Below are 72089 nucleotides of genomic sequence, written 5' to 3'. Positions count from 1 at the left end.
GCGTAATGGTCTTTTTGATAAGCTATGTTTTATTCTCTTTTCATGTGACATTCACGCCTACTACATCACCCATACCTCCCCCTACTGTTTCTTCTCATTCTTTCCACTCTTTGCCTGACCACGAATCAAATAGGAGATTAGAGTTCATTAATAACTCCTTCGTTCAGCTATTACACCAACACCAACTTGTAATGAACACAACAAACTGTTGGGTGTGTGGTCTCATGCCCCACACCACGGATAGAGGTATCCCCTATTTGGTCCTGCCATTTAGTCGCAATGGGTCAGTATGGGCATATAGGACAATGTTCATATATGCACGAGAAATCCAACCCCTACGCTCGGTAAAAGACAACCTCAAGACTAGCGCCCTAGTCAAGGGTATAGTTGACATGATCAAGGTAGTAACTTCTTACGAAGATACCCCGGATGATGAGATACTTGCATATGTAGGTTGGAATGTGACCGGATATGGCACTACAGTAAGTGAGAAACAGCAAGTCAAGAGATCGTCCCCTATCTGGATCGTACCCCATCAAGGTCACCTGTGTCTGCAAGGTATTGGTAAGAATCCCAGAGCTCAGCTAGGGAAGAGTGTCTGCACAGAAACGTATGTTTTTGGATCTCAGACTTCCCCTGCCTTTTTAGCAGCAAAGGGTACTTATTTTATCTGCCATGATAGAGCCTATACATGGTTGCCCCCTGACTTCTCGGGCTCATGTTTTGTTTCATTCCTGTTACCTCCCACCTACACAGCAGCGGCGGATTACCATCGGACAAGGGTAGTTAGAGGTGTTTTGAGTAAAGAAGACACTGCGGGTCAAGAATTTGGTGACTTTGCAATGGGTGTTCTGCCGTTCTGGGGAGCCATGGTTAACAGCAGAAACATAAGGCAATTGACAAGGGTAGTTGAATCCACCGTGATTGAAACTGCTGGTGCCCTTAGTAACCTGACTGCTGAGCTCCAGTCGGATCGACTGATGACCCTTCAGAACCGGGTCGCTTTGGATGTAATACTTGCGGACCGAGGTGGAGTATGCAAATTGATCCAGTCCAGTTGTTGCATTTTTATTCCAGATAATGCTCCAACAGTGTACGGGGCCATCTCCAAACTACATAAGATTTCCGAATCTATTCATGTGGATAAAGGAGATTGGTCGTTAATGGGATGGTTCTGGGAACTGATATCTGCCTGGGGATGGAAAATTCTGATGGTCATTGGGATGGTCTTAGCCATTCTTTTCCTGTTCTGTCTATGCATACAGTGTGCTCCTGCAATATGTGGCCTCTGTGCTACATCATGTGTAAGGAAGCCTGTGTCAAGACATGAGCTCAGCACTAGAATGATGTTGCAGCAACATCTCAATGACTTCAGGAATATAGATCTGGACTCAGATTAACATGAGGATAGATTAATTGCCTATGTAAGGGCAAAAGGAGGGTCTGTGGTTCTGAAAAATCTGGATCCTTAATAGTTCTGGACTCGAGAATAAAAACTTCGTCGAAATAGGACGAATTTGGTATCAAAAGACCGATAATGACGAGTACATCAAGTACATGTATTTTCGGCATATTCGAGTGACGATTTCACCTCGAAATCATCATTTACCTTCTGAACCCTTAACTGCATGTTGCCCTCTACATAGGCCTTAATCCAGTCGAATTTGATTCCACAAGGACACGTACTCCTTAATCGACTTCTCTCTGACCCCAGTACAAGTTAGAACCATTGCCCCAGGCCGAGCTCGTTAGGTCAGTTCCCTCCCAGTGGCCGAGCAAGATAGTATCTAAGCCCAACCGGCCATAAAGCCATTTCAGCACGCACACCTGCCATATCTCGCTCACATCTTTCTTCGCTCCTTTCCTTCACTTACTTTATGATGGGGAGGTGACCATTTTTATTAGGGGTCCATCGATATCTGATGAAATGTTGGGCCTTGCCGGATGATTTGTTATGGGCAGCACGACGTGAAATATGTACATGTCATCATGACTCTGCTTTTCTTTTGTAATCAGTAACCATAAATGAAATACCACGAATCCAAGGAATGTTTTGCCAAAGGGTGAATATTGGGTATAAGAAGAGAAGCCTAACTTTGTGAAAATGTGCAGTCTCCTGAATATACTTGTATCGTACTTCTAGGACCCTGTCACCTTGGTTGCAGCCAATAAACGAATCTTTGACTTCACCTGGAAGACTCTGAAGTTTCTGTAGGTCTGACTCAGGAGAACCCGAGGTCTCTGGTGTGTTGATCCCCTGGCACCGCTGGGTTACCGGTTCTGTGCCGGTTCTTAAAAACCCAGTACCTCAGTATCCCCGACCAATCCTGAAGGAAAACGACCACTGCCTCCGCTCCCGGATCCGGTGTTCAGCTGAAGAAACGGGGAACCTGAGCGTTCCATCTGGAAGCAAAAAGATCAACTAGGGGAAGGCCCCAAAGGGACTCAATCTGAGAGAACACTACGGGATCCAGTCTCCAATTGCTGGCATCCCTGAAATTCCTGGAATTCCAGTCTGCCACACAATTCTGATCTCCCGGGAGATACTCCGCTGTCACCGAAATCTGACGTTGGAGGCAGTAATGCCAAAAATCCTTGGCGAGATCCGCCAGAATCTTGGAATGAGTACCTCCAAGGCGATTGATGTACCTCACCGCCGTCGTGTTGTCCATCCTGAGAAGGACACAACAGGACACTCGGTTGGTCGTGAAAGATCGAATGGCAAAGGAGCCCGCTAGGAGTTCCAGGCAATTGATATGGAGAAGGAGTTCCTCCTACGTCCACCGACCTCCCACCGATAGAGAGCCGCATCTGGCACCCCAGCCCAGGCGACTGGCATCCGATTCTATTACTAGATCCGGATGGGATCCGAAGATCGCTCTCCCATTCCAGGCCTCCATATGGTCCATCCACCAAAGAAGTTCCGCCCTGGCCTCCGAGGAAAGGGAGATCAGCTCCGAGTAAGTGAGACCCCTGCGCAGGTGGGAGGCCTTCAACCTCTGCAGGGCCCTGTAATGTAGAGGACCCGGAAAGATGGCTTCAATCGAGGACGTAACAAACCAACAATCCTGGCCAGCTGTCGCAGGGATATCCTGTCTCTGCGGAGAACCTGTCGAATCTCCTTCTTGATCTTTGATATCTTCTGAGAAGGAAGATTCAAGGAGGCATCCCTCGTGTCGATGCAAAAGCCTAGAAAGATCATGCTCTGTTGGGGAACCAGGTCCGATTTCTGGACAGTGATGGTGAACCCCAGATTCTGTAATAGGGATATTGTAATCTGTAAGTGAAGGAGAAGATGATCCCTGGATTGATCCATGAGCAGGATATCGTCCAGGTAAATTATTAGTCAAATACCCTTGGTGTGGAGATGTTCCACCACAGGACGAAGAAGCTTGGTAAAACACCAAGGAGCTGATGAGAGACCAAAGGGAAGGGTTTTGAATTCGTAAGTTTGACCCTTCCACTGGAATTGCAGGAACCTGCAATGGGGAGGGGGGGGGGGGGGAATTGGAACTGACAGACACGCATCTTTGAGGTCTAACCGGACCAACCAATCGTTCTGGAGAAGAAGGTCCCTGAGCAGATGAATTCCCTCCATCTTGAAGTGCTGGTAAACTAACCACTCGTAGAAGGACCTGAGATTGATAACCGGTCAGAAGCCTTTTTGTTTCTTTTCTACCAGAATAATATTGCTTACGAATCCACACGGATGAAGATGGGAGAGAGCGATAGCACCTTTTGAAAGAAGATCTAGAACCTCGTGATCTATCAGATCGGTCTCTGAGTCTAAAAAAACCAAAGGGCGAGGATGAGATGTTTGGATGGGGGACCCGTAGAACTCTATGTGAAACCCTTGAACTGTCTCTAACACCCAAGGATCTGACGTTAAATCCGCCCAGTTTGCTAGAAACAGAGAAATCCTGCCCCCAGACGAACAGGAGAGAGGATTTTCAAGCTTACCATTGAATCCTCGTGCATTCTTGTTACCACCACGGCCTCTGCCTTGTCCCTTGCCTCCACGGGAAGGATAGAAGGTTCCTTGTCTGCCATCGTTCCATCCATTATTTCTTTTTGCCTGGGCTCTATTGGGACCTTGGTTTAATTGTCGGCCGGAAGAGCGACCCCTGCCTCGCCCGGCCCCCCCAAAAACCTTATCCAGGGCAGAAATCCGCCGTCTTCTTATCAGGTACCCAATCAGAACTCCGAGGGGTCAAACATATCCGCATGAACCTGAGCTCCATCACCAACATCAGAACAAGAAGAACGTGGACACCAAGACCTGCCCGAATCAAACATATCGTCAGAGGAATTGTCATCATCCTCAAACACCTCCTCATCTTCACCCTATCCGTCTTTGGGAAACCCTTCATCAGGGTCCAAGTCTGGGGTGGACTCACCACTAGTTTATCCGGGTAAGTCTTCCTCCCGGTAGGGTGCGCTTCTTAGCGTGCGCGCACTCTTATGGAAGACCTCCGCGAGCTTGCTGAAGCCTTCCAGGTGCCCCGCGTCACGCTTAATGGCCTTACGTGGCACCACAGGGTGAATGCCACTAGGCCCCACTGTCTCCCAGGAAACCAGTGTAGTGTAGTTCCTATTTTCCCAATAGGCTCTGCGTATTGGAATAATATAGACAGCAGTTTAGACGTAGGACTGAGGTTATCTAGGTCTCTACTGACTATATTAAACTTAATTAATGTTGCCAGCTAGCTCAGAGGTCACTAGAAACTTTCTCGAGTGAACAAGGAGGTGTTAACTTCCCTGAATAGACAAGAAGAGATTAGTTTCTGACAACCGTATAAACATGACAACTTTGCTCCCTCAGAATAAGAGTGTATCTCCAGAGTCGTGTGAAAACAATATACAACTATTTCACTCAGTCAATCGTGCATGCTTTAGTTTCTCCAGAGTGCAGAGAAATAGAGAGACGGGCGTTTTCAATAAAAGTTGTTATTTATTGAGCAGTCTTCTTTCTCATGCAAGAGAAATGAATTGCCAAAGTTGCAATACTTATCATGAAGTAAATTGCGTACAGTAAAAGGAGTATTATGAAATAATACTGTAAAAGCATTGATATGGTTTCTTAGCCATATGATACTTTAAAATGGTTAAAATATATACATACATAAAAACATTGACTAACGTACTCAACTGGTGCTTCTAATATACGCCTACCCCGGTGTACCTGACCTAAGTCTAATACGTGGGAAGGAGTAAGTGAGTAGCAGTTTAAGTTAAGTTGGTTGTTTTGCCAAGAATCTGAATCAAGAATTCTCTTAAGGTTTTAGTCAGCTCCGTACCTTGGTTTTTAGAATGAAGGAGGTCTTGTATCTCTCTCTCAGGACTCGATCTCCCAGTAACCCGCAAGGGTGACTGGAAACACCGGAGCTGGATTTCTCGGCAGGAGAAAAGACAGCGTCTCTCTCAGTGCGTCAATGGGAGGGTCGGCTTCCTTTGGCTCTCGCATCAGCTGGGCTTCGGGCAAGTAGATAGCCGCTCTGCTCCAAACCACCACCGTGTATTTTCTTAAGGCAACGTTGGTATATTTATACCTGGAAGGTGCCGTGTTTGACGTAAGGTTTGACATAAGACGTCACTAAGAACTAACAGTATGTTCTGGACTCCAGGAGTTCTTGCGCAAATCAAGACAAAAGCAGGGGGAATTCCCGGGCTGCTGGAGGCTTGGATTTGTTTAAAGAACACGTTGTACTTTGTAGGAATCCATGGGAGTAGCCTTGCCGTATTAGGACTGCATTGGCTATGACTAAATATGGACATGATTCTTATGCCTTTATAAGGATATGTTTTGTTATAACCACATAAGGGCATGAATCAGGAATATTTAATTAGGGTCCTAGATCGATCCACAACACCCACTCTACGTATTATGTCAATCATTACTAAAAATACTAAGCAATAGTAAACATATAACGATGCATGTGTTTTCCAACCCACCCCAAAATACATTGATTGCATTTGAAATGGTATATGGTATATACACGAAAAATGAGTATTATACTGTACGTTTCTTAAGCAGTTGTATCATTCAGATAATGCATATATAAATATCGGCTGAATGATTTGCGAAAATTACATTTATGAAATGGCTCTGAATACAGAAAAGAAGGTCGAGACCATTTCATCACATATTTATACAATACTGTGCATATGCTAGAGGCTGAGGTAAAATATTGTCTCTAGAGTTCCTAAAAATAGAAGCTCTGTTCTCTAAGAATAGTTCTACTTTAAGCCGAGTACCATGTGCCAAAAAAAAGGTAAATATTTTGGAAATGTATAAATAATAATTTCGTTTTCAGAGGAAAAATAGTTCCAATTGTTTTCAGTAGTGTTGTTTATCAAAACTGAAGGCCGAACTCAGAGTTCAGGGAACGCTGTGTGCTCGTTGTTTTAAAAGTTATTCTCGTTGCAAGGAGAGAACATCATATCAGACAGGCTTGTGAAAAATTGGTCTACAACAGTAGGTGAAAGTTTGACCAAGTCCGAAAAAGCTGAAATTGTGCATATGTGAGAGTGATTGCTATCATCGATGTCTGGATCAGCAATGCTCTCAGAAGGTTGTGCCTGTGTGGTGCTGCGTTCATCTCGTACTTCACCGCCACCTACTCGTAATGGTGAAGTCTCAATGAATGCCGTTGATGGAGAGCGGTAATTTCTTCTGGTAGTTTCTCAATGTAAAACCTCCATGCTACCTCTAATTTACCGCTCAAAAGGTGTTGGGCCCTTCACACCATGTATTACCTTCAGGAGACTTTCAATAAAGATGAACAGTCAAAATACAATTATTATTGTAAGCCAATAAAGAGAGTTGTTGATTATTTTAAAGGGTTTTATTTTCTAGTCAAAAAGTTAATTTTTCTCTGACCCTTTATTCATTAGTAAAATATCAATCAGGTTACAGAATTTGGAAAACAGGAAAAATATCAATAATACAGAACACATTACAGTCTGCATATAAGCATTACATGTAGTTATGAAAAATGTGGCGCAAAAGTCTTAAAGAGTTTCTAAGAAAAATACTCTTGCAAAGCTAATCAGTACTTAAATAGTTTGCAAAAATATGCTATTAAGAGAAATAAATGCATAAATCAAATAAATCTTTTCAGACCTAATTAATTAGTCAAAACATAAACTCAAAGTTTAGCATCTAATCCTATCCTGATCCACTGCACTCTCTGTCTGTCTGTGTCTAAAGAGGAAAGCAGCCCGCCCTTCACAGGCCTCAAAGGAATGTGGCATGAAGTGCCAAGATATGACGTGGAAGCCAGAAACCTCTCCCTGACACTCCTCGGACGCAAGCCCGCCCTTCAGCAATCTCCCGGGACGTTTCTCGTACCTAACCCATAGAAGCCAGTTGAGCTGAGAAAAAGAAGAAGTGCCAGCCCCCATCCAGAGAGGACAGTATTTATACCATAATTATTGGCAGAGTACACAAGGATGTAACATTTTTCAGTAAAACATTTACGTGATTGGTCAGTCATGATGCATGAGGTCACACTTCCCTGACTCATTCTAAAAACCTGACTTCACTAGTCTTAACAAAAGAAGCATACATGAATAACTACATTTATAAACATTTGCAACATTTACTAGGAAAAATGTTTCAATCTAATTCATCCTTCCTTCCTTCTCAGCGTAGTCAGATAGACACTTTTAACTAACACTGGTACCTTGGCAGAATCACAAGAATGTATAAAGTTCAAAGTGTCCTTGACTCCTTTAGGAAAGCTGGTACAGTCTGCGCATGCTCTCTTCTCTTTAATGCAAGCCATAGCCTTGCAGGATTCACAGGCAGCCATTTAATTGTAGGCCCCAAAAATAAAACAAACACAAAGATAATATTAATTTTATGTAAATCAGCCCATTATGTTTCCCTCCCTCATACTAATACCCCTTATAAATGTTTACCTAGCCAAGCTATTAGTGAAAAGCAGCTTTTCTATTATTTATGACAACATGCAAAATAAATGTGAAAATAGCATTTTCATGCTTTTAGTGTAACATTTAAAAGCACACACAGTTAATATAGCGCACACTGTTAATACAGCACACACAACAACATGCTTTAATGTTTTAGATAGCTTTTCATGCAAACAAGCATTTAGTCCCTTGTGTCGTGTTTGGTGCATTATTAATTCACACACATTATAAAAAGAGGTGTTATTAACTGAAAATGTTTATCAAAATATGCAACAAGTCAAAGTCTATTAAGACAGGAATAATTAATGTAGATTATATGGGATGGGCTGGGAAGAGAGAAACACATTCTATTAATCTTCAAAGCTAAAAAGGCCACGTTTCTCTAGACTGTAAAAAATACACATGTAAATTCAGCAAAAGCATTTTCAGGCCTCACTTTCATGTTTTTCATGTGCCATGTTTTTAACCTGCACCAAAATGTGCGTGGCAATTTAAATGCAGCCTGTCTGAAGCACAAAAATAAAACAATGCATGACTGCAGATGAAATCTGCTCCATCACCGTCATCAGAATAGGTAGCCGCTGGGGACAATACGTTGCATGAGTCGTTACCGGACCGAGCAAAGTATCGATATCCATTGGTACTGCTGATGGTAGTGTAAGACAGATGTCCAACACGCATTCTTCTCCGCATAGCAGACATCGAAGCACAGGTAAGATGCAATCTTGCCAGATTGGTCTGAATGAAAGAAAGCAGGTTGCACTTAGATCTCTTAGCTGGGCTAATCCGAGCACTTTAGTGATTTGGTCCCGGTAGCGTATTGCTAGGATCGTTTCTTCCATTGTAGCTAGGGTTTTGTCTGTGGCTTGGCTTGCCATATTGGAGCAGTAGGTGCAAAAATAAAATTCCTGCTACGAGTCCCAAAAGAAGAGGCAGGCCGCATAAATAATGAATGCACAAAATTCGGGAAGATGTTCAGGACTGCTTCAAATGGTGCTAATAGCCCTGAAAAATTGTCTTAAATACATGTGCGATGCCACTGGTATTAGACATGTTAAAAATCTGACCTAACACTTCTACGAAATGTACGTGGCAATTTGTTGATAATAGGGAGTGTATCTCTGCCGCTGTTCTTGCAACCTGCAGATCATACGTCTCTTTGGACGAGGTTAAAGGTGCAGTTGTCTGTAAAAGAATAGACTTCATTCTGCTTAAAGTATCAATTCGAATAGAAGAGATATTCAGAGAAGGCCAAAGTATTGCCTCCATGTCTGGATTGCTGATAGGATACAATACTTGCATACAGCAATCGACCCTGGATGTGACGGTTACGATATAGGCTTTTCCGAGCACCATGCCACAACAGCTGTGGTCACTTATTAGAACGTAACTGCAGTTGGAAAGCTGTCTGAAAAAAGGCTCTATCTGTGTTGCAGGGGTGCCGTGCAGATGACATGAAAGGTTATTCGATGAACCTTCGCAAGCTCCATGCAAGTTAATACTTTGACACATAAGTGTACCGCTTAGTGATTGTTTACAATTGTTACCACTAAGGAATACTTCTTTATCTCTCCCACTCCAACATCTATGAGTGTAAGGTAATTTCCAGGTTGATTTGATGTATCCTTTACCCAACCTTTCATACAGGCCTGCTGGTATATATTTTTGGCAATACTTAAACTGGAAAGTTGTTATCGGAATTGTAATAATTCCGTGTATTATCCATTCAATGACAGGTCTCTCTGACATTGTCAATGGTAATCTCACAAGTTTTTCAATGCTCAAATTCATATAGTCTGCTCCTTTTTGTGCCAAACTGAATTGTTTATCAGTAAGGTTAAAGATAGAGAATAATGATGTTGTGTTGATTAGACGCCATGGCACGTAGCCTGAACGCAGGTTTTGCAACATCCAGCCTAGCTGTACAATAGAACGTAATTGGGACTGACCATGTAGTAACATTAGCAAGTCCTGCTCTATTATATCAATAGCAGATGATACAATACTGTCCAATGAATAAATCCTGGAGGACAGAGTCGTTAACCCATTGTCCACTACAGAAAGGGATTTTTCCAAATTTATACGATCAATTTCTCGTATTTTTTCTGCAGTTTCAATTTGTATTACTTTCCAAGCTTCGTTGTAAGCAGCGTATATACCGGCATATATGAAACGTTTTTGACTCTGTTTGCGAGGTCCCATTATGAAATCTCGCAAGTCAGCACCGTCTTTAAGTAAAGTCAAGTGTTGCTTAATTTCTGGCAGCGTGGATTTCTGTAGCCATTCAAGGCAGAGTTTTCCTACACTATATGTTGTAACTATCCCTGGATGTTGTCTCTGGGAATATCTTGGGTCTGACCTGTTCTGTTTGAACCCCCTTGTTTTGTTCAGGAATCTATCTTGACAGTTATTAGTGTTTGTGGGCCAGATCAACCATTTTTTCCAATCAGGATTTGTTCTGTTTTGGTGTAAAATATGGGATACGTCTACCTCCATATCTGTAGTACTACTATCATCAGGTATGGGTGTTGGAATAGACGGTTTGTTTAAATCTTTAATCTTGGCTAAACCAAGACAGGTTGTCTGTTAAATGGTGTCATTCAGGAATATCATTTGTTCTGGGATCACGCAGGCTCTAAATAATGCTTCTAGACCTTGTACCTGCCAGTCTTTTGTCCCCAGATAGTTTTTGTTTCAATGTTATTTTTCCAAAATTCAAAACTAATTGTAGACATTTTATCATAACATTTTTCAGAATAAATCATTTTAGTATTTGTCAACATTGTTTTCATTCCTGTCTTATTTGTCATTTATAAAATAAAAAGTTTCTGGATCACTGTTGTTAAACCCTGAGAAGTATGTGAATTTCTCAAAAAATGTTTTCGAGCTGCCCTTCGGCGGTGTTGGACAATGTTCCCATTGATATAAGTTAAAACATTTCTAGGTTGAGCAGATTTATGCAAATAGTGATGACCATAGTGGTTAAAACAGTACATTTCTTCATAGTTCGATGAACCCTGTAAATAATCATGTTCTGTAAATTTTGCTGACATTACTAAATCTGACATCATATTATTAATATTTTCAAAGTCCCAATCATCAGAGAAAGTACTTTGTGTCACAAAGTCACTTAAGGAAACCTTAAATTGATGAGGATATTTCAAGAGCTCAATCGGGCCATAGATGTCATACTCCGTTTTGTCCCATGCTACCCCACCGGGTATTGGATTGGCTGTGATGTTTACTGGTGACAGTTCTCTTTTCTCGATGTGAGAGGATCTGTGAGGCTTGAGGACCAAGTTGATGTTCTGACTTGCTGTGTCCATTGTACTATATTTTCCATCAATAAATCTACCCAAACATAAAACCATGATGAGCCAAAGGAGGAGGAAAAGTACACCTAACACAATCCAAAATTCAATCCCTGGTGAAACCAGATATGTTTCTTTTAGTTGGTGAAAAAGTTCAGTAATTTTTTCTTTGAAAGTTTTTGTTGCTGGCATTTCTTCATGCTCGCTTGGATTATAAGAAAAGTCATCGAAGTTGACGAAGTAGCCAGATGCAGTTCTGTCAATTGTTGGAATTGTTTCCGGGTTTTCATTTGTCTTTGCATTTTTTTTTGTTTCATTAGCATAGTCTGAAGCTACATCATTGTAGACTGGTGTTTCTTGACGAACTGTTACAATTTGGGTTTCAAGAGGCACAAGTTCCATGGCGTTGTTGCATAGTCCATTTTTGTTCACTGTAGGTTTATCAAAGGTGATTAGTCTCTCAGTTTGAACCTCTTGGATTGTAGCAAGATTTGGTCTTCTACTATTTCTTGGGAGTCCACTGGGCCTACTACTTATTATTGGCCACATGATTGTGGTTTTACCAGGTCGATGGATACAACTCTGTTCTCCTTTTTACCAGCAAGGGGCGGTAGTACTACTGATCTTGTTCAGCTGACAGCTAAGACAGGTACTTCTTTTCTGTAAGAAGTCCCAAATACCTTCTTCACCGCGATCTTTTTTCTGACTAGATCCCCAATCTTTGGAATCCAGACAGGTCTTGCTGGGAGAGGTGGTTTCTCTTCAGTGGCTGTTGGCTTTAACTTTATGTTACTAAGACTTCTTCTTGTTTCATTTAAGTCCTGTAAAACAGCCAAACGATCTTTGATATCAAAGGCTTTTTCTTTCACCACTGAAGTCTGACAATCTAAGTCCTGGACTTTCATTCTAGTGCCGAACAATAGTTTGTAAGGAGTGATATCTTGTAGAGAATTTCTTGGCAAATTGTTAAGACTAAGTTGGACACTTATTAGATGTTTGACCCACCCATCACCCGAACCTAATACCCTCGCCGTTATAGATTGCTTTATGTCACGTTTTTTTATTTCCACTACCGCATTTCCCTCAGGATGGAAGGGACTAGAGCACCGCAATGCAATACCCATGCTGGCCATGGCCTCTTTGTAAGCTCGAGAGCTAAACGCAGGACCCTGGTCAGAATGTAGCATGCCGGTTGCATATATGCCGATAAAGACTCGCAATTCTTTTATAACAGTTCTGGCGTCAGCCGAGTGCTGGTGTCTACATCTTAAGGGAATCTAGTCTTAATAATTATAGCATCGCTGATATCTTTCTGGACGTTTGCGTATAGATAGCCTTATGCTTTCTAATAGTGGTATCTGGGCTGGTTTCTGGTCCGGTTCACAACTGCGATCTCTATTGCAGTTGTGACAAGCCATTGCAAAGTTAAAAACATGCAGGCTCATCCCCGGCCACCAGTATTCTGATTCTAATTCAATTAGGGATTTTAAGATCTCTTGGCGCCTCAGACCCTGTCCCATGTATGCTTCTTGAATCAAGTAAGCCCTCCGGTTCGTGTTTGGAATTACTCTATCCCCCACTCCAGGGATTTGAGCAAAAGGAACTGAGTTTGCATCAATTATGTATGTATTATTGAGTGGATAGCCTAGAGGTAATGCTGCATAGTCGCCTTTTAATGAGGCTTTTACTGCCAGCCTGGTTTCTCCATCTATGTCTTTTTCAGAACGTTTTTTGTGGCTACGGAAGCCGGCTGAACTGCTGCCGCTGAGGCTCTATCAGCCAATGAATTCCCTGCAACGTGAACGCCATCACGTTGATGACTCAGTGTATGTATCACGTGAGTCTTTTGTAGTTCTTTCTGTAAAAGAACTACTTGTTCCCAAAGCTTTTTATGTTTTATTGTGGCACCTGTGTCATCTTTGTAACCGTTCTTGATCCATGTCTGCATGTCATTATTGTAAGACCTGACGCAGAAATGCGAATCACACTATATTAGTGTCGGGAATTCGCGATCGGCATTTTCAAGCGCCATCTTTAAAGATTTTATTTCAGCTCGCTGAGCTGTACAGTTTCTGAGTGATTCAGTTTTGGTGATCATTGGTCTAAATTTACCTAAGCGCCAGCGACCTTTAACAATCGCGCACGCGTGATAGTAAAGTTGTTTGTCCACAACCTATTGTTGTGCAAATCTGTCTGTGTAGATTACACAGGAATACTGTTCTAGAGACAGAATTTCGATTGGCAGAGGATATTCCGGTTCATATTCTAGATGTTCTAGTTTTTTCATTTTCGGATCAAAATAGTGTTTCACGTCTTCTGCAGCAAGAGAATTTTCCCATTGTATCCATTTTGGATCTAATGCCACAGCATTTAGATTGTGAGGGCTTGTTAATGCCTCAAGGGCTGATTCTGCTGTTAAAAAAGATATGTTTCTCCCTTGGACTAGGGCTCTTTCATTTGCTACAGCAGTTTGAACCGCAGTTAGAATTTTTTCAGTAGAACTGAATTTCATTTCCGCTTGTGTGTACAAATGTGATTTGTAAGCTATTGGTACCATTTCTCCCTCATTAGAGGTCAGGTACGTGAATCCGCATCTTCCTGGGATGACTCGGATTACAAGGTTGCGTATGTTTTCGCGTGTTTGCAGTTTTGTTTTTGTTAACATGTCTGTTTGTAATGATCTTAAGATTTCTGTGTGTTTTTGAGTCCAATTATTTTGTTTGAAATCAGGTTTTATTAATTCGTAGAGAGGTTTAACCCTCTCTGCATAATTCAGAATGTATGTTCTTCCGAAATTCAGAAAACCTAGTATTGATTCTTCAGCGTTTTTGGAGCTTGGAGTACAGCACACTTCTCTAAGAAGTTGTCTGCTAGGCTTTTGCCTTCACTTGATAATTCATATCCTAAAAACAGGACAGTTAGATGGGCAATTCGAGACTACTTAAAGTTGAATTTGTACCCTTCAGCTGCGAACCCAAGTATAATGGTGTTCACTCTTTTCAAGTGAGTCTCCAGGTCGTCGTCTGTAAGATAGATGTCATCGACATATGACAATGCTTCATCATCATATATTTGTAGTAACTCTGTTACCCTGTCTGAGAATAATCCTGGGCTGTTCTTGAATCCCTGTGGGAGTCGACAGAATTGTTTTTGCGACCCCATTGTTGAGAAAGCGGTCAAATACCTGCTTTCAGGTGCAATGTTTTGACAAAAGAAGCCATTTGAGATATCTAATGTCGTCTTATATTTTTTGCGCACGATGTTATTCATTAGTGCTGCACTGTGTGAGTTTTGTTCTGCAAATGTTTTGCAACATGAGTTAAGGTGTCTGTAGTCCAAAACTAGACGATATGAATCGTCTGGCTTGGAGACAGGAAACAAAGGATTGTTCATTTGCGAGGTACATGTTTCAATCACCCCCTGATATTCAAGTTGATCTAAGATCTCCCTGACTTGTTTTTTAGCTTCTTGCTTAAGAGGATACTGCCTTTGTGCAGTTGGTTGATTTTTTAACTGGATTTTATGGTGAGGAGAATCCTCATCCCATTCTACATGATTTTTATATAATGCAGGAGCTTGTGCCACTGCCCATTTCCTTGCCAATGTGTATTTTTTATGAATTGGAATGTTATTTGAGAAGGCAGGCATAATTATTTCTTCGCCATGATGGCACTCCCTGACAAACTCTGGTGGCCAGTCTTTCTCAGCTAACAGGATGTCATAGCCTTTCGAAAGGTTATCCCAAAAGAGACCCCTTACTTTCCTAGTTTTGTCCCCCTCTATACGTAATGTTATTTCGTTTAACTTATGGGGTTTGCTAACTCTGGTGTCTGCAGTTTCCACTTGAATGTATTCATTCGTGTTCACTGTCTCCAGAAGATTCCTCAGGATCTTGCGAGCTATGGTCACTTCTGCTGCGCTTTCTAGCATTGTCTGGGTCCACTCTCCGTTTTTCAGTTGTGTCCTCAGAATCCTCGGCATGTTTTATTTTAACACTAGCTACCTTCTTCTTTGGAAATTGTAATTTTTTACTTTGATGAGCAGGTTTCTTGTCTTTGGACTTGACGTGCTCTTCTTTCTGTTCTGACCGTCCTCTTCTTTCCGATTTCTGTGAGGAAGTCTGAAAAGATCGAGAGGGACGTGTATCAGTGTCTTGATATCTGTCTGGTTTTTTCAAATTATCCCTATTCCTAAGGTTGTATCTTTTCTCAGAGGGCTCCCTCTGGGGAGACTTGCCTTCTCGTTCTATAGATCTATCTCTTCGTTGAGGAGACTTTCCTCTGGACTGGAATCGTTTTTCTCTGGGAGTGGATTGTTTATTACCCTCCCAACTCTTTTTTGGAATGTTGAGATTATTTTTAATAAATCTTTTTTCAGGATTGTCAGTTAGTTGGGGGTTTACTGGTTTCCCACCCAAACTATCTCTACCTAATTCTTCACAGGATTTTTCTATGATTCTGGCAAGTTCAAATGGTTGTTCTGCTATATCTGTTTCTTTAAATTTCTGGCGGATCGCCACAGATGCTGCTTCTCCTTTTATGTTGGCTAGTAGTATAGCCGAGACTTGCTTAAAGTCTTTCAGTAATTTCATACCTAAATTTAAAGCAGGCTCTGGACCGTATTCATTTTGAATTTGGCTTAGTACGTCTGGTATAACCGCCATAGACGGAACACCATGTGTTTTTGTGTAAATTGAAGCAAAGACTGTGCCCCAAGTGTGACAGTCCTCCACATGTGGTGCGATCCCCATTGGAAGGCAGATAGTCAGAATTCTGTGTTTCTCATAAGGTGTAGTATCAGGAAATACTGCCTCTATTTGAGTAATTTTCTGAGCTAACCAGAATGGAATCTGTTCCAGTTTTGCGGGAATTTTGCCAATCGCTGATTGTATATTTTGTGGAGTTATCTTATTTATGTTCCCCTGCTGAGGGGTGGTCTGTGGAATTTTTATTGCTGGTTGGACTGTTGAAGTCCGCATTACATATTGGACCAATTGTCTATGTATTTTAATTAGCAGTTTTAGCTGAGCTAAATGCTCTCGGTCTGACATCTTTTCAATGTCAGGATGTGGTGTGTAGCTGGCTAGAACCGGCCACGTGGCTCCTGGTCTACCTAGTGGACCCAGCCTGGTGATGTGATTTTGATGTTTTAGGGCGCCATTAAACAAGAGCAGGTGCTCTTGGTAAGTTAGTGGGATTTCAAGGTCCTCGAAAGGAGCGTATTCATCCGGAGGTTCCTCTATTTTGTAATAGTGGAAGACTTGTGTTACAGCGTGTGCTGCTAGAAAGTGTATCCATGAATAGAATAGCTCTGTCTGCCGATATTCATGGGCCTCTACCACGAATATGACTGTAACACCTCTTGATGATAGTCCATTTTCTATGAGTTTAATAGTTATGGTTCTTCTTACATTGACCGGAATGATTATAGTATTCGGGTCTTCATCTTGAAGACTTGTGTCCTCAGTTAATAGTTGAGTTGCTAAAGCAGCTTCTCTTTCTTCATCACTTTCTGGCATTTTTTGTGACAGAAAGTTTTTTTTTTTCTTTTATGCAGAACAAGTTTCAAGGGAAACCAAGATTAGGTGCACAATATTTTGGAACACTGTATCCTTCAACATTGACTAAACCAAAAACTAATACATAGGATTCTCATCCTACTATGTTTCGGCGGATCTTAACCTTTTACCCACTCCAGACGTCTATTGGAGTTTTTTACGGGAAAAAGGGGTCTGTGTGAAAAGCACGACTGAGTTACTCTAGCGTCTTGCGTCTTGCGTTAGATTATCGCCTTACCATACGTTGGGCGCCATGTAGTGTAGTTCCTATTTTCCCAATAGGCTCTGCGCATTGGAATAATATAGACAGCAGTTTAGAAGTAGGACTGAGGTTATCTAGGTCTCTACTGACTGTATTAAACTTAATTAATTTTGCCAGCTAGCTCAGAGGTCACTCGAAACTTTCTCGAGTGAACAAGGAGGTGTTAACTTCCCTGAATAGACAAGAAGGGATTAGTTTCTGACAACCGTATAAACATGACAACTTTGCTCCCTCAGAATAAGAGTGTATCTCCAGAGTCGTGTGAAACCAATAGACAACTATTTCACTCAGTCAATCGTGCATGCTTTAGTTTCACCAGAGTGCAGAGAAATAGAGAGACGGGCGTTTTCAATAAAAGTTGTTATTTATTGAGCAGTCTTCTTTCTCAGGCAAGAGAAATGAATTGCCACAGTTGCAATACTTATCATGAAGTAAATTGCGTACAGTAAAAGGAGTATTATGAAATAATACTGTAAAAGCATTGATATGGTTTCTTAGCCATATGATACTTTAAAATGGTTAAAATATATAAATACATAAAAATATTGACTAACGTACTCAACTGGTGCTTCTAATATACGCCTACCCCGGTGCACCTGACCTAAGCCTAATACGTGGGAAGGAGTAAGTGAGTAGCAGTTTAAGTTAAGTTTGTTGTTTTGCCAAGAATCTGAATCAAGAATTCTCTTAAGGTTTTAGTCAGCTCCGTACCTTGGGTTTTAGAATGAAGGAGGTCTTGTATCTCTCTCTCAGGACTCGATCTCCCAGTAACCCGCAAGGGTGACTGGAAACACCGGAGCTGGATTTCTCGGCAGGAGAAAAGACAGCGTCTCTCTCAGTGGGTCAATGGGAGGGTCGGCTTCCTTCGGCTCTCGCATCAGCTGGGCTTCGGGCAAGTAGATAGCCGCTCTGCTCCAAACCACCACCGTGTATTTGCTTACGGCAACGTTGGTATATTTATACCTGGAAGGTGGCGTGTTTGATGTAAGGTTTGACATAAGACGTCACTAAGAACTAACAGTATGTTCTGGACTGCAGGAGTTCCTGCGCAAATCAAGACAAAAGCAGGGGGAATTCCCGGTCTGCTGGAGGCTTGGATTTGTTTAAAGAACACATTGTACTTTCTAGGAATCCATGGGAGTAGCCTTGCCGTATTAATACTGCATTGGCTATGACTAAATATGGACATGATTCTTATGCCTTTATAAGGATATGTTTTGTTATAACCACATAAGGGCATGAATCGGGAATATTTAATTAGGGTCCTAGATCAATTCACAACACCAGAACCAGTCTTGAACATATGCGCAGACAATTTGTTAACGCTGTCCTGCAGAGGGGCAAGCGCCTGGGCATTGGCCGAAGAAAGGAGCTTGTCAACCTCTGCAGGAGTGCGTGCCTGGGGGGGCTGCACCTCAGCAGAGTGAGCTGATACATAGTCATGGTCAGAAGGTGACTGCATATTTAATGAGGGCCGGGCACCCATAAACAGATACACCCAACTAAATTATAAAAGGCTCCCCCCAACACGAGTGCCTCTAGAAACAGGTGAGTAACCAAAATGTTAGACTTCAATGTACTACAGAAGTGGCTGTGAAGACTTTCACATATATTCAAACTTTTTTTTTTAATACAACCAGGCCACGCTTATTATTAAAGGGCAAAGCCCGTAAAACAGACCGCCATGCGGTGTCAGTGCTGGGGGGGAGGGGGGGCAGAGCAACACAACAGATGAAGCACCAGAAGCCTCGGAGTGTTTCACCACACGTGCGCGAAGAACGCTGTGGTGAAGCTGAAGCACCGGCCGCGCATCTATGGAAAGACAGCACCGCACGGCGCACTGGCTAAACAGAGACGCTCAAGACAAGCCTACCGCGTCAGCTACACAGCGGGAGAAACCCGCAAGCAATAAAATATAAATAAAAGCTGTCACACAAGGAAACTGCCCCCGCAAGTCCCAAATACGCAGTTAAGAATATGCAAAGGTCAGGGAGGAGCTACGCGGGCATCCAAGATGGTCGCGTGAGCACAGAGCTCCCCGGACCTGTGCCACCTCCTACGATTATCCTGGCAACATCCTGATTTCATCGACGGGCTTTTGTTCGCATATCCTCGCTGATCATCAGACACTTTGAAACATCGAAATTGGACGTCGGGGTCCACTTTTACGCTGTTTCTACATTCTGAGGGCCACCCCGAGGCGGACCGGGGGTTCGGTTTTGGAGCGAGCGGGGGAGCAGTTGATCAACAACGGCTGCGAGGGTCCCGCCGGGTCGACCCCTCCTGACTTTCAGTTTCGATTCCCCGACTCCACTGGTAGGGGTGCAGCCTTTCACTGGCTTCAATCATCCCGTTGCCCTCTCTCCTGTGTGGGGCTCCCTGGCTACCTGCCCACGGCTCAATTTACTTTGGTCCGCAAATTCTTGGACTTGGTCTTATTGATTGTTGGACGCTTGCTCCCGGCCATTTTCACCAGGTCGCAGGGACCCCTCCGGGGTCCCTTTTCCAAGATGGCTACCGGTCAGCCTCTCGAGAAGCGGAAGACCAAGGCGCCTCTGCGTGGCGGCCAACATCAGACCAACACCATGGACCACTATGCACGTGCCAAGGGTTCGCCCGGCGCCGTGAGCCGTGTTTCGGACGCCTCTAAGACCCTCTTTCCGGAGACTTCAGACCCGTCCTTGAAGGACGTTATGGGAGCCATTGCCGCCATGCAGGCCTCTGTGGGGCAACAATATGAGGCCTTGGCGACCAAAATCGACACGGTGGCCATCGATATCACGCTGATTAGAGCGGATCTTTCGAAAACCAACGAGAGAGTGGAATCGTTGGGCTTGAAGACCTCCGGTTTGGTCACTGATGTCTCGGACGCCCAAGCGGAACTTGGTAATCTCCGATCCTCCCATGACCTACTGGCCCGCCGTCTTGAGGATTACGAAAATAGGGCCCGCCGCAACAACGTACGTCTTATTGGCGTTCCGGAGGATTCTGAGACCGAGGGGGCTGACCTCCTGGTTGAAGACTTGATTTCCAACCATTTGGCTCCTGCGGGACTTAGTAAATTTTTTGCGGTGGAACGGGCTCATCGTGTTCCCGACGGGAAGGCCAAGCTGGGTGCTCCTCCGAGACCCATCATCGCCAGGCTGTTCCATTTTCGAGATCGGGACGCTGTGCTGCAGGCTTCGCGTGACAAAGGACCGGTGAAATTTGAAAATGCCTCTATTTCCTTTTATCCTGACTATTCGCCGCTTGTTCAGAAGCAGAGACTTGGATTTCAGGGGGTCAAGAGGCGCCTGCGAAACTTGGGTTTGAAATACTCCTTATTGTTCCCCACCAGACTGAGGATTGAGTATCGGGAACGTACATTCTTTTTTGACCGCCCTGCTAATGTCAGTGACTGGCTTGATACGCTCCCTGCGGGACAGGATCGTTCCGGACACCCTGGCGGCACCGACGGGGGTGTGGCCGAGTGAGGACTTTGCCGGTGGATCCCGACGTCTGGACTTTTTGTCAGCTGAGTTTGTCCTTGGGACCTTTTAGACCCTGTTCAGCCCGGGGGTGGCGGGGGTAAACGGGGACTCTTCCTCCTCCTGGGTTCTTAGCGTAGTTAGTTTAGATATGGGGCGACAGGCACACTGCAAGTTGGGGTGGCTTTTTAGTCTTACGCAGGGGTGCAGGGTGGGGGGAGTACCGTGGGCAAGTTTGTGTGTTTTTGTTTCTTCACGAGGCATCGTATTGATTGTGGTGTTCTATGTGGGTTCTGCTCCTCTCCTGCATTGGGGATGGGGGGCGGTGAGTTGAGACTCTTATCCTGGAACGTCAATGGTTTGGGAGACAGGATTAAGCGGGGTATTGTCTTGAGATACCTTAAGCGGCATTCCCCCGATATTGTCCTTTTGCAAGAGACTCATTTAATAGGGAACGCTTGTCAGGCTCTTAATCGACGTGGTTACCGCCTAGTGGCCCACGCGGGGTTTACCTCTGGGTCTAGGGGAGCGGGCATCCTTCTTCGGTCCTCCCTTCCCTTTGCAGTTGATGACGTCACGCTTGATGACAGGGGGCGCTATGCTGTGCTCACTGGTAGATGGGAGGGGAAGACCTTGTCCATTCTCTCGGTTTATGTTCCCCCGGGCTTGCAGACCTTAACCTTCGCTGACTTGTGTGGTGTCCTTTTGGGTTTACCGGAAGGGCTTCTGATCCTGGGTGGGGACTTTAACTCTGTTGTATCTGGCACTTCTGACCGACATCCACCCAGGGACCTGCCTAGGGTGCACAGGTGGCTTACCGACTTGCTGGAGACTTTTGGGCTTGTCGATGCTTGGAGGTTGCTACACCCTACACAGTTGCAGTACACGTTCCACTCTGGGGCCCATGGCAGTTTGTCCAGACTGGACTATTTTTTATTGCCAGCAGTTCAGTCTACTTCTATCAGGGAAATTCCCCAGGGGTATCTCGGACCATTCCCCATTATGGCTCCGTTATGAGGTTGGTGTGGGAGTCGAGGGTAGAGTAGCTCCGATCAACCCGTGGTACTTTCATGATCCCCGGACCCGCTCCGGCCTTGTTAAAGCCATCGAGAACTATTTTGATGAAAATGTGGGGTCGGTCTCTTCGTCTGTTTCGTTGTGGGAAGCGTTTAAAACTGTAATACGTGGCCAGTCCTTGTCCATGATTACCGCAGCGAAAAAGGCCGTCACTGTTGAGGTTGTTCGGATGGAATCTGAGATTGCTGCTTTGGAGGAGGATCTTAGTCTTGATGTATCTAGCGTAAAGCTTCACACTCTTGCTTTGAAACAGGCGGACTATAAGGCTCTGGTTACGGATGCAGCGAAAGTGATGTACAGGGAGCAGCAGGGACGATTGTATGACGTGGGTGATAAAGCGGGCAAGTTGTTGGCGTGGTTGGATAAGAAGGAGCGGGTGAATCGTGTGGTCCCAGTGGTTGAGAAATGGCGCCTTATTTACGAGACATGTTTCTCGAGGCCCTGGAGTCGGGCTCCCTCCCCGTGGACCAACGACTTGCCACTATTGTCGTTATTCCTAAAGAGGGTAAGCCTCGAGACCGTTGTACCTCCTACAGGCCTATCTCTTTGCTCAACGCCGAACCCAAGATATTGGCGAAAACTCTGGCTAATCGGTTGGTCACTGTGATCGGGGACCTGATCCATCCAGATCAGTCCGGTTTTATCCCGCACCGTAACACTGCCTTGAACCTGCGTAGACTCCATGGAGTTCTCGCGAGAGCTGGGGACGCTTACGGAACCGGCCATTTTGGTCTCTCTCGACGCTACCATGGCCTTCGACACAATCGAATGGCCCTACCTATGGGCGGCCCTCCTGAAATTCGGGTTTGGGCCAGGCTTTATAGCCTGGGTGAAACTTCTTTATGAACATCCCCTGGCCCAGGTGGTTGTTAACGGACGAGTTTCTGGCGTCTTTGAGCTTGGACGGGGTACCCGGCAGGGCTGTCCGTTGTCTCCACTGCTCTTTGCTCTCGCTCTTGAACCACTGGCGGAATGGCTCCGTTGGGAACCGTCCATGCGGGGCATTCGATGGTCCCCTGATTTCAAGGATCGAGTCTCTCTATATGCAGACGATATCCTCCTATATCTTACCTCGCCGCGGAAATCCCTTAACGTACTTTTCGATGTGCTTGCTTCCTTTGGCAAGAACTCTGGTCTCGTTATCAATTGGGCTAAATCCTGCGTTCACGTTTTTGGCAGGAGATCTCCCTCCTTTGCCCCGTAGATTTCCAATTCAGGTGGCGAAGACCGGTTTTAAGTACTTAGGGATCTATATTTCCCTAGATCCCGTTCTGCGCTATGACCTCAATCTGTTGCCCCCCTTCAGTGGCTTAAACTTGATGTAGCTCGCTGGCATAAGTTGCCATTGTCGCCCCTCGGGAGAGCGGCACTCTTTAAAATGATGTCTTTGCCCCATTTCTTGTACGCGCTACAGAACTCCTTTGACCCGATTGCCTCCAGCTACTTTCGTGAAGTGGAAACTCTGCAGAGGCAACTTATCTGGGACGGACATGCCCGTATCGCTCTATCCAAGCTCACACTTCCATGGTACGATGGCGGTATAGCCCTCCCGGACATTAGACGTTATTACTGGGCCCAACTCAGCGCAATTAACCACGCAACTTACGCTCCGGGCCCATCTCCGGCTTTTTCAATGGATAGGCTTATCCTTCCGGGAGGGTCTTTTAGTAGAACGCTGTACTCTGGTGGTCGCTGTGGAGCACTGACCGGTCCCACTAAGATTGCTGTGAGAGTGTGGCGTGATGCGACTGCGGCCCTGGGCTGGAGTGGTAGATTTACTCGGGCCACCCCCCTGTATGACTCGGAATGTTTGGGTTCTTTTTGGCGGACGAAAGGCTTTGACAAATGGGACATGATTGGCATCTGTAGAGTGGGTGACTTGTGGTCGAAGGGAACGGTCAAGTCCTTTGATGCACTGCGTCTGGAGTATGACCTGGGCGGCACTGAATTTTTCCGATACGCACAGGTCCGTCACGCTTTGTTGTCTGTGTTCCCTGTGGGTACTGATATCCCTGAGTCGCCCCCTTTGGAGGACCGCATTCTGGATGGACATGTGCCTGATAGTACGATCTCCTTAATTTACATAAAGCTCATTAACAACAGAGCGGATTTGCTGATTCGCCTTAGAGAAGCATGGTGCTCTGACGGCCTGGAGTTAGACGACGAGGATTTGCAATCGGCTTTGTCCTCACCTAAGGAGGTCGCTATCCCTGCCCGTTTGCGGTTTGTCCAATTGAAGATACTACACAGGGTGTATGTCACTGGGCCTTGTTTGGTTCGGATGGGGTTCTCCATGGATGGGTCATGTAAGCGTGGCTGTGGTATGACTGGTACCTTTTTTCACATATTGTGGGAGTGCCCGGAGATGGTACGATTCTGGGCCCGAGTGCATGATGTTATGAGGATTGTTACGGGTGTGTCTTTGCTGCCCGAAGCCAGGCGTTGCCTGCTTAATGTTTGGGAGCCTAATGATTACAACTCCGCACAAATTATCTGGGCGACCCTGGGTAACATGGTTGCTAAAAGGGACATTGCCCAGCTTTGGGGTTCGCATAGGCCACCTACCCTGTCATCCTGGAAAGACAACATGGATTGGTGCATGTTCCGAGAGAAGACTGTGTACCTTTCCCGGGGACCTCCCAAGAAATGGAGTCATGTATGGTCCCAATGGAATGCATATCGGGGTACTATATGCACTCCCCCCACGATTTGTCTACTGATGTGTCCTTATCCCCCTAATTGGCGTTCATTTGTTATCACTATGCATTTGTTGCTTGTCTCCTCGCTTGCCCCTACCCCTATTTTAGCTGATTGTCATGTGTTGATTTTATCTTGAGCTCTGCCCACATGGATCCATGATATTGCTCCGTATATATTTTCTGCCTTGTGAAGTATTGTTTGTTGTTTGTTACTGTTCAATAAAAGTTTATAAAAAAAAAAGAAAAAAAGAAAAATATGCAAAGGGACTTAACTGAGGGCAGCAATGAAGAAAGAGGATGGACTTCATCGAGGGAGCTGCTTTATGTATTCGGCTGGACTATGATTGGTGGACTGGCTCCCATGGTTACTGTTGTGCCTCATGTGGTATGTAGTTGGCAGCCTGTGTTTTTTCTGTTTCTTCTAACTTGCTGTTAATAAAATGAAGAAAGGACATGCATAATCCTCGCCTCCGCTTCCTGACATAGAATTCAGGATTTCAACAAAATCCTTTAGTGATTAATAAGGATTTTCCATAACTTGCATCTACACTAGGAGTTTCTAGTGGACTGAATCAGACACAATGACAGCGCCTGAGACAGGAGAAGGATTGCATGCTTGGTGCAGTCCTAGAGGTCACCCAGAGTGGCCCTTTTGTAGAAGAAGTAAATGGGAATCCAGCATCACTTTTTTATTTTTTTTTATTTATTTTTTATTAAGTAATGAAACAAACAGGGTCAGTAAGTTACGTTCAGCTTGAGCCCGTTACAGCACCAGGAATACATCCGAAATGTATACATTACTCACATTTATAGCAACAAGAAAAACAGTTTAGTCCATGTCTTCCGAGCCGGTCTGTGGGACATGAGGAGGCTCACATATGTTTCCCCTAAAGTCATTCCAGCTTGACCATACCTCTCCCCATTTGCAGGGGCATCCTCTCGCTGTATATACAGTCTTTTTTTGCAGCATGCACCAATCCATGTCGCTTTGCCAGTCTGTCAGTTTTGGTGGATTGGGGGCTCCCCACAGTCTAGCAATGTTTCTCTTCGCCACCATCTGCCCACGTGTCACCCAGATTTTCCCCTTTGGAGGCAGGTCCGTGGGCTCCCAAATGTTCAGGAGACATCTCTTAGCCTCCAAACGGATCTCTACTTCCCATACCTCCCGCATACACTGCACCACTCGTCTCCAGTATCTTTGCACCTTCGGACAGTCCCACAGTATATGGAAGAAGGTTCCTGTTCCTCTACATCCCCTTCTGCAGAGCCCTTCTCCTCACCTCCCCATCGCTTGTAGCCTAGTACATGAGATATACACTCTGTGAAGAATTTTCAGTTGGATTAATCGCAATCGGGCCGAAATCGCCACCTCCCTAGGGGAGGCAAGAGCATACATCCATTCTTCCTCATCTATCTCCAGCCCGTCAGCAACCCATTTCTCTTTTAGGGGAAGGAGCGTGTCGGGGGGGTTGTTGATGAGCTTTTTGTATGTGAGAGAGATGGCGTGGTCTGTAATGTGTCCATCCAGTAATCTGTCTCCGAGTGGGGAGGTCTGAGGCAGTTTAGTCTCTGGTGGAATGTTCGCCTACAGAGAATGTCGCACTTGCATGTACCTGAAGTGTTCGGTCTGAGCTAGGTCGTATGTGTCCTGCAAGTGGGCAAAAGTGTGGATTCCTTTAGGGCCCCAGATGTCTCTGATTTGTGAGATTCCTATCAGGTCCCAGTTACGGAACCCCTTGGTGTGCCCTAAGTTGCCAAGTTTTTCGGAGGCCCATAGTGGAGTTGACATAGTAAGGACATCTGACCACCCTAGTTTCCGCTGAGCAATGTGCCATATCTGTACTGAGTGTTTAGTTGGTCCTGTGAGTTGGTGTTTACCCGGCTTGGAGTAGAGTGCGACCTCATAATTCCCCCCAGGAAGTAGCCATCTGTCCATCCCGTACCCGGGGTCGTTCCCGTCACTGTATGTACCTTGGTTGATCGCTGAGAGGTGGGCGGCCCAGTAATATTTGCGGATGTCAGGGAGGGCGATTCCACCGTCGTACCACCCCAGTGTGAGTTTGCGCAATGCGATTCTAGTCGCCCCTGCCCATAGGCGGTCACGCTGCGCCGCTTCAACTGCTACAAAATACGAGTTGGGTACTAGGTCTGGATAGTTCTTTAAAGCGTAGAGAAATCTTGGCAGTGCCATCATTTTAAAAAGGGCCGCTCGGCCCAGCAATGACAATGGAAGTTGCCGCCAGGATTTAACGTCGCGTTGGAGCCGTCTTAGAGGTGGCAGTAGATTTCTTTCGTACAGTAGAGTCTTGTCTGTGGAGACAAAGACTCCTAGATATTTGAAGCCGTCCTCCACCATTGTTATGGGACAAGTGGCAGGGAGCCTTGGGGGGTCCCCGTGGAGTACGTAAAGGTGGGATTTGCTCAAGTTTATCCGAAATCCGGAGTTTCGTCCGAAGCTCGTGAAGATATCAAGCGCCGCCATGACAGATCTACGCGGTCTGGAGAGGTACAGAAGGATATCGTCGGCGTATAGGGATATCTTGTCCTCCCATCCCTCCGTCCATGCTATCTCTTTGAGGTAGACGTCCTGCCTTATCCAGGCCACGAGTGGTTCAAGGGAAAGCGCGAATAGGAGGGGAGAGAGAGGGCAGCCCTGTCTAGTCCCTCTCTCAAGGGTGAAGACTTCGGATGCCTTACCATTTACCACCACCTGGGCTAGCGGTTCAGTGTAAAGGAGACGGATCCAGGATATAAAATTCGTCCCAAAGCCCAATTTACGAAGTACCGCGATCATGTAGGCCACTCTAGGGTGTCAAATGCCATAGTGGCGTCAAGAGAGACCACCACTGCATCTTCTTGTAACCTATGTCGTTGCCCGAGTACCCCATTAAGACATCGAATGTTGAGTGCGGTGTTGCGGTGGGGCATGAACCCTGATTGATCCGGATGGACCAGGGTAGGCAGGACCGATTGAAGTCGATTTGCCAGTGTTTTGGCCAACATTTTGGGCTCCGCGTTGAGCAGCGAGATTGGTCAATATGAGGCACAGGACTCTCTAGGTTTCCCCTCTTTAGGTATTGCCACTATAGTTGCTAGGCGTTGGTCTTGTGGCAACAGTCCCGCCTCTCTACTTTTTTCGAACATGTGTTTTAGGTGGTTACTGAGGGCATCCGGCTTTAGCTTGTAGAGCTCTATTGGGAGGCCGTTGGGTCCCAGGGCTTTTCCCGGGCGGAGGTCGGCTATAGCGCGTTGAAGCTCAGTGACCTTGAGTGGGCTCTCAAGGGTTTCTCGGTCTTCCTCCGACAGACAAGGCAGTCGGATATCTGTAAGGAGGGCTACCGAGTCCTCCTCTGGGCGGTCGGACTCCCGGCTGTAAACCTGTTTATAGTGTCGTGCAAATTCGGCCACTATCTCCCGGGGTTCAGTTACAACAGTCCCTGAGGCCGTTTGTATTTCCGGCACTACTTTATTGGCCTGTTGTTTTTTATTGAGCCATGCTATAAGTTTCCCAGCTTTGTCGCCCTGGTCTTATAACCTTCCCATCTTATGTATGGCTGCTGTTTTAGCTTCCTGTGTAACTAGTTCCCTATATTCTGTTGTTTTTAGCTGCAGTCGATGTTGTACGTCAGTCGCCCCAGTTTCACACGCTTCCCTCTCTAACACCGCCAGATCTGCTTCCACTGCGGCAACCTGCTTTTCTTTATCTTTTCGCTTACCTGCGATGGCCGACAACGCCTCCCCCCTGATCACGGTTTTAATGGCCTCCCACAGGGTGACTGGGGAGTCCACCGACCCTACGTTATCGTCAAAGTATTGGGTAATTGACTTAGATAGCTTCCTACTAGTCTCCTCATTCTTTAAGTGCCAAGCGCTTATTGGTGCGACGCAGCACTCACGCCGAGTCCCGAACGTTATATGGGTAATAACCGGCGAGTGGTCAGATATGCCACGGGTGAGGTGCGTGGCTTCTCGTACCGTTGTGTCGTGTTGTAGTAGAGTGAGGATGTAGTCAAGGCGGGAGAATGAGCGATGTGGCACGGAAAAGAAGGTGAAGTGAGTATTCGCTGGGTGCAGTAGCCGCCAGACGTCTGTGAGCCCGAAGGCTTCCAAGAAGTCCGCCAGCCACTTCTGCCCCTGTGGTAAATAAATAAATAATACCTCTATTTTTGACTGGATATATAATAACAGATAGCTCAATAAATAAGAGTCAAGATTCGAGGTAGCTGGAGTTTTGCAGGTTTTAATACAGCATAACGGGCAGGAACAGGACAACCTGCACGGGAATAGGGTGGCAGCTGCCGGGGGCAGGATCGGGACAAAGGCTAAAAGCTGGCCTTTTAATAACAGTGCACAAGCATATATACATTAGAACAATTGCATAGCATTTCATTGCAACAGGCGTAACAGTGGGTGGGGCCTATAACAGTCGCGAAAGATAAGGCATAAAAGAGGCGTGAACAGGGCGTATACATAGACATGTGATGCAAACGTAACAGAATATGTCATGAATGGGGCGGAAACATGGAGGGGGCTACCTAAGGAGCCGGGACCTCTAACCTAGTGGTGCGCGCAAGCTGGCAATGACGTGTTACTAGGAGAAGCTGGGGGCTATGACTTCTGCGCTAGAGGAGGAGACGAAAGTCTGGAGAGTCAGAGCGACATGTACCTAAACACTATCTGGTATCTGATGTTTATAGAACATGTTGATATAAACTAAAAGTCAGGAGGGGAAAGGCTAACAGACTCTAAGACTGGTGCATGCATTATTCTACATGTAGTGCGTGTTGAGGAATATTAAATGACCATTAATACAGTATTTCTCTTACATGGAGACGTAAAGGCTAGACGATGACTGAAACTATTGATGCGATTCAGTAGCTTAGGAATGCAGAGAAGGAGAGCTGGACTGATAACTAGAATCATAACATACTCTTGGCAGACTCAGAGGCAGAGCCAGGCCGAGCCGGGCACTGTGAGGCAGGAAGTAAGTGAAGGGTCAGGGATACAGGTGGGGGCTGCATCGCTCCTCAGCGAGGGTTCAGGAGACAGGAGCTGAATCTGGTGTCCGGGCCCTTTTGAGGCCTAGAAACGGGGACTTTTACTGAATTAACGTGCACACTGTGAAACGTGGCAACATAGCTTTACATAGGCCTGATATTCGTTGTATTCACGAAGACTGGAAACTGGCATACTAGAGATGGACACAACTGTAATTGCGTCTTTAATCCATCATGGGGAATACATATGCATATTAATCATGCACATATAACTTAGGATGGGGAACACGTAGGGACACAGAACATGGCAAAATTTACTTTTCCACATTCCCTCCTTGTCACTACGTTTCCATCAGGAAACATCAATATTCATAATACCATCTATCATTTCAGACAGCATCATTTGCTCGTCTCGAATTGTCTTGGAACGGGATCTAGAGCGGGGCTTAGGACTAGGAATACATGATGTAGCACAAATGCCGCAAATCGCAGGGCCACATTGTAAACAGAGGCAGCAACTGAATATGATCATTACTGCTATACCTAGGAATGACAATACTTTCCATCCCCAGGCAGAAATTATACTCCAGAGCCAGCCGGACCATGTCCAGGTGCCTGGATTCTGGTGTAACTGATGGGCAATTTTATGAAGTCTGGTTATAGCTGAATAAACAGACGGCGCGTTATTTGGAATGAAAATGCAGCAACTAGATCCGATGACTCTACATGCCCCGCCCCTATCGGCCAGTATGACGTCAAGGACGAGACGATTCTGCAAAACGACAAATCTCATAGCAGATTGCTCTTCGGTTAAGTTACCTAGAGCAGAAGTAGTCTCATTCACTACCGCTTCAAGGGTTCTGGTTAACCTACGGATTAGCTTACTATTCTGGACAGGGCCTAAAAAGAAGAAGAAACCTTTATTAAAATCTTGATATTGTTCTAGAGCAGTTTCAGTTTGATCGACAATTGGGGACTCGATCTCCCTTCTATGTCTAATGTGTACTAGATGTGTGTTTCTATGATAATCAGATGGGGCTAGGAAAACTGGTGGCAGTAGGAAGGCAATGTAGCAGGTTCCATCCCAATCGAGGGGCAGACGAACATATGCGGTCTGACCACAAACAAAATACGAATGACGTGAGGCTTTGAAAATAGATTTCCCACTGTCACTATACTTGACAATAGTAGTACAATCACTATGTCCTACATGTGCGGAACCATTCTTTCGGACACATAATTCGCCTTTGACTGGTAGTACTGAAATTGCAGGTAAGTCTGGAGTAGTATCAGATTGAACATTCAGGACCATAAAATTCGAAGAATAATTTCCTAAATTATAAACTTCATTTTCTAGATCTAACCCTGTTCTTTGGGCAGGACCTTGCTTGTCTGGAAAACATGTTCGATTCAGAAGGGGCATATCTGTTGAGGATGACGTTAACGTGGACCAGGCTCCACACGAACCATTATGTGAAAACGGGTAAGGAAAGAGTGGCAGAACTCCCTTCGGTGTCTGGAAAGGGGGGAGTCGACCACACACCCAACAATTAGTGGCATTGCTGGTCTGGTGTGAATAGTGTAACATACGGATGAAGGAATTATTACGCATAGCAAGACGATAGGATAGCTCGTGAGGAGGCAGATCACTAAATATGTGCTCTACTGTAGCATTAGAAGACTTATTTACATGAGAAATCGGAAAACATAAATGCAATGCATAACTTGTGCAGGTAATTATCAAACTCAAATATAGCAGAAAACATAAAATAATAATGCAACTTTTAGAGTTCTCACTAACTCTCTCTCTGTGGGGGTCTATCTTGTACATGTCAGAAACCTGTCTAACCGTTTCACCTAGGGGAGGACTTAGACAATTAAACTGGCTGACTTATTTTACTAGACCGTAACTTCTGTTTATACTCCTGCTGCGGAGTTTTCTCTAACAGGGAGGGTTTCAGATCAGAGTCATTTGCGGGACAGTCCTTGAGAACAGTACTTTGGCAGTCTTTTGAAATTGAACAATCCTTGGAAATTTTAGTTCGGAGTCCATGAAATTTCTTGACATGAGACAGATGCACCCAGCCTTTGCGACCTTCCAGCTTCACGGCCGTACGGGTGGTCAAAAGGACTAACTTCGGCTCCTTCCATCTAGGTTCCAGCGGACTTGAACGATCAAAATTGCGGACAAGAACCAGGCATCCTGGAACGATTTCATGCGGTTTGACCTCGGTATTGTCTGGAAATGCAGCGGCAACCTGTGAACGACAAGAGTGTAGGGCAGACATCAAGGAAGCTAGGTAATCTGTCAGCATATTACTGGAAACATCGGTAATACTTCGGGGTCTAGGTGTACCCCACATATTTGGGGGGCGGCCGAATACGACCTCGTAAGGGGACAGACCTGATCTGGAATGTGCGACCATGCGCATATAAAATAAAGCGACTGGCAGAGCTACTAGCCAGTCCACACCTTTCTCTTTACATACTTTGGCAATACGGATTTTCAGGGTTTGATTATGTCTCTCTACGAGACCTGCTGCTTCAGGATGGCGCACACAATGGAACTTCCACTGGTACCCTAACAGAAGGGAAACGTGCTTCATGAGTTCAGATGAGAATGGCTGACTGTTGTCTGAATACACGACCCTAGGGAGTCCATAGCGGGGGAAAAATTCACGAACCAACTGCTTGGCAGTGGTCGCGGCTGTGTAATCTGGAACTGGATATGCCTCCGTCCACCTGGACAAAGCGCATACAACTACAAGGACATACTTGAAACCTCGACATCGCTCCATCTGAATATAATCCATCTGGAGGACCTCAAAAGGGTGGTCAGGAGGCTGGAATCCCCCTTGTTCCACCGGGACACTTTTACCTGGATTGAACTGACAACATATCATACAGGTACGGACTTTCTGCTTGGCTGCAGCTCGTAAATGCTTGTTGAACCAAATGTTCTGAATACTGTCTAACATGGCTTTTTCTCCTAAATGTGCAGGACTATGTGCGGTATTAATAATGACTTGAACCATGGAGTCGGGGAGAAACCAGGTGGCTTTTCCCTTCGTCACCCATCCCTGATCTGTCTGGACCCCTCCTTGTTCGGACCATTTCTTGATTTCATCGGGAGTGGCATGTGACTGGATGTCTATGACATCTTGAGTGGGTCCTTAACTGTCATGCAAGTAGTCTGTTCTGGAGTGCATGTCTGTGTCTTGCTAACTGGAATGTCTGGTGTCTCAGCTGTGAGCTTGGCTGTTCGGTCTGCTAGATCATTACCTTGGGAAATAATGTCAGTAACCTTAGTATGTGCTTTGCACTTCATGATAGCGATAGCTGTCGGTAAATGTATTGCTTCTAACAGAGCTTGAATGAGGAGACCATGCTGAATCTTGGTTCCATGAGAAGTCATGAAACCTCTTTCTTGCCAGAGTACTCCAAAGTCGTGTACAACTCCGAATGCATAACGTGAATCTGTATATATGTTAACTTTCAGGTTCTTGGCACGTATGCAGGCTTGGGTCAGAGCGACTAGCTCTGCTGCTTGAGCGGACAGGGTGTCAATACGGTGTGTTTCAATAACTTCGGTTTCAGTAGTCACTGCATACGCGGCTACTAGTTCTCCTGTACTTGTTCTCATACATGAACCATCCACATAAAGTGTCAGGTCGGGATCTGGTAATGGAATATCTGTCAGGTCTTGTCTTGGCTTTGTCATGGTGTTAACAACTTCCACACAGTCATGTGTAGCAGGATTGGAAGTAACTGACGGTAACAGTGTAGCAGGATTTAAAACGTTGCAGCGTCTGATTTCTATGTGTGGCTGGAACAGTGTCAATTCATAACCTGTTAAACGTGCAATTGTCAAGTGCTGAGTCTGTGTTCGGTTTAAAAGAACTTCCACGGAGTGTGGAACTTGTACTGTCAGGGAATGTCCTAACACTATGGAATCACTTTGTCTGATAGCTAATGCTGTGGCTGCAACTGACTTGAGGCACACAGGCAGAGCCTGGGCTACTGGATCTAATGTGCTCGAAAAATAAGCACACGGCTTGTACTGTCCGGCTTGATCTTGTGTAAGAACAGATAATGCAGTACCATCACGTTCTGTGGCAAAAAGTGTAAAAGGCTTACGGTAGTTCGGTGTAGCTAGAACAGGTGCTTGGCATAAGGCTTTCTTTAATTCATTAAAAGCAAGTGTATGTTCAGATGTCCAAGGGAGGACAGTCGATACGGCTGCCTCCTGTGTCGTTAACTGTATCAGTGGCTTGGCTAGAAATGCATACTGAGGAATCCATTGTCTGCAATAAGAAGTGAGGCCGATAAAAGCTCGTACCTCCTTCTGGGTCTTGGGCTGAGGAAGACTCGCTATTAACTGGATACGGTCAGGTGTCAACTGCCTACCCCTCTTGGACAGTAAGTGTCCTAAGTAGACCACTTGCTGGACACAGAATTGAAGCTTCGAAGGGGACACCTTGTGCCCCATCTCGGCTAGGAAATACAGGACTGTAAGTGACGCTCGCTCGCAGTCACGTTCAGAACGGGCTGTGATCAATAGATCATCGACATACTGGAGCAGGGCAGTGTCAGTTGGCATGTGAACATTGTCTAGTTGTCTCTTGAGTGCTTGACTGTAAATACTAGGACTTTCTGTGAAACCTTGAGGAGCTCGTGTGAATTTATAGCTCCTTCCATTTAAACAAAATCCGAAAAGGAACTGGCTCTCTGGATGAATGGGAACACTGAAAAATGCATTTTTGAGGTCTATGACTGTGAAAAATGTGGCTTCAGAATCAATGGCTGTCAATAGGGAAGAAATATCTGGAACAACTGGGTACTGGGGAATGATACATTTATTAAGTTCTCGTAGGTCAATCACTAATCGATATACTGGAGGTGCATTTGGATCAGTACGCTTCATGACTGGAATGATAGGGGAATTACATACATTGGAGTCAGTTTCTACAACCACTCCTTGAGCAATAAGCTCGTCAATAATTTTGGATAAGGCTGCTACAGCCTCAGGTGGCAATCTGTACTGTCTGATTCGTGGTAACACTACACCTGGTTTCAGAGTCACACGATGGGGTGTGATTTGCATAAAACCAACATCAGTTGGACCTTGCGCCCATAAATGCTGGGGTACATTTAACAGTCTTGGATCAAAATCACGTAATACATAGTGACCCTTGAAGTCACGTAAAAACAAACGAACTCCCTCTGGGGAGCAACAAATTACTGCACCTAATTCTTTCAATGTTTTAATGCCTAGTAAATTTTCTGGACATGACTTCGTAAGTAACAGATCAGTAGTACGGGACAATGGACCTACTTCTAGAGTAACTGGCTTTGATATTTCATTAACTATGGGCTTTCCTGAAAATCCAAGGGAAACAGTTCTTGAGCCTGAGAGCGGAGCCCCTGGAACCTCGTCGTGACTTATAGTAGTCCTACTTGCCCCTGTATCAATCAGAAACTTTCTGTCTTTCCCTAATACTTGACTATGAACATAGGGACCCTCTTGATCTACAGGTATCTCGATGAGAGGCAAGCCTACCTCCCTCTCTAGGCTGTTTCATGAATACTGCTGGTACTCTGGATACTCGGACTGTGCATACTGGTACATTTGCTGTGTAACATGCTGTGTCGCAGCAATAGGCTGCTGTGCTGGAACTGTCTGTTGTGCATTCTGTGGTGACTGAGAAGTCTGTGAAACTTGTTCTTGTCTGGGCGGACGTGGTCTTTCTTTAGTTTTACCAGTGGCTATGTTGTGTTTCAGAACTGCACACTCGTTTATATAATGACCTGGCTGTTTACAATAATTGCAGGTCCCTTTAACAGGAACTGCAGGATGACTGGCTTGATTTGGACCCCTCTTCTGACTGTCTTGAGGAACAGATTGTGCAACTAATACTTTCATTTTAGTGTCTTTCATACGTTTCCTTTCATGATCTTGCTCTTCTCTGATTCTATTCTGGTGATACTGAAGCATTTGTAACATTTGGGACGGAGTATTAGCTTGCCAGGTACTTTCGACTTTCAAAACTCGATTTTTAACTTGTGGACTGGAATTTTCGACTAGTGTAGTAACAAAAAGATGAGGGTATGACTCACTACTCGTCTTGAGACCACTGTTGATGCTGAAACATTTCTCAAATCTAGAATAAAAATCACTAGTATCTTCGTCTGGTTTCTGTTTACAGGCTGAGATTGCATCCCAGTCTTCCTTTTTCGTGGCTAATAATCTTGGCAAAACCTGAATTAATAGTTCGGGTAATTCTTTACATTTGTCTCCTAGACCGGTACCTGGTACTCGTATATTATCTTCAGCTTCTAGAGCTGCCCAATCTATCTTTTTCTCTCCCACCTCCCAATCTTTTTCCTTGAGTTTTTCATATACCCCTGCGGGCAACAGAACCTTTAACATTTTAATGATATCTGGATACGTGTATTCTCCCATACGGAGCATGTCTTTTAATTCTCTATGGAACCCTGCTGGATCTTTGTCGTGACAAGGAATTAATTTTTTTCATCTCTAAGAGTTCCATCTTTGTAATCGGGGTGTAAACAAATACTCGTTGCATTTCACCACCCTGGGTCCTAACTGGGTGTACTTCTCGTAACGGATGCTGTCTGTCTATATAAAACGGTTTACTTTCTGGAGGTTAGACATGAACAAAATGCGGGTTCAGTAACGTTCTGTATTTGTGGCGCTGTTCTAGAATGACACTAATTAAATCGGTACCTAGACCTTTCCATTTATACTGGAGTAACTCGTTCAGAACATCATGTAACGGACCTGGATCAGAATGCTGACCCTCATACAGAGTGATGAGGTGCTGGATCATATACATTCCCACCAGTCGCTGCTCGGCTGGGGGCAGTTTCAGAAACATTTGTGCCACTATTTCGTCTGGAAAAGTGGTAGAATCAGTAGCCCATCGGACTGCTGATCGGGCTTGTTCTTGTTCATGCATGGTACTAAGTTCACTATAACCGATTCGGGATTTCAAAATGTGATCGGTAGCTTGAAATACTTGCTCTAGAGAACCTTGTTCTGGTGCTGGAAGAGAGAAAACTTTCTTGTGTTCTAGACGTGAATGTCGCTCGGAAAGTCTAGTTCTACCTACATACGCTATTCTGGAAGGATTCTCATCATCTACCTCTTCAGTAGAAGAGTCGTTTTCTTTCTCGCTTACTTGTGCTGCTTTACGTTGTTCGTGTAACCTTATTATTTCCTTACGAATTTTCTTGTACATACTCTCTACACTACTGAGTGTTCTATGTTAACCTCGGTATATTATCACTCCACCTTGTCAGGACTTTCATTTCGGTCGGATCTTTGGTCGGATTATCTTGTTCCCTTATTAAACAGTTAATTAGAAACTTTAATATCATGAGCTGGGTCTCAGCTTTCCTTAGGGACATGATTTCACCTATACTTTCTGGATCATCCCCTGTACGGATGAAACGATATATTCTGTCTAGATCTTCTCTCATATTCGGTAGGGTGTCCAAATACTCGGTCACCCGTCTTACACGCAATGAATATATAACCATACTATCTTCACCTGGGACTGGATCATAACGGCATTCGGTAAGAGCTCGTCTGATATCTGCAACGGACTGATGTTTGGGCGTACGCTGTAACGCACGTTCATGTAACTCGGCTAGTATTACACGCTTGTGTGGCGGCGGGGTTCCCGGGGGACCTCCCCCCGCGGCCCCTAAACTGGAATCGTCGACTGATACTCTTCGTGCTGGCAGAGTGACTGATGTAACAGGAACTTGTATTGCGGGCTGGACCGGGGGTACCGTAACAGGTGCCCCAGTGACTGGAGGAGCAGGAATTACATTATTTACAGGAGCTGGCGGAACAGGATTTGCATATTCCGGGACAGTGTCGTCCAAATAGGACGAGAGGAAAATATCAGCTGCGGTCGGTTTGTGACGTAGCTTGGTCGGAACTAATGGTGGCGGAAAATTACTGGATGCCTCCGGGGTTGCTTTTGGCAAGCCCTCGGCAAGAAGAGGGTACATACCCTTAATGAGGGCATTCCTCTGTCTGTCTGACTGTTCGGCTTTAACTCGTTCACCTACTTTGATCAATTCCTTTTCTTGGGCTCTTTCTGTGGATTCTCTACTTAATTCTGACTTTCTGATTTCTTTTTCGGTTCTTTTATGAGATTCTTTGCGCCATAACTCGATGGCATCTTTCTGTGACTGTCTGGCTTTCTTTTTCCATAATACTTCTTCTACTCGCATGATGCACTCGGCATCCCATGTGCCCGATACGGGCCATCTATATTTCTCTTCTAATTCTTTGGTGTACTCGACCCATAAATCTAGATATAATATGGCACTTATGCCATGCTTTTGATACATAAAATGACCTGGACTGTCCCTAGGCGGGACAGGAACTGCTTCCTCGAGCAGACCCTTTCTAGTTTTTAACTGACGTAATTTCGAAAAGAAAGACATTGTAAACTTGAATCTGAACACAATACAATACACGAAAAACAATAACAATTGAGAAAACAGTTCAGTCATACCACGACATTGAAAACACATTGAATAACATTATAAAATAACAGTTCGGACAGAATACTACCTGGAATACTGAAAACAGAAACACATGAATTTCTCGAGAACGGAACAGACTAGAGTTACTGGATGCACTGCTGAAACAGTACGGAACATACCGGTCCCATAAAGGGACGCATCAAGACCCGTATCCACCTAGGTGAACACTTCGTGTTGGATCTGCGTACCCAAACCCATCGGACCAGAGACAATTTAGATTGACCCTGTCTAGATACTACCCCAGCAACGGTACTCACCGGGCAGCAAGAACGGAAGGCCTCAGACTGGACTGGACTGCTACGACGACGGACTACGAACTTCGGACTTTAGTTACGGGTGGGCCTCCGGATACCTCGGACCTTGGACTCTCGGCTTGGGCTCTGGTCGGGACTCGCCGCGTTCCTCCACCGCCTCGTCTGGATGCTGGACCGCAACCTCCGTCTCCTCCGTGGGCCTGAGGGATACTTGAAGCAGAAATATCTGCACGTGCACGGTATGGTTCCGTCACGGCTGCAGAGGGTCAGGGGGCTGGCGTGGCTTCACCGGCGCGTGGGGAAAGGGCAAGTCCCTATTCGGGCGCCATTATGTGGTAAATAAATAAATAATACCTCTATTTTTGACTGGATATATAATAACAGATAGCTCAATAAATAAGAGTCAAGATTCGAGGTAGCTGGAGTTTTGCAGGTTTTAATACAGCATAACGGGCAGGAACAGGACAACCTGCACGGGAATAGGGTGGCAGCTGCCGGGGGCAGGATCGGGACAAAGGCTAAAAGCTGGCCTTTTAATAACAGTGCACAAGTATATATACATTAGAACAATTGCATAGCATTTCATTGCAACAGGCGTAACAGTGGGTGGGGCCTATAACAGTCGCGAAAGATAAGGCATAAAAGAGGCGTGAACAGGGCGTATACATAGACATGTGATGCAAACGTAACAGAATATGTCATGAATGGGGCGGAAACATGGAGGGGGCTACCTAAGGAGCCGGGACCTCTAACCTAGTGGTGCGCGCAAGCTGGCAATGACGTGTTACTAGGAGAAGCTGGGGGCTATGACTTCTGCGCTAGAGGAGGAGACGAAAGTCTGGAGAGTCAGAGCGACATGTACCTAAACACTATCTGGTATCTGATGTTTATAGAACATGTTGATATAAACTAAAAGTCAGGAGGGGAAAGGCTAACAGACTCTAAGACTGGTGCATGCATTATTCTACATGTAGTGCGTGTTGAGGAATATTAAATGACCATTAATACAGTATTTCTCTTACATGGAGACGTAAAGGCTAGACGATGACTGAAACTATTGATGCGATTCAGTAGCTTAGGAATGCAGAGAAGGAGAGCTGGACTGATAACTAGAATCATAACATACTCTTGGCAGACTCAGAGGCAGAGCCAGGCCGAGCCGGGCACTGTGAGGCAGGAAGTAAGTGAAGGGTCAGGGATACAGGTGGGGGCTGCATCGCTCCTCAGCGAGGGTTCAGGAGACAGGAGCTGAATCTGGTGTCCGGGCCCTTTTGAGGCCTAGAAACGGGGACTTTTACTGAATTAACGTGCACACTGTGAAACGTGGCAACATAGCTTTACATAGGCCTGATATTCGTTGTATTCACGAAGACTGGAAACTGGCATACTAGAGATGGACACAACTGTAATTGCGTCTTTAATCCATCATGGGGAATACATATGCATATTAATCATGCACATATAACTTAGGATGGGGAACACGTAGGGACACAGAACATGGCAAAATTTACTTTTCCACAGTATGTCTCTGGGGGGGTGTCTGTCCAGGGTCCCCGACACTACAGCATTATAATCTCCTCCCATTACCAATTGACCATCAGGGAGGGAGAGAAGCAGTTTGCCCAGATCTGTGTATGCTTGAGTCTGGAGGCCAGGTGGGATGTATACAGAGAGCAGGTTCAGGTGGTAACCTTCCCATCTGCCGGACACCACTGCAAAGCGGCCCTGAGGGTCTGACTCAGTGTGATCTATGTGAAGGGGCAGTGAGCGATGCAACAGGATCCCTACACCCCTGGAGCCTGAGGTGAAGCCGGAGTGAACTGCAAGGGTGTACCCCCACCTATTGAGGGCCTGACATGTGTTCCCCATGAGGTGTGTTTCCTGCAGCAGGACTGCGTCCGGCTGGTACCTTGTAATGAATCTCAGGACTATGGTGCGCTTGAGTCTGTCTCCTAGCCCGTTGACGTTCCAGCTCAGAACGTTGAGGCTTTTTTCCCATCTCCTAGCCATAACCGTTGCTGTGTGACATGACTTGTTCCTGCATTCTGGTGCCCGGGTCGATTATGACATTGCGAACTACACATGACCGTAAACCCTTCCCAACTCCCCCACCCTCCCAGCTACCTCCCCAACATTCATTTTCAATACAAACATTGATCATTACAGCATTGGTGGAGCCCAGCGTTACCAAACTGTTCCCGACCCCCCCAGCCCTTCCCACCCACATCCCCAACACCCAGAGCACCATCCCCCCTCCCTGCCGCCCTGGTCTGCGGGTTTAGAACTACCCACATCCCCAATTAGCAGAGTGCCTTTCGCCCCAGAGACACTCCACAAAGAGGAACCTCCAACAATGAACAATCCACCCTCCCCTCAGATGGACATGTCACGTGAAGCGTGCATTGGCCCGGCCCACCCGCCGCCCCTGCCCCCCCAACCTCGAAGTGAGGTAGTTCATAAGTCCTGCAACTCGGAATTCCAGTGTCTATGTTTGGTTATGATGTCATATGGGCAACAAACCCCCTGGGTCAGAATATAAGAGTCAAAGGCAACAGATCAATACATTAAAGTGACACTTATCGGCTCTGTGAGTCTCGCGAAGGCCGTCTTCGGGCGTCCCTCTGCTGTGTCGTTCAGCTCGGACTTGCGGAGCGGGATCTCCAGGAGCGTTGACTTTGGCCATCTCGTTCAGATCCCCCGGCCGCTGAGCCCAGAGATGCGGTCTGAGTGTCTCTCCAGTTCTGGGCCTCCGCACCCTCGCCTGTCACGGCCACCTCCTTGTCGATCCATTCCTGCACCTCCGACGGCGACGTGAAGAAAAAGGACTTTCCTCCCATGAGAACCTTGAGTTTGGCGGGGAAGAACATCATGTATTTGATACCTTTTTCTCGGAGTGCCCCTTTCACACCCGCAAAAGACCTCCTCTCGCGCTGGACCTGGGGGGTGAACTCGGGAAAGAATCGAATTAAGGCGTTCTCGTAGAGTAGATCCCCAGATTGACTGGACGCCTGAAGGACAGCATCTCTGTATCTGTAGTTGAGGATTTTAGCAATAATTTTCCTCGGTGGCGCTCCCGGTTTAGGTTTGGGGATGGGCGCCCGGTGCGCGCGCTCGACGGTAAAGATTTTAGACAAACGTTTTGGCTTGAGGTGCTTAAGGATTAAATCCTCAACGAACAGCTCCACACTGGGCCCCTCGAGGTCCTCCGGAACTCCAACCAGGCGTACGTTACTTCTCCCGGCCCTCCTTTCCTGGTCGTCCAGCCGTATCGTCATCTGACGGTGTTGATGGACCAAATCATTGCCTCTCTTTTCCAGATGCTTCGTAGACGCCCGCAGGTCCGCAATGTCGGTCTCATTAGCCTTTGTCTTTTCTGAGGTTTTATTGAGGTCAGTCCGGAGAAGGTTCACCTCTATGGCCATCTTGTCGATTTTAGTTTCAAGGGTGGTGCCCAGTGCCTGAATAGCCGTCATAATACTGGCCAGCGATGGTTCCTTTGGACTCTGCTGGCCGCTCGGCGGTACCTCGGTCCGCGGCGTACCCCTCTGTACTGTGTATTTATCGAGATTGCTCGATTGTGCGGGTGGACCCTGCTTAGGCCTCATGTTGAAGCTGGCATCGAGAAGCAGACCCGTGGGCCGGGGCGGTGTTCTGTCGTCACAGTGGGTCGCCGGCACGCAATGCAATAGCTGGTAAAATGGAAGCACTCTGTGCTCGTCCCTCCAGTTTCCAGCCCCCAACTGGGTCGACGGTCAGGAGAGGATCACCAGGGTGGATAGGAAAGGTCAGTGGTATTAGGGAGCGCCTCAAAGTTCAGGCAGTGTGAGGCGATCGGCGTGGACACCAGGGGCCATACTACCCATCCATATGGCACCTCAGTGGACCACAGGCAGAGGCGGAACCACCAATGCCGCGGCAGAGGCAACACGATCATCGGGCCGGGGCTCCGCAGGGTCCCAGTCACTCCCCCAGGCCAGCTCGCCACTTACACAGTATCTCTGGCGCTGCACCAGGCCTCCGCCACCTCCTCAGGCCCATGCGCCGCAGTCTCAGGTCTGCCGACACTTCACCGGGGGCCCCTCGGCCCAAAATGTCCTGCCCTTACAGGGCGCCACGTGGAGGATGTCGGGCGCGCCCCGGTGGGCGAAGTCGGCCACTGGTAGACTGGCCGCAAGCTGGGGCCGCAGTTCCCTGCACGCCGCCCCCTCACGTGGCAGGAGTGTCCAGCCAGGGGTCTTACCGGCTGAGCAATTTACTGTACACCGGATGGTGTTGGTATTCAAACACAACGTGAAGACTCTAAATTATATTCGGCAACTCAAGAGTTAATTTGTTTCCAGGCTTTACATAAGAGTATTTAACTCCAGATTTAAATTGCACAGTAAATCATGAGGCTTGGAATTTTACAGGAAAGAAATGTGAATTGATTGAAAGTGCAGAGCCAGCTTAAATCACGGTGAAACCGAATGCAGTGTGTCCACACACTCCTCAGTACAACCATACACGTGAAGCAGAGGAGGGCATATACCTGTCATTGATAACATTTTTAAGCAAGGCATTCTAAAAGAAGAGATATGGAGCCCATGTAACTCTACTATCAGGGGAATTAAATCAACAGGTAGAAAAAGGAGGATAGTAAAGGACCTGAGAAGAATTAATACTAGTGTTGTCCCATGTTGCTGCATTGGTTGGTAGAACATGCAAGATCCAATGCCAATCTCCTGCTTTAAGGTGAAGAGTCATAATTAATTATTAATTTTGTAGGTGTGTTTTATTAAATTACATTTTGTTGTGCTATGTTTTCATGAACATTCATTAGTTGTTGTCATTTTTACCTCATCATGAACCATGTCAATAATGTGTTCTCTCTGTCTAAAAACTTATAAAATGTACTGTTTTGGGATATTTGTTGCAATTGTTTTATTTTACCCTTTTCCAAAATGCAGACTACATGTCACTCCTCTTACTGATTTTGTACGTAAGAACTTTTTTTTGATTTTGAACTAAGCAGATTCTATGTCAGTTTGCTATTTGATATTATAGAAAAAGGTCTTCTTATTTCTTAGCACACATTTGTTGTGGTGGTCTGTCTGCAAATATTAAGATGATTATTTCTCTGACTAAGTAACCATTACTTTAAATCTTTAATATGACCTTACTGCTTGTTGTAACTCCAAAGCTAAATGCAAGTGCCTTTACCAAGGGAACGGTCCTTTAATGGGCAGTTTTGCCTGCTACGGCTGACTATAAGGTCATTACACTGTTTGCCCTATGAGGGCAGAATGTGTTAATTAATAAAACAACGGTGTCCCAGAGACCGAGGAGGTTGAAACACCTCTGGTACTCCGAAACTTTTGTTTCACAGCTGTTGCTGTGAATGTTGAACAGTTAACACCCGCACGCAGGACCACAGGGGTGAAATGTTGAATAGTCACAGCAATAGCTGTGAAAGGAGGCTGAAGTCAGACCCTGGTTCTGCCTGGGCTCGGCTAAACTGTTTTCATCATTCAGTTGAGCCGGGGAGATGCAGGAGATGAGCAGAACCCCACTCTTCCTTCTTAGATACCAGTGACACTACGAGCTATGAGAGGAGGAAGGGAGAAGGCTCCTGTGTGCCACGCTGCAGGCTCTATCTTCTGTCTTCTCCTGCCCAAACCATATATTTCAGAGAGGCAGAGGCTGTGTATTAGGACATTGTAATGTTGAGAGCAGCGGGCCTATATCAGGTTGAATAGGCTTCTGCTGCTCCATTGTCTTCAATGGAGGTCTCAACATTTCAATGTTCCAAGTTTTGTCTCGTGAAGGATTTATTTATGCTGACCCCCCACATCATCCCTTCAGATAAGTTATCGATAAAAAGCACCAACACGTTGATGCTGTGTTGCTTCCATTGCTCAGCATTCAAACTCTGCATCAGCTTGAGCTTGAATTACAGTTGCCCAGAGAGCACAGTTTGTTTAAATCTAAGAGTCTGGTTCACTGATTTATGAAAATAACTCTCACTCACCATGAGAGTACTCACACTGGACAAAAACCTTATCAGTGCTCTGAATGCTGTAAAAGTTTCAGTAATAAATCCAGCCTTACTGTACATGAAAGGACCCACACTGGACAAAAACCTTACCAGTGCTCTGAGTGCCGGAAAGGATTCAGTCAGAGATCCAGTTTAATTGAACATGAGAAAACTCACACTGGACAAAAACCTTACCAGTGCTCTGAGTGCCGGAAAAGCTTCTGTCAGAAATCCAACCTTACTGTGCATGAAAGAACCCACACTGGGCAGAAACCGTATCAGTGTTCTGAATGCCAAAAAGGTTTCTATCACAAATCCGGTTTAACTCAACATGAGAGAATCCATACTGGGCTCAAACTCCTATCAGTGCTCTGAATGCCAGAAAAGCTTCAGTCGGAAAATAACTCTCACTTACCATGAGAGAACTCACACTGGGCAAAAACCTTATCAGTGCTCTGAATGCTGTAAAAGCTTCAGTCAGAAATCCAACCTTACTGTGCATGAACGAAACCACACTGGGCATAAACGGTATCAGTGTTCTGAATGCCACAAAAGCTTCAGATTGAAAACAACTCTCACTAGACATGAGAGAACTCACACTGGGGATAAACCTTATTAGCTCTTTGAATGCTGGAAAAGTTTCAGTCGGAAATCTGGTCTCACTCAACCTGCGAGAACTTACCTAGAAAAAACCTCATCATTGTTCTAAATGCCAGGGAAGAGTCTGCTGGAGATTCAGTTTCATTCAACATGAGAGAACCCACAATGATAAAAAAGGAAATGACTCGTGCTCTCAATGTGACAAAAACTTTAGTTGTAAATGTAACCTTTCTACATAAGAGAGACAATGTGGGAAAATAAAAGGTGCTCACTGTAAACCCGGAGGAGGAGCACCAGACCCTGTCGCTTTATGAGTGGTCCATTCTAGATATCTGGAATGCTCATTTTTAGCCGGATGGGTGGTTTATTAATGCCTAATGCAATGGTTATTCCGGCCTAATGAAATGTTGGCTTTGCCTGACGTGATGTTTGTTCTCTTGCCTAATGAGATGTTCACCCTGCTTAAGGAAATGTTTCACCTTCAATGACATGTTTTACTCCTGCTCAGGGAAGTGTTTTCTACTCCTGCCTAATGCCGCATTTCCGGAATGCCTACAGTTACCTGATGCAATAGATATTACAGAGTAATGAAATGTGTAATCCTTTAATGAAATGGTTATGGTGATATGGTACAGTGAATATTGAATTGCTCCCCTCACCCCCCTCTGATGAAATGCTTTGCCGAGACATTGATGCTTTGATTATTGATTACCCTGAACCTTGAACTTAGATAAAACTTATTGATTTTTACTCAAACCTCACTGGTGTGGTGTCAGTTCTTGTGTGCGTTTCCTGTCTCAGTGGATGTGTGTGCTGTATGGTCACTTTACAGCTAAGCTTTCGGGTGCCTACCTGCTCGTGCTAGGCTATCCCCCGTGGAACTGGTGACCCTAGTTCCTACATTTGGTGGCGAGGGGTGGGATCAGGACCTGTGGCTATACTGCACCCTCCAGTGAGACAGAGTCTTCCGCAATTAGACTAGACACCTATTGCGTATGCAGGCCTAATCAATTGACCCCCACTGTCTAACCTGAGTGTGTAGAGTCCTGTTTTGACCCAATACTGTTACCTACGTCCCAGTGATTTTCCCTTTGTGTATCTGGGTCCCACCTGTGAAAATGGAGTTCCAGCTAGCCGACCTAGAAGAGTATACAGTGGTGCAGCTAAGGGAATTTTGTCAGGGGATGGGGGTGCCTGTTGGGCGGAGAGCCGCAAAGGAGGAGTTCTGTACAGCCTTGAGGGCATGGGTAAGGACCCACCCAGAGGGGAGAGGGGATGGGGAACAGGAGGGGCAGGTCACACAAGGGGAGGCGGGTGCTCCAGGAGAACTAGACCTACTAAACATAGATGTGACTGAAAATGTGTTGCCAGGAAGATGTTCCAGGGCAGGCAGTAGTGGGTCTTGAAGGAGTACGTCGTCACAGGAATATGAGGAAAGGAGGGAGGAGAGACAATTGAAATGGGAGTTTGCTAAGCTAAAACACGAGAGGGAGAAAGAAAGGGAAGATAAAAAGTACGCAATGGAAGAAAAGAAGCTGGCGCACGAGCTTCAGCTTAAGGAGTTGGAGCTGCGAGCCTTGCAATTAAGCGCGCCAGGAAGTCCCAATGGTGGCAGCGTACCAGGGGCTCAACATGAGCCTAAGTTTTGGTTACCCAAAGAGGTGGTAGCGAGTTACACTCAGGGGGATGACATCGCCAAGTGGTTGGAGGCGTATGAGGTGGCCTTGACAGCCCATGGGGTACCTGAGAGCTACTGGGGAGGTGGCCTGTACAGATACATACCCCCCAATGTCAGGGACACCCTCCTGTACCTAGAGAAGGCAGACGAGTTCAGGTATCCCCCCATGAAGGAGGCGCTACTTAAAAAGTTTGGCCTCAACCCCGAAAGGTATCGCCAGAAGTTCCGTGGCAGCCATAAGCTGTCCACACAGAATTGGGTAGACCTTTTTTATGCCCGTAAGGCTATGGATGGTTGGGTGCGTGGCAGCGAGGTGCATAATTATGAGGGCTTGTACAACTTATTTCTGAGAGAGCACCTCTTGGATAAATGTTTTCTGGAGCTGCGCCAACATCTGGTGGACTGCAAGCTGACTGATCCCCGTGAGCTTGCGGAGGAGGCGGATACTTGGGTTAGCACCCGGGTGTCTCACAAGGGCCCCGGGGAGATGGCCCGAAAGGCGGACAGGGTTTCCCCCAGAAGAAAGAGGAGGGAGATAAAAAGAAGGAGTTCTCACGAGGCCTACAAAACAGACAGTTTGGGAGAAGAGTAGGTACCCCACCTCAGTCCAGTTCCCCAAAATCCACTTACCATGACAAGAGTCAGCAGCCAAGAATTGTCCGTTGCTACGAATGCGGGGAGGTTGGACACTACAAGGGGGATCCCCAGTGTCACAAGAGACCCCCAGTCCCCACAGGAGGCAAGAGTCCCTGGGTGGCTAGTGTAGCGCTTGGGATGGAGCTGCCCTAGGTAGGAAAGGGGAGTGGACAGGCCTGACCCTGGTTTCACTCGGGGACAGAGAGATGGTCCCAGTGACGCCCTTATCATCGAACACTGCTAAGTACCAGTAGAGGGTGAAGGTTAACGGGGAGGAGGTGGAGGCTCTGAGGGACACAGGTGCCAGCATGACCACCGTAGTGAGGTGGCTGGTGTCCCCTGAGCAAGTGATCCCTGCCGTATTCCATCCGGCCGTGTTGGCTGACGGCAGTCTGAGTTACTATCCGGTGGCTCAGTTTCCCTTTGAGTGGGGAGGAGTTAAAGACCCGTTGAGAGTTGCTATAAGCCCTGCCTTGCCTGTGAACTGTCTGCTAGGATACGACCTGGAACATACCCCCTGGAAGGAAGTGGAGTTTAAGGCCCACACTGAGATGCTGGGGTTACCAGGATGGACTTGCGTGGTCACGAGGTCCATGGCTGCCCGGCAAAGAACTCAACCCGGGTTGGAGCCTGAGACAATGGCCCAACCCAATGCTGGTCGTGAAGAAGAGAATGTTGTGGAGGACACACCCCGTGTGATGGATGGGGAGCCCACGGAGGTAACCCCGGAGTCCGCAGAGGTGGATGTTCCCGTGGGGGACTTGCCGACCCTTCGGATGTGGAAGGAGGGTCTACCCGGGAGGAATTCTGTCGGGCGCAGAGAGAGTGCCCCACGCTTGAAGGCATGCGGCGGCAGGCCGAAGCCCAAGTCACCAACCAGCAGACCGGCAGTTATCTTGTGTACTGGGAGGATGGCCTCCTCTACAGTGAGCCTAAGGTTCCGGTGCATGGGTCCTCGAGGGCCTTAGTGGTCCCCCAATTCTACCGGGCCTTCCTATTGGAATTGGTGCATGAAATACCCTTAGCTGGACACCTGGGCCAGGACAAGACCTTTGCGCGGTTGGTCCCGCATTTTTATTGGCCCAGGATGAGAGTTGCCTCTGACACCTATTTCAAGACCTGCAAGACTTGCCAGGCAAGTAGCAAGACTGGTACTAAGGTGAAGGTCCCTTTGGAACCGCTCCCGGTTGTCGGGACCCCTTTTGAGCGAGTTGGAATTGACATTGTTGGGCCGTTGGACCCCACGACCTCTTCGGGACACCGGTTCATTTTGGTGTTAGTGGACCATGCCACCCGGTACCCAGAGCCTATTCCTCTGAGGACCATCACTGCACCTGTGGTGGCGCCGGCCCTGATAGGGATTTCTACCCGAGTGGGATTCCCCAAGATCATGGTGTCAGATAGAGGCACGAACTTCATGTCGGCCTACATGATGGCCATGTGGAAGGAGTGCGGAGTGACCTACCGGTTCTCCACTCCTTACCACCCCCAGACTAACGGGCTCGTAGAGCGCTTTAACAAGACTCTGAAGAAGATGATCCGGAGCCTGCCAGAGGACTTGAGACGGAAGTGGGACGTCCTCCTCCCTTGCCTGCTGTTTTCATACCGTGAGGTACCATAGAAGGGAGTCGGGTTCAGCCCCTTTGAGCTGCTCTATGGCCATCCCGTTAGGGGGCACCTCTGCCTTGTCAAGGAGGGGAGGGAGAAGACTTCGAAGAAGCTTCCCCGTGATGTCGTCAGCTACATGCTGGCATTCCGCAGCCAGATGGCCAAGCTGTGAAAGGAAGCCTCAGACAATCTGGAGGCCAGTCAAGCCATCATGAAGGAGTGGTATGACCGCAACGCTCGGACGGTGGAGTTGGACGCTGGACGGAAGGTGTGGGTCATGGAGCCTGGGGAGCTTAGTGCCCTCCAGGACCGGTGGACTGGTCCGTATGAAATTGTGGAGCGTCGAGGCCAGACCACCTATGTCGTGGACTTGAAGACCCCCCGACAGCCCCATCGGGTGCTCCACGTCAACCGCCTGAAGCCGCACCATGAGCGATCTGAGCTTGCTCTCATGATGACGGATGGGAGCGAGGAGGAGGAAAGTGAGTATCTTCCTGACCTTCTGGCGGCCCAGGAGAAGGGTTGATCGGTGGAGGGAGTGGTCCTCTCCCCATCCTTGACCCCAGAGCAACAGAGGGACTGTCGCCAGGTGTTGGAGCAGCACGCCTCGTTGTTTTCCCTCACGCCTGGAATCACACATCTGTGTACCCATGATGTGGACACAGGGGACATCCCGCCTGTAAAAACCAAGTGTTACCGGCTGTCCGATAAAGTGAAGAACAGCATCCTGGGTGAGGTGGCCAAAATGGTGGAGCTGGGGGTGATTGAGCCTTCCAGCAGCCCTTGGGTTAGTCCGGTCGTGTTGGTGCCGAAAGCGGCCCCACCGGGCACCACACCAGAACTTCGGTTCTGTGTGGACTATCGGGGATTGAACTCTGTCACCAAAACAGACGCTCACCCGATCCCACGGGCAGATGAGTTGGTTGACCGGCTGGGAGCAGCCCGGTACCTCAGCACTATCGACTTGACATCAGGGTACTGTCAGATTGCCATGGCCGATGGAGCAAAGGAGAAGACAGCGTTCTCCACCCCCGAGGGCCACTTTCAATTTAGGGTGATGCCCTTCGGGCTCAAGAATGCTCCGGCCACCTTCCAGCGGTTGGTGAACCAGGTGCTATCTGGCCTGGAGTCATTCTCAGCGGCGTACCTGGACGACATAGCTGTCTTAAGTAGCACCTGGGAGGACCATCTGCAGCACCTCCAGGAGGTGCTACAGGCTCTGCAACGTGTTGGCCTCACCATCAAGGCTAGTTAGTGCCAGATTGGTCAGGGATCTGTCGTCTGCCTGGGGTAAGGTGCAACCCCTCCAGGCCAAAATTGAGACCATCATGGCCTGGGAGCCCCCAAAACCCAAACTGAGGTCCGAGCTTTCCTCGGCCTCACTGGATATTACCACAGGTTTGTCAAGGGGTATGGTACCATTGTAGCCTCCTTGACGGAGTTAACATCCAAGAAGCAGCCACGAAAAGTGATCTGGACGGCTGCTTGCCAAGAGGCATTCGAGACACTGAAGCGCGCGATGTGCACCGCTCCGGTGCTTGCAACACCTGACTTCACGAAAGAGTTCATCGTGCTGACGGACGCCTCTGAGCACGGTATAGGCGCTGTGCTTTCACAACTCAACAACGATGGCCAAGACCAACCTGTGGACTTTATCTCTAGAAGACTCCTCCCTCGGTAACAACGATGGAGTACCATCGAGCGAGAAGCCTTCGCCGTGGTCTGGGCCCTGAAGAAGTTGAGCCATACCTTTTTGGCTCTCACTTCCTGATTCAAATCGACCACCGGCCCCTTCGCTGGCTCATGCAGATGAGAGGCGAAAATCCCAAGTTACTAAGGTGGTCCATTTCCCTACAGGGGATGGACTTTCGGGTGGAACATCGGCCCGGAGTTGACCACGCCAACGCTGACGGTCTCTCCTGGTTTTTCCACCTTAGTGACGAGAACTCCCTAGAGGTTGGGTAGCTCTCCCCACTTTTGGCTGGGGGGGATGCATGTTAGACCTGTCAGCCCTAGGGTGGTCTTTCCCTATTTTTTTCGCCCTTGCCTCATTTTTCACACCATTTTTTTGTTGGCCTTAGGTCTCCGAGCGCCTTCCCATTGCCAATCAATGCTAAGGGGCAGGTGCTCTCTACTTCCAATATGGCTGCCACTGGCCCCTGCTACTGCAGCGTGGTCTTTTTAGTAGCACCCTAGTTGCCAGGAGCTGGCTGGAACCCTTAAACATTGTTGCCATACCAGCCTGCCTTGCCTGCCCATAGTTAGAGTAGGGAATCTCCTGGAACCTTCTAGAATAGGGGCGGGGTCTGCTTTTGCCGCCTTAGAGTGTGGTCACCTGACCTGGGCATATATAAAGAAAGGAGGGAAAGTTTTTAGTCAGTTGGGTCATCACTGACCTGGGGTAACCTACGTAGGAGACTTAGGCGGTAGGGCCTAGTCAGGAACCTATACCACTGGGGGTGACCGGGTTTAGGCGCTGCCCCCCAAGCTGTGTGAGGAACACTGAACTAGCCCACTGATCTGGCCCGGCGGGAGGGGAACCCAGGGACCATCTGCAATGACTTTCTGAGGAATCCTGTCAGCAGCCTTCAACTCAACCCCCCCCTCAAGAAACTACCTACAAAGGGCGCAAGAACCACCAAGCGCCAAGAAGAAACCCACCTGCACTGATCAGGACTACTGGGGATCAACCAGGTACTGGACTGTGCCATCTCTGCCCCCTCTGTTTGCACCTGGGGCCCCAGTGCTGCCCTGCCTCATCCTCTCTGAAAAAACTGCCGCGGCTTGGCTGCTTTCCCTACCTACCCAGCGCTCTCCTACTGTGCCCCCTTGAGAAGCGCTGTGATTCAGGAGATTATTGCTGCCCTTGAGAAGCGCTGTGTCCACGAAGCGCTATTGTGGAGACTGCCCCCGAGCTCTAACTCTGCCAGGCCTGCTGCTAGCCCCGAGGCGCTACAAGCGACCGCACCAGTCCGCCCCGGTGCTGGACCCAGAAGCGCTGCTGACCCGAGAGCCCCCACCGAGGCGCTACTGCAGAACTCACCGTCGCGGCCCGGCGCCGCGTCAGCAAAGTGCCGTCATCATTCCCAGGGCATCTGAGGGGCCCGGGGCTCCGCCACCGCCGTCGCGACCTAGGCGCTGCTTCCCAAGTGGCCCGACTGCTGCACGTCTTCACGGCGGCCCCCGGCATCACGAGATGACCGCCGGACTCCGGATTGGGCCGCGCTAGGCCCTGAAGCCTGTCACCTCATCACGTGACGCACTGCCATTGGCGGCTGCGGGCGCTCCATTGCCTCGGCCCCCACTGATTGGCCCACGGCCCCAGATGCTATCAGGAGGCCCGGGGACCGTCCCTCGCCGGAGCGGGGCCTCCACTGCTGCATCGGAGGCCCTGTGGTAGCCCCTGCCATCACCGGCCCTGCTCAGGAGGCTGCATCATCGAGCGGGGTGGGCTCAGAGGAGAGCCGAGCCCCGCCCCGCCTACAACCCCTCAGAAACCTCTGCAAGGGCTCCCCGAGAACCTGAAGAGACCAGGTAACCCCCTGGGAGGCGGGTGGATGGCCAAAGTAGGCCCCGAGTTTGCGCCACCCCTGGGGCACATTGTTGTCTTATGTATGTATGTATGTAAGGCATACTTATAAAGCGCAACTGTCACCCAGCGGGTATCCTGGCGCTGTGATCTTTCAAGGCCCGAACACAAGAAACATTACATTTGTAGCCATCTAAATTGTCCTTGGGAAAAGGTGAGTTTTTAGTCCCTTTTTAAAGGCAGAAAGGTCTTCCATACTCCCGAGAAACAGTGGAAGCGCATTCCACAGCCTGGATGCTGCGTAGCCGAAAGAGCGACCACCCATCCGTATCCTCCGTATTTTAGGGACTGCCACTAGATAGGCTGAGGCAGAACAAAGGGATCTGGTGGGAGTGTACCAGGAGAACATCTCCCGCAAGGAAGTAGGACCCAGGTCATGAAGAGCCTGAAAAACCAGGCACAAAGCCTTAAATTCGATGCGCTGGGAGATGGGCAGCCAATGAAGATCTTTGAATGCCGCTGACGAGGAATCATGGCGTCTGCGAGAGAGTGCCGATTTTGCAGCGAAATTCTGGACCCGCTGCAATTTTCCCAGCAAGATGGCAGGAGACCCCAGAAGTAGTGCGTTGCAGTAATCCAATCTGCTTAGAATGATACTCCGCACTACTTCTAGTCTGACGTGGGTCAGGAGCAATGGGAGGATCTTCCGTAAAGTGCGCAACAGCACCATACAGGTGGACACCGTTTTATTTACAAAACCGTCTAGTTGAAGGTTGGATTCCATCGTCACTCCCAAGTTTCGAACAGATTCAACCGCTGATACCATGCCTTGAAAGGATAAAGGCCAAAAATCTTGCGGAAGAAGACGAGGAATACGGTCTGCTGAGCAATGGAGCACCTCAGTTTTTGAGCTGTTAAACTGTAGGGAGTTATTGCCAAACCATTCCGCCGTGCTGACCATACAGTGATGGAAGGACTCCTGTGACACTGCATTCTTACCCTCAAAAGAAGATAACTTGTGTGTCATCGGCGTAGTTGGTGACTGTGATGCCAAAAGATTTAATAAGTTTGATATGGGGTCGGAGGTAAAGATTAAAAAGGATGGGACTGACGGCCGAGCCCTGTGGTACGCCATGCTCAACCCTTTTGATGGAAGACTTAAAAGGGGGCAGTGCCACTACCTGATGTCTATTGGCAAGGTACGAAACCAGCCAATCCAGGGCCAGGCCCGCCACCCCAGCCTCCTCCAGTCTTCTGATCAAGATGGCATGACTGACCGTATCGAACGCTGCCGACATGTCGAGCAGCACAAGAAATGCTGCTCGACCTTGGTCGGCACGCAAACGAAGGTCATTCACATTGTTGGGCCCCGTTGGCTCTTATTAGCCCAAAGAAGGCCCCCCTGAACTGGGCTAAGACTCTGGTAGGCCCCTGGACCCGGGGCTAGATAAGTTAACCCCTGCCTGGGGTAAAGTTGAACACCAGACCCTATCGCTTTATGAGGGGTCCATTCTGGATATCTGAAATGCTCATTTTTAGCCGGATGGGTGGTTTATTAATGCCTAATGCAATGGTTATTCCGGCCTAATGAAATGTTGGCTTTGCCTGACGTGATGTTTGTTCTCTTGCCTAATGAGATGTTTACCCTGCTTAAGGAAATGGTTCACATTCAATGACATGTTTACTCCTGCTCAGGGAAGTTTTTTCTACTCCTGCCTAATGCCGCATTTCCTGAATGCCTACAGTTACCTGATGCAATAGTTATTGCAGAGTAATGAAATGTGTAATCCTTTAATGAAATGGTTATGGTGATATGCTACAGTGAATATTGAATTGCTCCCCTCACCCCCCTCTGATGAAATGCTTTGCAGAGACATTGATGATTTGATTATTGATTACCCTGAACCATGAACTTAGATAAAACGTATTGATTTTTACTCAAACGTCACTGGTGTGGTGTCAGTCCTTGTGTGCGTTTCCTGTCTCAGTGGATGTGTGTGCTGTATGGTCACTTTACACCTAAGCTTTCGGGTGCCTACCTGCTCGTGCCAGGCTACCCCCCGGGGAACTGGTGACCCTAGTTCTTACAGGGCCTATATCAGGTTGTATAGGCTGCTGCTGCTCCGTTGTCTTCAATGGAGGTCTAAACATTTCATTGTTCCCAGCTTTGTCTCGTGTTGGATTTATTTATACTGACCCTCCGCATCATCCATTCAGATAAGTTATAGATAAATAGTACAAGTGTCGAGAGGCCGAGAAGAGATGATACGCTTCATCTATGTAACAGCGATTGTGCAATTAGAGGCCAGAGTCACCCGCTGGATTTCATTGCCCCTGTCACTGGCGGGCAGGGCGTCACTAGTGAAAATGGTAATTCTACCTCAGTTTTTATATTTATTCCTAAATATACCATATTACCCTGGAGCCCACTTCTTTAAGACCCTGCGATCTGCGCTGATCCGTTTGCTGTGGGGTGGCAGACAACCGCGCCTAAGGTGGGAGGTTCTCACACAACCGTATTGTAAGGGCGGCTTTGATATACCTGACTTCGAGATTTATTATTTAAGTGCACAAGCTCACTACGCGTATCACTGGATGGCACCTACGCCATTTATGCCCCAGTTGGCGGTGGAGGATTGGGTGACACGTCTGCTCCCGCTTGGGGGAGGCGATCCATGGCCTGTTGGAAGCTGTGGAGACTCCATTCACTACCGTCACTAGCACAATGGATGCTTGGAAACGTATAGCTCGCATCCTAGAGGTGCAATTGCTCTACTCGCCACGATTGCCAATTATATATCACCCCAAGCTCCTCATACTGCAAGAGACAGGCTTTCAGGCCCTGTGAGGAAAGTTAAGGATAGCTTCCTGGGTCGACCTCTTTGCTGGCGGCCAGTTCCGAACCAGTTAGCTTTTCTTTCATGACCTTAATCCCACGCCCCTGGACTTTTTCTTCTACATCCGTCTCCGACAAGGGATGCGGATGGTGCTTCCGAACTTTCCATCAGAACCGGAGGCATTCGCGCCCCTACACCTCCTACTTGAGTCCCCGGATGGGAAACATCTAGTGTCCAAATTGTACAAAATGATCAGAGACTGTAGAGAGAGTGTTACTAGTTCTGCTCGTGTTAGTGGTCGGATAACCTCTGGCAGGAAATGACGGATGGGCAGTGGAAATATTGCTGCACCATCATGGAAAATATATCGGCTAGTTGCAGATTCAAGGTTATCCATTATAAGTTTCTATAGCGTCTATATTATACCCCTGCCAGGAAATATCGCTTTCAGCTATCAGACAATGACAGATGTGAGAGGTGTCGGAGGCCTGGGGCGGGGTTCTTGCACTTGGCATGGGAATGCCCGGAGCTGAATGAGTATTGGTCACAGGTTCACGCAGCGCTTGAGAGTATGATGGGTACCAATATAGATGTTGTTGATCCCTTGCTGATGCTGCTGGGATGTACGATGCATATTCCGAAAACGGCCAGGAAATTTATGGACATTGCATTGCTGATGGCGAAAAGTAAGGTTGCTTGCAGATGGGGGAGGGGGAGAGCTCCGAAATTCAAAGATTGGCTGCGCGATCTTGTATACTGCCAAGAGCAAGCTGCTGTATATGTGGAATTGTTGCCATTGCGTCTATGCCGAAGGACATATGGGGCCCCTTACAAGGCTACTTGCTGAAGGTTGAGGAGAGAGCGGGTGAAGAGGATGCGGAGACAGATAACCCTGGGGGGGCGGTTCCCCTCATTTCAGACACTTAAGTAGAGGGATGGTGGTTTTACTCAGAGACTCTCGCTAATACTGAATCCTGTGATTATATATTATACTTTTGCACTAATGGGATGCGAACTCCTGTGATGTTGAGGGCAGATTTGGGGATGTTAGAGACTGTTCATTCTTCTGCTTTGCTGTGATTGTGTTTGCTCACTGTACGTTACATTTGCTGGAATTTTATTGTCGCCCCTCATGGATGCAATGCCCGGTCTCGTTGCACACCTCCGTTGCAGATATTGATTACCTGGAGATATTGCTTGTTATGATGCCTCCTCGACCTGATTGATATGTATTTGTCCTTTGATGCTCCTTATTATTGTATAGAAAGAATACGTATGGAATGTTTTATTGTGCTTTTTTTGATGTATGACTGATGTATGCACACCATGTACCATGAAAAATACCAAAATTAAAGATTTAAAAAAAAAGGTTATAGATAAAAAGCACCAACACGTTGATGCTGTGTTGCTTCCATTGCTCAGCATTCAAACTCTGCATCAGCTTGAACTTGAATTACAGTTGCCCAGAGAGCACGGTTTGTATAAATCTAAGAGTCTGGTTGACTGATTTATGAAGTGTGGGCAGAATTATGTACAAGGACATTAACATACCTTTGCAAACCAGGTTCTTTTGATTTGCAAGTTTCGTGGTCTGCAAATGGAAAGATGGGGGTTATGAAGAAGTGGACTGGGTTGTTAGGGTTTGTTCTCTGAGACTGTGGGTGCACTCTATATTCACAGAGACCTTTTACAGCAAGGGATCATGGTTCTTGGTGAACCAAAAAAGTATTTATTCATAACCATATTTGCTTCACAATGGCCTCCAGAGAACAAGAGATTCTTTTGTTTTGTAAGTTCAGGACGGTTATTTGTAAAATGTGATGAAGTGTGATAGTCGTCTGACGCAAAACTATTTCTTTACCTCCTTTCAAGGTATTCCGGGATGACCAGGCAGTGCAGCGTGGCTGCCACCCTTGGAGGAACAAAATATAATATAACTGTCAGGTAAGGATTCCCTTTCCCCTGTTTCTTCTTTCTCTATTCCCTTTCTTGATCTCTGTTTTGTTGTTGTCTCTTCCACTTCAACATTTGACTCCCTCTGTACACTATTCTTGTTGTTATCAAACTTCTGATAATATTATGATGGATCCACATGCCTCCTGGAAATGTTTGGGGTGTAGTGCAGGTCCAGTTCCTTTTTAGGTCAGTTTTGCCCAGCAGTTCCTTAACTATTGGCACATTTGTCTTCTCTACAGCATGTGATACTCTCTCCCCTCTGACTGTTCTTTTGGCGTCTATTCTCTCTTGATCTGACTTCCATCTCTTTACATCCTCCTAAACTATCCTTTCTGTCTTATCTACTACAAGCAAAAGACACAGTACATATGTGTGGACACACATGCACACAAGGCTTGCTTTAGGGTGGTGCAACCGGTGGAGCCGCACCTGGTGCTGACCTTGGGGGCACTTTGTTAGAAGTAACTTATGGGTTCACAAGCATCTGCTGCACAGTTCCCTGTGCTGGAACATGTGGTGAGAGTGGAAGATAGCCTTTTTTCTCTCTTTCTTCTGTTTTGTGTTTTTCTTTTCTAGACCCTTTTTCGTTTCCTTTACTGTTGTGCTGTTTTTTTTCTCTTTTTCAGGTGTTGCAGTGCCTGGGTCCTGTCGTAGGAGCATGATGAGTTCTGGGCCACCAAGTAAGTCCTTATCTGCACAATTTGAAATAGTGAATTCCACTGAGCTAACTGGACACAGCGTCAGTCTACAGTGGCATTTAAAGCAGTGATTACAACAAGGTGAATTCCTTTGTTCAATAAAATGTCCCTTCCTACATCACTGGAAAAAGGAATATATTAACAGTCTAGGTGGGCAGGGGAGTAAATAACATCTGATAATTCATTAAAAGTATTACAAATATCTAATTGTGATGCCAGCCTTTGCCACAGAAATTGAAAATTGATAGTGTTGGCTGCTTCTGAGAATCTGAGTCACAATATATGTGCAACTTGGGTTTCTTTCTTTAATATTAAAATACGTTTACTCTCGCATCCTTGAGTTCCAGTGATCCGAAGCTCCCGATCTACAGTGTCCCCGAGCTGTTTCACCACTATCAGAAATTATACTCAACTGATTTCCTAGCTTGTTTTTGTCCATACTTTCTTTGCAAAGTATAAGGTCACAAATATTTTTTCTTTGTGTTCATTGACAATTTTTGACTCCATTTCTACAGGTGACTGAAGCATGAACAGAAAAAAGAAGGTTTAAATTTAGTGAAACACGCGAAAATGATTATTTCAAGGAAAGTTAAAACATTCTCGAGCTCTTGAGAAGAAACACATTCTATGTGCCAGGAATGGTGAGGATGTTGGTGCGGAACAAAATGGTGAATGTGAAAGTTGTCAAATCCCTATAGTAAAATGGCCATAAATGTTTATCAAGTGTTAGGAACTGAGATTGAGGAGAACATTGGCCTCAATTGATTCCCACGCAGTGCACTTGAGAAAAGTCAGTGTTGTAAATCTGTTTGATGGTTTATGAGAAATGCTTTGGAGACACAAACCCTCCCCAACAGATCAGCATCCGTAGACGTGTTGTGATGTGACAGAACCGTCAAAAAGACTAATATCCTTGGTTTACAAGCGCAAGCTTTTGTCTCTGTCTCCTGAAGATGAGAGGAGAGAAAAGGTTGTTTAAAAGAAAGTCATTGTAAATACTCTTTCTCAGATGTCGTTACAGCAAAGATGCTGGATTATCAATTCCAATATAGGAAGATTTTCCCCCACCAGCTCTGTCTCTTGGGTTGATCCGAGTAGTTTCAAAGGGTCCTGTAACTCCAAAGTCGCTCATATACCTGTCTTAACCACTGAACAAAAAAGCATATACTTGCACAGAAAGTATAAAAGGGGCCAGTGTTACGCTATTGATAATTCATAAACCACCCTGGCATGCCCTAATCATCTGTCATTACTGGTATGAACAAACATACCTAACAGGCAAACACTAAGGCCCAAAGACCTTATCAGTGCTTTTAAAACTCCTAAATCAAATGTGATAAACTGGAATCACTAAATGAGACTAATTAAACTTGAGAGAATTCACCCGGCATAACTTGGAGAAAATGAATCCATGAGAGGCCTCTTAATCAATACAAGGGGCTCCTCAATGAAAGTTAATAAGACCAGTTAGATCGGTGCCTTTAAAGGTAGGAAAATGATCTTCAGGTTAAAACTATAATTAGTTAAATAAATGTTAAGAAGAGCATCTGAAATGTACTTTAGAAGTTAATGCTGAGTTGTAACATAAACAAGTACACAATCAGAAATCAAATTCAGTCTTAAGATGGCTTGTATTCAGGAACAAACCCAACTTGGAGAAACAAACAACCCTAATAAGAGCAATGACTGTTAGAACAGCTTTAGTTATCAATCCCACCTCACTAAACATGAGAAAACTAGCTCTGGACGAAAACGCTATCAGTGTCCTGAATGCCAGAAACTCTTCAATCACAAATCCAGCCTTACGGTACATGAAACAACCCACACTGGGCAAAAACCTTATCAGTGCTCTGAATGCTGTAAAAGCTTCAGTTTTAGTGGCAGTCTGATTCAACATCAGGGAACTCACACTGGCCAAAAACCTTATCAGTGCTCTGAGTGCCGGAAAAGCTTCAATCATAAATCCAGACTTACTGTACATGAAAGAACCCACACTGGACAAAAACCTTATTGGTGCTCTGAATGCTTTAAAAGCTTCAGTCATAAATCTAGCCTTACTGTACATGAAAGGACCCACACTGGCCAAAAACCTTATCAGTGCTCTGAATGCTGTAAAAGCTTCAGTCATAAATCCAGCCTTACTGCGCATGAAAGAACCCACACTGGGCAGAAACCGTATCAGTGCTCTGAATGCCAAAAAGGTTTCTATCACAAATCCGGTTTAACTCAACATGAGAGAATCCATACTGGGCTCAAACCCTATCAGTGCTCTGAATGCCAGAAAAGCTTCAGTTGGAAAATAATTCTCACTCACCATGAAAGAACTCGCACTGGGCAAAAACCTTATCAGTGCACTGAATGCTGTAAAAGCTTCAGTCATAAATCCAGCCTTACTGCACATGAAAGGACCCACACTGGACAAAAACCTTATCAGTGCTCTGAATGCTGTAAAAGCTTCAATCAGAAATACAACCTTACTGTGCATGAAAGAAACCACACTGGTCATAAACGGTATCAGTGCCCTGAATGCCAAAAAGGTTACTATCACAAATCCGGTTTAACTCAACATCAGAGAATCCATACTGGGCTCAAACAGTATCAGTGCTCTGAATGCCAAAAAAGCTTCAGTCAGAAATACAACCTTACTGTGCATGAAAGAACCCACACTGGGCATAAACCATATCAGTGCAAAGAATGCCACAAAAGCTTCAGATTGAAACAGACTCTCACTCACCATGAGCGAACTCACACTGGGCAAAAACCTTATCAGTGCTCAGAATGCTGGAAAAGTTTTGGTCAGAAATCCAACCTTACTGTACATGAAAGAACCCACACTGGACTCAAACCGTATCAGTGCTCTGAATGCCACAAAAGCTTCAGATTGAAAAAGACTCTCATTCGACATGAGAGAACTCACACTGGGGTAAAACCTTCTTAGCTCTCTGAATTCTGGAAAAGTTTCAGTTGGAAATCTGGTCTCACTCAACCTGCGAGAACTTACCTGGAAAAAACCTTGTCTTTGTTCTAAATGCCTGGGAAGGGTCTGCTGGAGATTCAGTTTCATTCAACAAGAGAGAACCCACAACATGAAAGAAAATGATCCGTGCTTTCAATGTGACAAAAACTTCAGTTATAAATGTAACCTTTCCACATAAGAGAGACAATGTGGGAGAATAAAAGGTGCTCACTGTAAACCCTGAGGAGGAGCTTTCAGCATCGCAAAACATTTACATGAAGCAGCCACAAAGACTCCACTCCATTGATTGTCCAACAAACTGTCTACTCAGAAAAGAACACAGCGTGGGATGGAAATGCTTGAATTAACCTTATTCTATTGTAACTATTTGTGGCCTCATTCCATTCAGCGTGTTGTGTTTGCTGAGTGTTTATAAGCAATGACTGACCCACAAAGTCCATTGGATCCTGAACTTTGATGCCACGCCCCCAAGGGTCTGGAATGCATGTAACCTCAAACTGTTTCCAGCCTTAATGAGCCTCACCAGGGGGCTGCAGCAGGAGTCCCTTTGTCGTAGGTCTCGATGGGACCAACATCTGTTCATGTCTGTACAACGTAGGGATTATTATTGAGAAAAACTAAAGGTGATGGATGGACTGGTAGTTAATCTCTGCAACATCCCGCCACATCATTTTCTAGTCTTTGTGTAACTACAAACAAGGTCAGCCATATGCAAAACATTCTTGGCTCCACCCTAAATACTCCTAATGACTTCTGTTCCAATGGGACATGGCCTCGTATTACAAAGATCCACACAAGTGGCCTCTTTCCATCTTCTTTTTGCTTCAAATGGAACCTGCTATCCCTTTAACCATGCCTCAGGCCTGCCACGTTCCATGCTTTGGCTCTTATCTCATCATCAACCTTGAACCATCTCCATAACTTGGAAGCTCCGAAGACTTCGCAGCTGTTGTAACTGCTTGAAGTTTCCCGCATTTTGATGGCCGTGGATTCAGGTTCAACTTGATAACCCAACTCTACTCTGTGGGAATTTTGCACTTCAAGCCACTTCTGTGCAGCTCGTCACCTTCTGAGACTGATCCAGCCAAAAACCTTGCTTCAAATTCCAGTGTTAATCATCACCAGAGACTAAACGAATCTTTGTCGTCTCGAGCATAGCTATCGAAGTCAGCTACAATTTTGTAGGTGACTTCCTGATTGATTCAGTGGATCTGCTTTTTTTTTTTATTCATTTACTTTTTGTTTGGTTTTGACAGTGGTTTTGCTAATTAATAATGCTTAAATCACAGCCCTCCTTTAGATTTTGCTTCTGAATAATTATTAAATATTCTTTTTGATCTAAACTTGGTTTGAATCTTACAGTTCCTTGTCTATTTTTAATAAACTGTATTGAAATTTGTGACTTCCACTGTTTTTCTTTACCTTCGAGCGCCCCTTAGGCCATACTGCTCAAGCCACGTTACCAAAAGTGAGCTAAGAACACTTGAGTAAAAGACACATTTACCTTTGCTGACCAAAGTTTGGGAAAAGCAAAGCAGACTGACTCCAGAAAGCACACTAAGGTTACTCTCTTAGGTGGCATCTGCACCAACTGTAAATGCAAAAAGTGAAGATTATGAGTGAAGCTGTTGGTATCTGTGCCCCAAGAATTTTAGACTGCCACCCTCTCAGTCTCAAACAGTTGAAAGAGATAAAGATGCACCCGTCAGAGATTCATATCTCAGCAACTAAGACTGCTCGCTATTGCCATACAACACTCACACTGTTACCTGAATCACAATCCCTGTGCAATGTACTAACTTTTACATAAACAAGTTGTGTTGTGCTTTGTGAACAGGCTTTCACCCCCCTTTGTATGCAAATGAGTTTCTGTGATCAAACACCCCTGGCTTCCATTTCTTCTACTGCGGATGATAATGTGAGAATGGTAACGAAATCACAAACAAGGGCTGTATTGAGAAATAATCGTCTTCAAGTCACATAGTAGTTTGTAGTTCTTTATTAGTCTTTTAAATGTACATCCCCCATCCCGTTCCAAGGTAGAGTATAGTTTGTAAAGCGCGACTCTCTTGTGGCCCGCTCCCCAGATTAAGTCCATAAAAACAGAAACAGAGTCCAATTTCCTGAAGAAGCGCCGGGGCGGGTAAACTGGAGGGGTCGAGAAGCAGTATAAATGTATTAACAGCATTTTTGCAACTTTCACTCTACCCATGGGTCGATAGTGGCAGGGAGCCCCAGAGTGACAGGGAGCTGCAAACATTGGACATCACCTGAGTTGCCCTGTATAAGTTCTTCTTCTTCTTCGGTGTAGTAAATTCACCTCTAAATACCTGAAGATGTAAGGGATATAAGCTGGATTTGGTCAAACTTAGCCTCAGTCCAGAATCCCTACCAAAATCATCTAGAACCTCTATCAACTGAGGTAGATACGCCTACACATTCCTGAGGTACACAAATGTGTCATCAGCATACAGTGAAATGACCTCCCAATTTGGCCCACTTGGTATACCGACTGCTGGGTCCTGCAAACTAAACTGACCAGCGAACAGGTCCATGACTAGGGCGAAAGTAATCGACAGCAGGTATCTTTGCCACATGCTTCAAAAGAAACTGAGATCTCTGCCTGTCCGGATGCGGGCCAGCGATTTATCAAGTGCGGTATTTCTGCACCTAGTTCCATACACATCAGCACTTTCGTTAAATAAAACTACTCTGGGGTGTCGAAGGCCTTCTCTACATCTAGTGAGAGTGTTGTTTATGGAGGCAAATTCTTGAAGATTCTTTTCCATCAGCTGCAGAGGCGCCATAGGTTTAGACACATTTTTCTCCCAGGTACGAAACCATTCTGGTCTTGGTGCCAATGTAGAGAGGCAGGGGAGCAACCTGTTTGCAAGGACCTTCCTGCGAATCTTGTTGTCGGTGTACGGTGGCCAGTAGGAGCGTAGCTCCAGGGGGTCCCTGTGGGGCTTAGGCAGTACCAATATCATAGCCTCCCATAGGGATCCCGGCAATGTGCCCTCCTGCCGGGCCTGTTGGTACATTTGGAGTAGGTTTGGAGTGAGGGTTGCTCTATAGGTGAAGTAAAAGTCCACCGGGAACCCGTCCATCCAAGTTTTGTTGCACGCGATCTAGTCAATCATGAAGCCAATTTCCTCAGTGGTCAGGGTTTCATCTGGTGAATGTCCCTGAAGGGGGTTAAGTCTGGGGATCGACAGTCTATTCAAATACTCATCTAATTGGGGCACTTGCACTCCCAACACAGCCTGGTATACAGACGTCTGGTACTACAGGAAAGCCTGGTTTATATCTGCTTGCACATTTCAAAAACTCAGTTATACATAAGGATAAACAGACAAAACAGACCAAAAAATATATGTTCACCAAGTAATTTAATGTACTAGTTTTTCTGGTGAATACTCAAGTAATATTCAAGAGACAGGTAATATTCAAGAATTACCGGTTAAGTAAAGGTTGCTCCAAAAGGGGGAACGTGCTAATAGGATGAGGAGTGCTCAGTGTTAAGAAGGAAAGAAATCAGTGACCTAGGAGAAAACAAGAGATGCATATTATTTTCAAAAACACTATGATCGGTTGTCCTTCACCGTCATAAGCAGCCTAGCTCCACATGTATTTGTACACAATTTAAGTCATATGTAAAATTGCAGAATAAAATTCAAAATTTGCATTTAGAGGACACAAAAGGGTAAGTCTAGACCTATCCAAGAGCGTCGACGTTTCGATCCGACTTAGGGCACAAGGGAATTTCACAACCTCAGCCGTGCGGATCTTCTTCAGGACTGGGGTGGTGTGGGGCAACCTGGATGAAGGTGGATAAGTCGCCTAATGGGAATAAAAGCTTGGGTCAGGTCCGTTGCTGTATGTAAAGGTGCGCATCAAGAAGCAGTGCGCGTGGTTGAAAAAGGTAAGGCTTACCCTTCGCATGTGGTGAGAAGCCAAGGGATGAGTTCATCAAGCCATGTCGGATTCACTAGTAAATTCCATTTGGGGTAACCATCAAGGAGATTAATGAACTAAGGAGGAAAAATGGGGAGAAAATGCCTTAAGTAAGTGTCCGGCATCGAGAATAGCGTATACGTCAGTTACATTGCTGATCAGACATACCTCAGTGTTATTCAGGAATGAAGCCTAGGCAAAGTTGTAAAGGTGGGGGAGCCATCGTGGTCCGTGTATTAACCACGGTTCAAGGCGATCAGCAGTCTGTGAAGTAAATGTGCGAAAGCTTAGTCATGCTGGCAAGGAAAGGCAGCCGGCTGTAAAAGCATTACAATTACACCGCGAGTTGTGTGGTTAATTACCTGAAGACAGGGGTCCTCACAGTTCGGTGTCTCAGCAACAAATGAATTGCAAGCGTGGCCCCGCCAGGAGGATAATTAAATACCGGAGGCCGCGGGAAAAGGTTACTGAGGACGTGCGCTAATGGCCAGAGTTGAAAGACTCGCAAGGCCATGCGCCGATTACCGGAGAAGGAGACGAAAGCTCCCGTCACGTGTGACAAATGCCTGAGTTATGATAATGCATTAACACTGGCACAATAAACCTGAGACATCATTATTTCCGAGAAGTATATACATTGTGATGAAACACATAAAAAACATTGAAAGCTAATTAGTCCCGAAATACATGTGTTATATACAATGTGAAAGCGGGAAGAATTCAACATGTTTGAACATTCAGTATATGAGGGAAAACATGTTTGGAGAATACAAGAAAATACTTATAAAATGCGATCATGAGTACTCAAATGGATGCACTATTAAAAGTACGATGCAAAGTTAACAGTTTCACATTGTATATAGCACATGTATTTCGTGACTAATTATGGATATGATTTTTCAGGAGAAAAGTAATTGACACACAGATACAAGTACATGGAAGGTACATAGATGCACAATGGAAGAAAGTACATGTAGACCAAAGATGATTTTTAATTTTTTTTTACAATTTTTTATTAACAACATAATTATTCTACATGTTTATACAACGCAATACACAAAGATAGGTACACATTAATAGTGAGATAAATGCTTATATACAGAGGGATATGCTGTAAGTTTCTCTTGGCGTATAGTGCTTCGGTGGGGAAGAGCAAATTCTTGAGTAGTTTTCTCAAGATAAGGTGGTTGTTAGTGGATCTTATGTTGGAGGGTAAAGAGTTCCATCGTTTGGCTGCTTGAACAGAGAAGGATGTGCCACCCATGTTTTTTGCTGGTATCTTGGGATTTTGAGGCACAATGCCCCTTTAGAGCAGATGTTCCTTTGTTGAATGTGTTTGGTGATTTTATTCCTGATGAAGAGCGGTCCCATTCCATATAGTGCTTTGTGGGTGATACAAAGTAGCTTGAACGTGGATCTTCTGGCAACCGGTAACCAATGCAGGGCTTTCAAGACAGGTGAGATGTGGTCTCCCAGTTTGATATGCAAGAGTAGTCTGGCAGCCGAGTTCTGTATCTGTTGTAGTCTTTTGATGGTTGTTAAAGGTGATCCGTGGTAGAGACTATTGGCATAATCGAGTTTGGACAAAACAAGGAAGATGGTACATTGGATCTTGTGTGGAAATCCCAAATGAGGGAAAATTAGTTAGTGTTTTTATAGTGACAAAGCTTGTTCTTGCTAGTTTGTCCACTTGGGTATTCATTGATAGCTTGGAGTCCATGGTAATTCCGAGGTTTCTAACTTCCTTCAATACGTTAGGCGGTGATTCCAGTTCATCAGGCCAGGAGGAAAGCGGGTCATAATGTTTCGAATCGAAACATGTGAGTATTTCCGTTTTTGGAAGCCTTCAATTTGAGATGGCTCCAAGTCATCCACTGATCCACAGCTCTGAGACAACTGAACATTGGGGATTTTCCAATTTCTTTGTGGCCCATCAGTTGAAGGAGTATTTGTGTGTCATCTGCATAGTTATAGCACGTGAGGTGAAATTAATTGATCAATACTGGTAATGACTTTATGAAGATGTTGAAAAGCATGGGTGAGATGATAGAGCCTTGAGGGACCCCTGTTTTTGTAGAATACGGTTTGGATGAGAAAAGTGGGGTGTGGATGACATTAGTTCTGTTACGAAGGTTGGATGTGATCCAGTCTAGAGCAGTCCCCTCTATGCCGGCTACATAGAGTCTTTGTTTCAGAGTGTCATGGTCAACCGTGTCAAAGGCAGCCGAAAGCTCCAAGAGGAGTAGCGCAGCAACCCCGTTGAGGTCTACTGTATTCTTTAGGTCATCCCCGATGGCAAGGAGGGCAGATTCTGTGCCTCTGCCCGGACGGAATCCTGTTTTGAAGTCTGAAAGGATAGCATTTTCTTCAATGAATTGTGACATCTGGGCAAACGCTGCTCTTTCTATCAGTTTGCCCAGGAAAGGTTGATTTGTAGTGGGTCTGTAGTTGTCAGGGTTCAGCTGATCCAAGTGTTTTTTTTTCAGTAAAGGGTGTATGTGTGACATTTCGAGTTCTTCTGGAAATAGTCTGGTAGTTAAGGAATCGTTGATGATTCTTTTTACTGGAGTGGAAGCAGAGGTTGATAAAAGAATTGTCTTGAAAGATTGTGGTGGACACGCGTCAGAAGGGCTGCCGGCAGGCCTGCTTGCTTTGATCAGGTCCATAAATTCATTGTGTGAGATGTGTTGGAAGGAACGGAGAGCCTGGGTTACAGTACTCTTGGGTTGTTGTTTTGTACAAGGGTTAGTGCTGGTGCTTTGTCTCTGTTTTAAGTACGAGCCCAGTGTGTCTGCTTTGTCTGTGTAATGATTTGCCAGTTTGTCTGTGAAATCCTGAGTAACAGGATGAATTTCTTCAAGGCAATTTGATTTGTATTTGATAGAATTCTTTATTTGCACATTTAGCAATTTGAATTCTGTCTGAATAGTATATTTTTTTTACTTTTTTGATAGATGACTTGTATAATCTGTTAATTTTCTGTAGGTGAAGTTCGTCTTGTTTGGCGTTTGTTTTGAGCCAGGTATGTTGCAGCTTTCTAATTTATTGTTTTAAGTCTTTTATCTCTAGGTTCCTCCAAGGAGCTTTTTTTCTTTTGTTCTGTTGAGTGGTTTTGAGTTGTATCAGGATGTGAAAAGCTTCCTGTAGCCACTTATATAGTTTTTGAACAGAATGTACTGTTTCCAGATTTGTCCTGAATGTTAGTTGTGTTTATAAATTAATAGGTGGCTGGATGTAAGGTAGTTTTAGGTGATTCGCTTAGTGTTGTTTTATGTTGGAAAGCAAGCAAATGGTGGTCTGACCATGTGACTGGAGTTATAGTTTGAAAGGTAACTAGTTCAGTATTAGCAAAAATGACAGCTAGGATATTTCTGGCGATGTGTGTGGTTTGTGGACAATCTGATGCAGGTTCAGTTCGTCTAGGCCAGTAATTATTGTTTTCGGATGGGTCATATTGGGTTTGTCAAACCAAATGTTGAGCAAAACACACAAGATGATGGAAGGAATGTTGCACAATGGCAAAACATCCACCCCCAGTCACAGATCTGGGTTTAATCCATCGTTATTTTGCTCACCAAGCCACCCCAGTTCAGACATGGCCATATGCAAATCAGTCTTGACCCTGTGCCTCATGGGAACTCTGCAGCCCGAACTGCCATGCCATGTCTTCCCTGGACAGGAATCAAACATCCTAGGACCGGTTTCTGGCTATCAGCCGTCTTCAGCCAGGATAGCTTGACTCCAGTGGCGTAGTGAGCACGGGGCCCACGTCTGGGCATACCCTTCCCACATAGGGTGAACAGCAAAACACACAAGATGATGGACGGAATGTTGCACAATGGCAAAATATTCACCCCAGTCACAGATCTGGGTTTAATCAATCTTTATTTTGCTCACCAAGCCACCCCAATTCAGACATGCCCATATGCAAATCAGTCTTGACCCTGTGCCTCATGGGAACTCTGCAGCCCGAACCGCCATGCCATGTCTTCCCTGGACAGGAATCAAACATCCTAGGACCGGTTTCTGGCTATCAGCCGTCTTCAGCCAGGATAGCTTGACTCCAGTGGCGTAGTGAGCACGGGACCCAAATGTTGAGGTCACCCAGAACGCATAGGTTGGAGTGTATTGAAATTGTGTCTAGAAGTGTGTCTGGGAATGTCGCCTTGCTAGGTGGAGGTATGTAAAGGAGCAGGAAGTTACAGGAGGAAGACGGTGTAGGATTGCATCTGGTGAGAAGAGCCTCACAATTCTTTATGGTGATGTCGTCAACTTTAGTGATATGTAATGTTTGTCTGAACATAACAGCTAGACCACCTCATTTTTTGCCTTTATGATTTTGGGTGATCGTTTGATAGCCTAGAGGAACGGCTTCATGCAAGACTGGAGCCATATCCTCTCCCAACCATGATTCGGTTATGAATAGTATGTCTGGTTTTGCATCGGTGAGAAGGTCATAGATGTGAAGTTTGTTTTTAGAGAGGTACCGAGCATTTATTAGTGGACAATTTAGAGAATGGGCTTTGGTGACAGTGAGAGTTTGTTTTGTAGAAGAGTGATCAGTATTGTGTGGCTTTCTAGCAGGTGTGTTTTAGTGTTGGTATTAGCTGTATTAGGATAGCAATTGTGTGGCTGTTCTGTATAATTTTCCTTATCCAGCATGCTAAGAAGGCATTTTGATGGGTCTGCGTGTGAATGTGGTGAAGATGGTGTTTGAGAGTGAGTTGGTGGGCTGTGGTGTGCTTTTGTGGTGTAACATTGTTGTGCAGAATACATGGGGAAGCGAAGGAGTGAGGTGTGGCACATTGCTTATATTGTTTGTTTGCTTGTTTAGGGCGGCAGGTGTATGAGTCAGGGGTGGGGGTGCAGCATGTGGGTCACGTAGTAAGATTCTTAAATTGTCCAGTGGATGAGAGGCGTTTGGAGGAGTGTTGCTGTATCTTTGTTAGGTGTGGTAGAAGAGAGAAAGCATGGCATTGGAGATTGTTCCTTTATGTTGTGTGAAAAGTCGGTGTATGTTTGAATTTTGTGATGGTAGGTATTAAGAGGTGTTGCGTTTTGAAGATTTTGTTGTGCTTGTGTGTGTGATGTTTTTTTTTTTTTTTAAACCTTTATTCATCAAGTAAGAAAATACAATTACAGGCCAACAACCCTCTGGGCCGGCAAGTGACATATCAAAAGGCAGTATAGCATTACACAGCTCATCAGCCGACAACCAAGGGTCCGGCAGCAATGGTGCACGATATTGCTCAAATCTATAATGATAAGATATGGAAAGGTTTCATTTTGTAAAACAAGCAAACAAAAATATCTAAGAAAAGAAGAACCCAAGGCTGTATCCTAAATTGTTGTGTCTGTTCCAAGCGATACGGGGAGAGACAATCAAAGACAATACGGAAAAGCAGGAGAACCTCCAGGAGATAAAGGAGGGGATGAGGAAGGGGGGACCCAGAGCCAGGAACATATCAATAATGTGATACAAAAGGGAGCCGAAACTTATAGTCAAGGGGAACAAGGCGTGGCAGGGGGATCAATGAAGGGGGATCACATATCTCCCCACGGTATAAGTTCCATTGGTCCCATATCCTACCCCATTTTTTGGGCCTGCCACGGGAAACATATACAATCTTCTCTCTGAACATGCACCAGTCCATATTTTCTTCCCACTTGGAAACTGATGGTGCCCTCTGAGATCCCCACAACTGTGCAATGTCCCTTTTCGCAACCATGTTTCCAAGCGTAACCCACCGAGTCTGAGCAACGGTGCAATCGTTCGGTTCCCATACGTTCAATAAACAGCGCCTGGCTTCAGGTAGCAACTCAACATTCGTCACCTCATTCATCACCGCATGCACTCCAGTCCAGAAAGGCACAACTTCCGGACATTCCCATACAATGTGGAGGAAGGTAGCAATCATACCACAGCCACGTCGACACAGTCCATCCTCAGAAAAACCCATATGCATCATGGTCGCGGACCCGTGACATAGACTCGGTGCAGAATTTTCAGCTGTACGAGTCGCAGACGCGCCGGAATCGCGACCTCTTTGGGAGAGGATATCACAGCCTGCCAATCCTCATCATCCAGTTCCAGCCCATCGTTCCTCCAGGAATCCCGAAGCTGAACAAGCAAGTCTGATAGAGTATTGATAAGTTTTTTATAAATAAGGGAGATAGTGCTGTCAGGAACATGTCCGTCCAGCACCCTGTCTTCCAGGGGGGAGCTCTCCGGAATATCAGAACGGGCTGGAAAAACCGACCCAATGGCATGACGAACCTGTAGGTATCGAAAATATTCCGAGTCATTCAATCTGTATTCCTGTTGCAATTCAGCAAAGGTCTTAACTCTGTTCTTAACCCAAAGGTCCCCCACCTTGCTGATTCCGATGAAGTCCCACCTATCGAAACCCTTTGACGTCCACAATTCACCAAGCCTCTCCGCGGCAAACAGAGGGGTCGCCCTGGTCAGCTTATCCACCCATCCAGTAGCCGCGGGCGCGCTGCCCCACACCTGCACAGCCACTTTAGTGGGTCCCGTCAAAGTCTTGCGAGCGCCCCGAGAGTAGAGTGCCCTGTAGTAATTTCCCCCGGGTAACAGCCACCGATCCATCTCGAATGCAGGATTCGGGACCGGACCGTACATGGCATGGTTCACAGCGCTCAGTTGAGATGCCCAGTAGTATCTTCTTATATCAGGTAACGCTATGCCCCCATCGTACCAGGGCAACGTAAGCTTAGCCAACGCAATACGGGGTCGGCCAGCCCAAACTAGTTTTCTCTGGAGGCACTCGATTTCACGAAAGTAGCTAGCCGGCACTAGATCAAGCGTGTTTTGTACGGCATACAAGAAACGGGGAAGAGACATCATTTTGAACAGGGCCGCCCGTCCCAGGTGGGACAAGGGTTGACCACACCATGCAGCGACGTCCGACCGAAGCCGGGCGAGTGGAGGCAACAAGTTACGCTCATAGCGTATCACAGGGTCAAGTGAAATATAGATCCCTAAATACTTAAAGCCAGCACTAGAAACCGGGATCGGGCATACTCGGGGCAGAGAAAGAGGATCAGCGGTCAGCGGGAAGATACACGACTTAGACCAATTGATAACCAACCCGGAGTTGCGTCCAAAGGAACTCAAAACATCAAAGAGGACTCCTAGCGACTTACGGGGGGACGTCAGGTACAATAAAATGTCATCGGCATACAATGATATACGATCTTCGAAGTCAGGGGACCACCGAATACCCTTTAGTGAAGGCTCCCAACGGAGCCAAGCAGCAAGGGGCTCGAGCGCAAGTGCAAATAATAGCGGTGACAAAGGACATCCCTGCCTCGTGCCTCGCCCGAGAACAAAGGGCTCCGAGGCTCTACCGTTAACCACAACCTGTGCCAACGGCTGCTCATACAGGAGTTTAACCCATGCAATAAACTTCGGACCAAAACCGAATTTGGCAAGAG

The 72089-nt window shown here is 46.2% G+C and overlaps 1 protein-coding gene across 1 annotated transcript; it reads left to right on the top strand.

The window, feature by feature from the left end:
- Positions 1-46278: 46278 nt before the first annotated feature.
- LOC144805504 (uncharacterized) lies at positions 46279-61966 on the top strand. The gene is made up of 2 exons (XM_078672046.1): positions 46279-46592; positions 59399-61966. The coding sequence occupies exons 1-2, from the start codon at positions 46279-46281 to the stop codon at positions 60636-60638; spliced, it is 1554 nt and encodes a 517-aa protein (XP_078528172.1). The 3' UTR covers positions 60639-61966.
- Positions 61967-72089: the final 10123 nt, after the last annotated feature.

This window comes from Lissotriton helveticus, assembly GCF_964261635.1.
Source record: "Lissotriton helveticus chromosome 1_1 unlocalized genomic scaffold, aLisHel1.1 SUPER_1_unloc_12, whole genome shotgun sequence".
NCBI lineage: Eukaryota > Metazoa > Chordata > Amphibia > Caudata > Salamandridae > Lissotriton > Lissotriton helveticus.
The sequence above is the reverse complement of the archived record's forward strand: the minus strand, read 5'-3'. Positions and strand labels throughout refer to the sequence as shown.

Bases quoted from the DNA above. Each gene is read 5' to 3' on its own strand.
- LOC144805504 (XM_078672046.1), top strand. From the start codon at position 46,279: ATGGAAGAAAAGAAGCTGGCGCACGAGCTTCAGCTTAAGGAGTTGGAG. The intron at 46,593-59,398 runs GTATCCCCCCAT...CTGTTAGAACAG, and splicing joins GAGAAGGCAGACGAGTTCAG to CTTTAGTTATCAATCCCACC.